Here is a 65378-nt window from a genome sequence, read left to right on the forward strand (position 1 = left end):
CTCCATGGACGGCTTGACCGGCATTCGTACGTTGGGCCGAGAGTTCGCAGTTGTCTGCTGTAGGGGCAGACATCGACAATGATCCTTTCGCAAGTTCAATTATAGAGTCCTTGTTACGCTTTCTCTTTTCTCTATACGATAAGACTTACTGGACTTCTCGCGTTGACGCGGGTTCGTCGGCGCCCGTGCGCGAATCCTCGTTCGCAATATACGACTGGACGACGGGTCCGTGAGCGGTGGACAAGGTCGTCGTTCGCGATTTTTGGCCGCGATGTGCATCGCAGGAAATCCATTTTTGCTGGCTACAAATTCAGTTAAATCCGCGCAGGAGTTTTTTGGGGCGCCCACTCTGTCTCGATGGATGGCCTGACCGGCATTCGTACGTCGGGTCGCGATATCTCTGTTGTGGGCAGACATCGACAATGATCCTTTCTCAGGTTCAACTATAGAATCCTTGTCACGAGTTCTCCTTTCTCTAAACGATAAGACTTACTGGACTTGTCGCGTTGACGCGGGTTCGTCGGCGCCGTGCGAGAATCCTCGTTCGCAATACGGCTGGACGACGGGTCCGTGAACGGCGGAAAAGGTCGTCGTTCGCGATTTTGTGCCGCGACGTGCATCGCAGGAAATCCATTTTTGCTGCCTACAAATTCACGAAAATCCGCGCAGGTGTTTTCTGGGGCACCCACTCCGCCTCGATGGACGGCCTGATCGGCATTCGTACGTCGGGTCGCGAATTCGCTTTTGTCTGCTGCCGGGGCAGACATCGAAAATGATTCTTTCGCAGGTTCAACTATAGAATCCTTGTCACGAGTTCTCTTTTCTCTAATCGATAAGACTTACTGGACTTCTCGCGTTTACACGGGTTCATTGGCGGCCGTGCGCGAATCCTCGTCCGTAATACGGCTGGACGACGGGTCCGTGAACAGCGGACAAGGTCGTCGTTCGCGATTTTTGGCCGCGACGTGCATCGGAGGAAATCCATTTTCGCTGCCTACAAATTCACGAAAATCCGCGCAAGAGTTTTTTGGGGCGCCCACTATGTCTCCATGGATGGCCTGACCGGCATTCGTACGTCGGGTCGCGAATTCGTTGTTGTCTGCTGCCGGGGCAAACATCGACAATGATCCTTTCGCAGGTTCAACTATAGAATCCTCTTCACGAGTTCTCTTTTCTCTAATCGATAAGACTTACTGGACTTCTCGCATTGACGCGGGTTCGTCGGCACCCGTGCGCGAATCCTCGTTCGCAATATACGGCTGGACGACGGGTCCGTGAGCAGCGGACAAGGTCGTCGTTCGCGATTTTTTGCCGCGACGTGCATCGTAGGAAATCCATTTTTGCTGCATAAAAATTCACAAAAATCCGCGCAGGAGTTTTTTGGGGTGCCCACTCTGTCTCGATGGACGGCCTGACCGGCATTCGTACGTCGGGTCGCGAATTCGCTGTTGTCTGCTGCCGGGGCAGATATCGACAATTATCCTTTCGTAGGTTAACCTATAGAATCCTTCTTACAAGTTCTATTTTCTCTAAACGATAAGACTTACTGGACTTTTGGCGTTGACGCTGGTTCGTCGGCGCCCGTGCGGGAATGCTCGTTCGCAATATACGGCTGGACGACGGGTCCGTGAGCAGCGGACAAGGTCGTCGTTCGCGATTTTTTGCCGCGACGTGCAACGCAGGAAATCCATTTTTGCTGCATACAAATTCACAAAAATCCGCGAAGGAGTGTTTTGGGGCGCCCACTCTGTCTCGATGGACGGCTTGATCGGCATTCGTACGTCGGGTCGCGAATTCTCTGTTGTCTGCTGCCGGGGCAGATATCGACAATGATCCTTTCGCAGGTTAACCTATAGAATCTTTCTTACAAGTTCTCTTTTCACTAAACGATAAGACTTACTGGACTTCTCGCGTTGACGCGGGTTCGTCGGCGCCGTGCGCGAATCCTCGTTCGCAATACGGCTAGACAACGAGTCCGTGAGTGGCAGACTAAGTCGTCGTTCGCGATTTTTGGCCGCGACGTGCATGGCAAGAAATCTATTTTTACTGCCTACAAATTCACGAAAATCCGCGCAGGAGTTTTTTGGGGCGCCCACTCTGTCTCGATGGACGGCCTGACCGGCGTTCGTACGTCGGGCTACGAATTCGCTGTTGTCTGCTGCCGGGGCAGACATCGATAATGTTCCTTTCGCAGGTTCCACTATAGAATCCTTGTTACGAGTTCTCTTTTCTCTAAACGATAAAACTTACTGTACTTGTCGCGTTGACCCGGGTTCGTCGGCGCCCGTGCGTGAATCCTCGTTCGCAATATACGGCTGGACGACGGGTCCGGGAATGGCGAACAAGGTCGTCGTTCGCGATTTTTGGCCGCAACGTGCATCGCAGGAAATCCATTTTTCCTGCCTACAAATTCACGAAAATCCGCGCAGGGGTTTTTTGGGGCGCCCACTCTGTCTCCATGGACGGCCTGACCGGCATTCGTACGTCGGGTCGCGAATTCGCTGTTGTCTGCTGCCGGGGCAGACATCGACAATGATCCTTTCGCAGGTTCAACTATAGAATCCTTGTCACGAGTTCTCTTTTCTCTAAACGATAAGACTTACTGTACTTGTCGCGTTGACCCGGGTTCGTCGGCGCCCGTGCGTGAATCCTCGTTCGCAATATACGGCTGGACGACGGGTCCGGGAATGGCGAACAAGGTCGTCGTTCGCGATTTTTGGCCGCAACGTGCATCGCAGGAAATCCATTTTTCCTGCCTACAAATTCACGAAAATCCGCGCAGGGGTTTTTTGGGGCGCCCACTCTGTCTCCATGGACGGCCTGACCGGCATTCGTACGTCGGGTCGCGAATTCGCTGTTGTCTGCTGCCGGGGCAGACATCGACAATGATCCTTTCGCAGGTTCAACTATAGAATCCTTGTCACGAGTTCTCTTTTCTCTAATCGATAAGACTTACTGGACTTCTCGCGTTTACGCGGGTTCATTGGCGGCCGTGCGCGAATCCTCATTCGTAATACGGCTGGACGACTGGTCCGTGAACGGCGGACAAGGTCGTCGTTCGCGATTTTTGGCCGCGACGTGTATCGCAGGAAATCCATTTTTGCTGCCTACAAATTCACAAAAATCCGCGCAGGAGTTTTTTGGGGCGCCCAGTTTGTCTCGATGGACGGCCTGACCGGCATTCGTACGTCGGGTCGCGAATTCGCTATTGTCTGCATCCCGGGCAGACATCGACAATGATCCTTTTGTAGCTTTAACTATAGAATCCTTGTTACGAGTTCTCTTTTCTCTAAACGATAATACTTACTGGACTTCTCGCGTTGACGCAGGTTCGTCGGCCCCCGTGCGCGAATCCTCGTTCGCAATATACGGCTGGACGTCGGGTCCGTGAGCGGCGGACAAGGTCGTCGTTCGCGATTTTTGGCCGCGACGTGCATCGCAGAAAATCCATTTTTGCTGCCTACAAATTCCGGAAAATCCGCACAGGAGTTTTTTTGGTCGCCCACTCTGTCTTGATGGACGGCCTGACCGGCATTCGTATGTCGGGTCGCGAATTCGCTGTTGTCTGCTGCCGGGGCAGACATCGACAATGATCCTTTCGCTGCTTCAACTATAGAATCCTTGTAACGAGTTCTCTTTTCTCTTAACGATAATACTTACTAGACATCTCGCGTTGACGCGGGATCGTCGGCGCCCGTGCGCGAATCCTCGTTCGCAATATACAGCTGGACGACGGGTCCGTGAGCGGCGGACAAGGTCGTCGTTCGCGATTTTTGGCCGCTACGTGCATCACAGGAAATCCATATGTGCTGCCTACAAATTCACGAAAATCCGCGCAGGAGTTTTTTGGGGCGCCCACTCTGTCTCGATGGACGGCCTTACCCTATTCGTACATCGGTTCGCGGATTCGCTGTTGTCTGCTGTTGGGGCAGACATCGACAATGATCCTTCCGCAGGTTCCACTATAGAATCCTTGTTACGAGTTCTCTTTTATCTAAACAATAAGACTTACTGGACTTCTCGCATTGACGTGGGTTCGTCGGCGCCCGTGCGCGAATCCTCGTTCGCAATATACAGCTGGACGACGGGTCCGTGAGCGGCGGACAAGGTCGTCGTTCGCGATTTTTGGCCGCGACGTGCATTGCAGGAAATCTATTTTTGCTGCATACAAATTCACAAAAATCCGCGCACGAGTTTTTTGGGGCGCCCACTCTGTCCCGATGGACGGCCTGACCGGCATTCGTACGTCGGGTCGCGAATCCGCTGTTGTCTGCTGCCGGGGCAGACATCGACAATGATCCTTTCGCAGGTTCAACTGTAGAATTTCTTTTACGAGCTCTCTTTTCTCTAGACGATAAGACTTACTGGACTTCTCGCATTGACGCGGGTTCGTCGGTGCCCGTGCGCGAATCCTCGTTCGCAATATACAGCTGGACGACGGGTCCGTGAGTGGCGGACAAGGTCGTCGTCCGCGATTTTTGGCCGCGACGTGCATCGCCGTAAATCTATTTTTTCTGCATACAAATTCACGAAAATCCTCGCACGAGTTTTTTGGGGCGCCCACTCTGTCTCGATGGACGGCCTGACCGGCCTTCGTACGTCGGGTCGTGAATTCGATGTTGTCTGCTGCTGGGGCAAACATCGACAATGATCCTTTCGCAGGTTCAACAGTAGAATTGTTGTTACGAGTTCTCTTTTCTCTAAACGATAAGACTTACTAGAATTCTCGCGTTGACGCGGGTTCGTCGTCGCCCGTGCGCGAATCCTCGTTCGCAATATACGGCTAGACGACGGGTCCGTGAGCGGCGAACAAGGTCGTCCTTCGCGATTTTTTGCCGCGACGTGCATCGCAGAAAATCCATCGTTGTTGCCTACAAATTCACAAAAATCTGCGCAGGAATTTGTTGGGGCGTCCACGCTCTGGATGGACGGCCTGACCGGCATTCGTACATCGGGTCGCGAATCCGCTGTTGTCTGCTGCCGTGGCAGACATCGACAATGATCCTTTCGCAGGTTCAACTGTAGAATTCTTGTTACGAGTTCTCTATTATCTAAACGATAAGACTTACTGGACTTCTCGCATTGACGCGGGTTCGTCGGTGCCTGTGCGCGAATCCTCGTTCGCAATATACAGCTAGACGACGGGTCCGTGAGCGGCGGACAAGGTCGTCGTCCGCTATTTTTGGCCGCGACGTGCATCGCCGTAAATCTATTTTTTCTGCATACAAATTCACGAAAATCCTCGCATGAGTTTTTTGGGGTACCCACTCTGTCTCGATGGACGGCCTGACCGGCATTCGTACGTCGGGTCGCGAATTCGCTGTTGTCTGCTGCCGGGGCAGACATCGACAATGATCCTTCCGCAGGTTCAACTATAGAATCCTTGTTACGAGTTCTCTTTTCTCTAAACGATAAGACTTACTGGACTTCTCGCGTTGACGCGGGTTCGTCGTCACTCGTGCGCAAATCCTCGTTCGCAATATACGGCTGGACGACGGGTCCGTGAGCGGCGAACAAGGTCATCGTTCGTGATTTTTTGCCGCGACGTGCATCGCAGGAAATCCATTTTTGCTTCATACAAATTCACGAAAATCCGCGCATGTGTTTTTTGGGGCGCCCACTCTGTCTCGATGGACGGCTTGACCGGCATTCGTACGTCGGGTCGCGAATTCTCTGTTGTGGGCAGACATCGACAATGATCCTTTCGCAGGTTCAACTATAAAATCCTTGTTACGAGTTCTCTTCTCTCTAAACGATAAGACCTATATGATCGCAAGGAATCCCATTTTTTCTGCCTACATGTGCACAAAAATCCGTGCAGGAGTTTTTAGGGACTCGTGGTGTCCACTCTATCACAATGGACGGCCTGAGCGGCATTCGTCGTCGGGTCACGATTTCGCTGTTGTCTGCCGGGGAAGACATCGACAATGATCGTTTCGCAGTTCGCCTATAGAATTCTTTCTGTGAATTCTCCTTTCTATAAACGATAACACTTATTTGACTTCTCGCGATGACGCGGGTTCGTCGGCGCCCGTGCGCGAACCCCCGTTCGCAAAATTCGGCTGGACAAAGGCTCCGTTAGCGGCTGACGGGGTCGTCGTTCGCGATTTCTGGCTGCGACGTGGATCGCAAGGAATCCCATTTTTCCTGCCTACATGTGCACAAAAATCCGTGCAGGAGTTTTTCGGGACTCGCGGTGCCCACTCTGTCACGATGGATGGCCTGAGCAGCATTCGTACGTCGGGTCACGACTTCGCTGTTGTCTTAGGGGGCAGATATCGATAATGATCGTTTTGCAGGTTCGCCTATAGAATTCTTTTTACGAATTCTCCATTCTCTAAACGATAACACTTATTCGACTTCTCGCAATGACGCAGGTTCGTCAGCGCCCGTGCACGAACCCCCGTTCGCAAAATTCGGCTCAACAAAGGCTCCGTGAGCAGATGATGGGATCGTGGTTCGCGATTTCTGGCAGCGACGTGGATTGCAAGGAAACCCATTTTTCTTGTCTGCATTTGCACAAAAATCCGTGCAGGAGTTTTTTGAGACTTGTGGTTCCCACTCTGTCACGTTGGACGGCCTGAGCGGCATTCGTACGTCGGGTCGCGACTTCGATGTGGTCTGAGGGGGCAGACATCGACAATGATCCTTTTGCAGGTTCGCATATAGAATTCTTTTTACGAATTCTCCATTCTCTAAACGATAACGCTTATTCGACTTCTCGCGATGACGCGGGTTCGTCAACGCCCGTGCGTGAACCCCCGTTTGAAAAATTCGGTTGGACGAAGGCTCCGTCAGCGGCTGACGGGGTCGTCGTTCGCGATTTCTGGCCGCGACGTGGATCGCAAGGAATCCCATTTTTCCTGCCTACATTTGCACAAAAATCCGAGAAGGAGTTTTTTGGGACTTGTGGTGCCCACTTTGTCACGATGGATATCCTGAGCAGCATTCGTACGTCGGGTCACGACTTCGCTGTTGTCTGAGGGGGTAGATATTGACAAAGATCCTTTTGCAGGTTCGCCTATAGAATTCTTTTTACGAATTCTCCATTCTCTAAACGATAACAGTTATTCGACTTCTCGCGATGACGCAGATTCGTCGGCGTCCGTGGGCTAACCCCCGTTCGCAAAATTCGGCTCGACAAAGGCTCCGTCAGCGGCTTATGGGTTCGTCGTTTGCGATTTCTGGCCGCGACGTGGATCGCAAGGAATCCCATTTTTCCTGCCTATATGTGCACAAAAATCCGTGCAGGAGTTTTTTGGGACTCGTGGTGCCCACTCTGTCACGATGGACGGCCTGAGCGGCATTCGTACGTCGGGTCACAACTTTGCTGTTGTCTGTGGCGGTAGACATCTACAATGACCCTTTTGAGGGTTCGCCTATAGAATTCTTTTTAAGAATTCTCCATTCTCTAAACGATAACGCTTATTCGACATCTCGCGATGACGCGGGTTCGTCAACGCCCGTGCGTGAACCCCCGTTCGAAAAATTCGGTTGGACGAAGGCTCCGTCAGCGGCTGACGGGGTCGTCGTTCGCGATTTCTGGCCGCGACGTGGATCGCAAGGAATCCCATTTTTCCTGCCTACATTTGCACAAAAATCCGAGAAGGTGTTTTTTGGGACTTGTGGTGCCCACTCTGTCACGATGGATATCCTGAGCAGCATTCGTACGTCGGGTCATGACTTCGCTGTTGTCTGAGGGGGCAGATATCGACAATGATCCTTTTTCAGGTTCGCCTATAGAATTCTTTTTACGAATTCTCCATTCTCTAAACGATAACACTTATTCGACTTCTCGCGATGACGTAGGTTCGTTGGCGCCTGTGCGCTAACCCTCGTTCGCAAAATTCGGCTCGAGAAAGGCTCCGTCAGCAGCTTACGGGGTCTTCGTTCGCGATTTCTGGTCGTGATGTGGATCGTAATCAATCCAATTTTTCCTATCTAAGTGCACAAAAATCCATGCAGGAGTTTTTTAGGACTCGTGGTGCCCACTCTGTCACGATTGACGGCCTGAGCGGCATTCGTTCTCGGGTCACGACTTCGGTGTAGTCATCCGAGGTAGACATCGACAATGATCATTTCGCAGGTTCGCCTATAAAATTCTTTCTACGAATTCTCATTTCTCTAAACGATATGGCTTATTCGACTTCTCGTGATGACGCGGGTTCGTCGGCGTCTGTACACAAACCCCGTTCGCAAAATTCAGCTGGACAACGGCTCCGTTAGTGGCTGACGGGGTCGTCGTTCGTGATTTCTGGCCGCGACGTGGATCGCAAGGAATCCCATTTTTCTTGCCCACATGTGTACAAAAATCCGTGCAGGACTTTTCGGGACTCGTGGTGCCCACTCTCTCAGGATGGACGGCCTGAGCGGCATTCGTCGTCGGGTCACGACTTCGCTGTTGTGTGCCGGGGCAGACATCGACAATGATCGTTTCGCAGGTTCGCCTATACAATTCTTTCTACGAATTCTTCTTTCTCTAAACGATATGGCTTATTTGACTTCTCGCGATGACACGGGTTCGTCGGCGCCCGTGCGCGAACTCCCGTTCGCAATATTCGACTGGACGACGGCTCCGTTAGCGGCTGACGGGGTCGTCGTTCGCAATTTCTGGCCGCGACGTGGATCGCAAGGAATTCCCATTTTTCCTGCCTACATTTACACAAAAATCCAAGGAGTTTTTTGGGACTTGTGGTGCCCACTCTGTCACGATAAATGGCCTGAGCAGCATTCGTACGTCAGGTCACGACTTCGCTGTTGTCTAAGGGGGCAGATATCGACAATGATCCTTTTGCAGGTTCGCCTATAGAATTCTTTTTACGAATTCTCCATTCTCTAAACGATAACACTTATTCGACTTCTCGCAATGACGCAGGTTCGTCGGCGCCCGTGCGCTAACCCCCGTTCGCAAAATTCGGCTCGACAAAGGATCCGTGAGCAGCTGATGGGATCGTGGTTCGCGATTTCTGGCAGCGACGTGGATGGCAAGGAATCCCATTTTTCTTGCCTACATTTGCACAAAAATCCGTTCAGGAGTTTTCTGAGACTTGTGGTTCCCACTCTGTCACGATGGACGGCTAGAGCGGCCTTCGTACGTCGGGTCACGACTTTGATGTGATCTGAGGGGGCAGACATCGACAATGATCCTTTCGCAGGTTCGCCTATAGAATTCCTTTTACGAATTCTCCATTCTCTAAACGATAACGCTTATTCGACTTATCGCGATGATGTGGGTTCGTCTGCGCCTGTGTGCGAACCCTTGTTCGCAAAATTCGGCTGGACGACGGCTCCGTGAGCGGCTGACGGGGTCGTCGTTCGCGATTTCTGGCCGCGACGTGGATCGCAAGAAATCCCATTTTTCCTACATACATGTGCACAAAAATCCGTGCAGGATTTTTTTGGGACTCATGGTGCCCACTCTATCACGATGGACGGCCTGAGCGGCATTCATCATCGGGTCACGATTTCGCTGTTGTCTGCCGGGGCAGACATCGACAATGATCGTTTCGTAGGTTCGCCTATAGAATTCTTTCTATGAATTCTCGTTTCTCTAAACGATATGGCTTATTCGACTTCTCGCGATGACGCGTGTTCGTTGGCACCCGTGCGCGAACCCCCGTTCGCAAAATTCGGCTAGACAACGGCTCCGTCAGCAGCTGAGGGGGTCGTCGTTCGTGATTTCTGGCCACGAAAAGGATCGCAAGGAATCCCATTTTTCTTGCCCACATGTGCAAAAAAATCCGTGCAAGACTTTTCGGGACTCGTGGTTCCCACTCTGTCACGATGGACAACCTGAGCGGCATTCGTCGTCAGGTCAGAACTTCGCTATTGTCTGCCGGGACAAACATCGAAAATGATAGTTTCGCAGGTTCGCCTATAGAATTCTTTCTACAGATTCTCCTTTCTCTAAACGATATGGCTTATTCGACTTCTCGCGATGACGAGGGTTTGTCGCCGCCCGTGCGCGAACCCCCGTTCGCAAGATTCGCCTGGACGACGGCTCCGTCAGCGGCTGACGGGGTCGTCGTTCGCAATTTCTGGCCGCGACGTGAATCGCAAGGAATCCCATTTTTCCTACCTACATTTGTACAAAAATCCGTGCAGGAGTTTTTTGGGACTCGTGGTGCCCACTCTGTCACGAGGGACGGCCTGAGCGGCATTCGTACGTCGGGTCACGACTTTGTTGTTGTCTGCGGGAGGGGCAGACATCGACAATCATCCTTTTGCAGGTTCCCCTATAGAATTGTTTCTACGAATTCTCTTTTCTCTAAACGATATGGCTTATTCGACTTCTCGCGATGACGCGGGTTCGTCGGTGCCCGTGCGCGAACCCCCGTTCGCAAAATTTGGCTAGACAACGGCTCCGTGAGTGGCTGACGGGGTCGTCGTTCGCGATTTCTGGCCGCGACGTGGATCGCAAGGAATCCCATTTTTTCTGCCTACATGTGCACAAAAATATGGGTAGGAGTTTTTTGGGACTCGTGGTGCCCACTCTGTCACGATGGACGGCCTGAGCGGCATCCGTACGTCGGATCACGACTTCGTTGTTGTTAGCCGGGGCAGACATCGACAATGATCGTTTCGCAGGTTCGCCTATAGAATTCTTTTTACGAATTCTCGATTCTCTAAATGATAACGCTTATTTGACTTCTCGCGATGACGCGGGTTCATCGGCGCCCGTGCGCGAACCCCCGTTTGCAAAATTCGGTTGGACGACGGCTCCGTGAGTGGCTGACGGGGTCGTCGTTCGCAATTTCTAGCCGCGACGTGGATCGCAAGTAATCCCATTTTTCCTGCCTACATGTGCACAAAAATCCGTGCAAGAGTTTTTTGGGACTCGTGGTGCCTACTCTGTCACGATGGACGGCCTGAGCGTCATTCGTACATCGGGTCACGAATTCGCTGTTGTCTACGGGGGCAGACATCGCAATGATCGTTTCACAGGTTCGCCTAGAGAATTCTTTATACGAATTCTCTATTCTCTAAACGATAACGCTTATTCGACTTCTCGCGATGACGCGGGTTCATCGGCGCCCGTGCGCGAACCCCCATTCGCAGAATTCGGCTGGACGATGGCTCCGTGAGCAGCTGACGGGGTCGTCGTTCGCAATTTCTGGCCGCGACGAGGATCGCAAGGAATCCCATTTTTTTGCCTACATGTGCACAAAAATCCGTGCAGGAGTTTTTTGGGACTCGTGGTGCCCACTCTGTCACGATGGACGGCCTTAGCGGCATTCGTACGTCGGGTCACGAGTTCGATGTTGTCTGCGGGGGCAGACATCGACAATGATCCATTTGCAGGTTCGGCTACAAGAATATTTTTTACGAATTATCCATTCTCTAAACGATAACGCTTATTCAACTTCTCGCGATGACGCGGGTTCGTCAGCACCCGTGCGCGAAGCCCCGTTCGCAAAATTCGGCTGGATGACGGCTCCGTGAGCGGCTGAAGGGGTCGTCGTTCGCGATTTATGGCTGCGACGTGGATCGCAAAGAATCCCATTTTTCTTGCCTACATATGCACAAAAATCCGTGCAGGAGTTTTTTGGGACTCGTGGTGCCCACTGTGTCACGATGGGCGGCCTGAGCGGCATTCGTACGTCGGATCACAACTATTGTTTTGGGACGAACAAAAATGATAAACAAGACTATTGTATTGGGACGAAGGGAGTATTATATTATTAATATGTATTATATTAAAAGATTATTTACTATAAAATAATATTTATATTCAATATATTTATTAAAAAATGAAAATTTAAAACAAATAAATATATTTTCAAAATTTATTTTAATTATATATATATTATATCATAAATAAATCTCACATGAGGAAACTTTCAATCATAAATTCAATTATTAACCAAACACACATAAATAATTATTTGTTGGTATAGGAATAAACTTATTTTCGTGAAGTTATGAGTTCAAACTCCCAATATCTCTAAAAGTCAAGGAAATTTTCATAGTTGCAAATATTATGTTTTTTTTTTATCATTTGGCCACACTTTAAGTCTACACATGGGCAAATCCACATGTTCCCGCCACACAATAATCATTCACTTGGTAATAAATTGGTAAATATATGTTACTTCATTTGCAATTTAATTAAATATAACTAAGGGTTCTGCAATTTCATCCACAAATTAAATTACAATAAAGTAATGTGAATCCTAATTTCAAATAAAAAATTGCAGTTTTCTACAAGAAGAAATAAAAAATCTTTTGGTCCGCTAATAGCTAGCTTGCCAAATATACGAGCAAATGTGAAAAAAAAGTTAAGGAAAAATTCGAGGAAAAAAAATGTTGATTTTGTACGTAGAATATATACTGAGTGATTTAAGTTACATTTTATTAAACATCGTGATTGTAGGGCAAAATAATTGTAAAAATTATAACTGAAAAATGTATCTTTGTTGTTTTGATTAAAACAACGGCTCTATATGTATAATATTGTATTGTGCAAGTTGGATCTCACTATTCAATTTGACAACTTGATGCAATTTTAGTATCTCCAATTCGATTTATATTGCGCATGATGCTACAATATATATTCTTTTATTGTTGTTGAGGATTTGTATTTATTTTTATTTTTTATCTTAAGAACCTAAAAACACTCATTTGATGTAGTATCTAAGTTTCGATGGAACATTCTACCATACTTCCAGTGCAAAGTATATGGGTGTGTCTATGAAAAAAATTGATTTCGCGTTAGTAGGAACATCAAATAAGAATATGACGGGGTTGTTTGCAATGAATGCATGATTTAATGTTATGGATCATGGTAAGTATTACATCAATATGATAAAATGTTTGACTTATTAGAAAGTGATGATGAGCTCCAAAATACAACTTCCAAGTACTTAATTTGTAGATGATTGAATATTTACATAGATCACTTGGGTACTAGTGCAATCGGTGTTGATGAGGTATATAATGGTGATGAAAGTGCTTCATAACGGGTAGTAAAAGTCATGATAGTGATGACAAAATATTTGAACAATTTGTAGGCCTGGATAGTGATAATCTTGAAAATAGTTATGTTCTTGAAGTTGAAAATAACTAGATGATATTTGAATCAGGAGAATACGATAGTTGAGAGAGTATAGAGGTGTAGAAATGATTGAGGATGATAGACTTGATTAGGGTGAGGGAAATAAGGATGGCATATGGTTGAAGAATGATGTTGTTAGTAGAGATTAAATAGTTTGCGAAGAAATCGTGAATTGTGGTGATATTATAAATGTAATGAACAATACGAAACATGCCAAATGAATCGTAATAATAAATGGATAAAAGGTGACAGTTGAAATGGATGTGATACAGAAAAATATAGTAGAAATTTATGGAGAGTTGGATGAATTAGTGAAGCCTAAAGATATAAAAGCCATAAGAAGATAGAGGTGTGATTTTTTTCAAAGTTTATTCAGTAGATGAATATGCTCATATTTGAAATAAGAATGGTTTTCTAATCGAGTAATGAACTAAAAGGGCAACCTAGTCGTACGCAATTGTAGAGAAGAGAAATTTGAGTTTCATAAGAATTAACAAAAGTAGACTATAAGCGAGGTATGAGTAGAAAATAATGCATTGAAGTTGAATGATGAGATTGATTTTCAAGTAAGTATACTACACCCTAGTTATTCTCAATCTTTTATTCATTCTTTTAATGTGACAAATATTAAAATTTCTTGAATAAGCAAAAAAATTGCTGACAAGTTCAAATGTGATATGAAGTGAGAGATGCATGATTTTAGATAAAAATATTACGAGACAGTTAAATGTGAGTGTGTGAAAAGACCGGGCCTAAAGGATAAGGTAACAAGTTTTAGATATATAAGTGATAATCTCGTGTATCAATATAGCCATCTATGATATTACAAAGTGAATTGAGAAAAAGTAATCATAGAGTACTATTTTGTTATGTACTAAAATGATAGTGAAAAATTTATATTTGATTGATTCTATGTCTGTTTTGATGCTTTGAAATAGAAGTTCATGCTAGATGTAGACCGATAATTGAAATGGATGAATGGTACTTGAAGAGTACGTATGTTGGTGTGTTATTGTTGTTGGGATTGATCCTATGGATGGAAAAAATCGAAATTGATCTCATACAAATAAAATATTAAAGTACAAGAGAATTTACGATGAGTTTCGAAACCACAAGGGAGTTATAGGCATTTCGCATAAATAATTTTAATCAATTTTGATACACGTGAAAAAAATAACAAAAATAATGATGTCGATGTAACGGATCTGATATGGTGACCTAATACGACCGTGTTTACATTAATGCGACCATATTAATTCAATATTACAAAAAATAAATCTTACCTGTCACTGTGGTACAAGAGGATGAAGAATGAGGGAGAAAACGGAAGGAAAAAAAAATATATAATGAGAAGAAACAAAAACAAGTAAGCGATTTCAAGCCACAGAGGAAAACAGTTTTATCTTCAATCTCAAAATTAGACAGAAGTAATTCTTAGATACAAAACTTATTGGAATTTTAACGTTTCTCAAATCAGATCAATTTGAAGAAAACAAAAACACCGATGAATATCAACTAAATTTCGCTATGAACATGTAAGAATCAATCAATCAAAATCAAGAGCATCAAATTTAGAGACAAATTTTGCACAATTCATCTACAAAATGCAACATACAATACAAATTATTTCAACTCACAAATTGAAAAAAATAGCTACGCACAAAGAAAAATTATACATAACAAGTGTATTCCCATACCATTCTCACCTAGAGAGGTCGGCCTCATCGAAGTTGTTAGCAGCGACAAGGAGTTCTTTCTCGGCATGAAGAACTAGATTTAGATCAGCAAAGCGAGAGACAAAGAGAGAAGAAGAATCGGTTCATAAGTCATAAACCACCGGAAATTTATCGAAGTCTTTGATCTCTTCGAGCAAATGCGACAAAATAGAGAGAGTTTCCTCCCCAAATCCACACAATACTTCTTGAAAAACTCCGAGAATCCAGCGGCGGAGATCCGAACTACATCTCCAACAACTAATAGAGCCATGACAGTGACTTCTATCGGCTTGGTCATGGTGCAGTCTGCTTCTTAATTTGGTACTTTTGAATTTGATTGATTGATTCTTATATGTTTATAGAAAAATTTAGTTGATATTCATCAGTGTGTTTGTTTTCTTCGGATTAATCTGATATGAGAAACAATAAAATCCCATGTTTTGCATTTAAAAATTACTTTTGTCTAACATTGATGATGAAGATGAAATGTTTTCATTGTGGCTTGAGATCCCAAATTCGTTTTTTTATTATTATTATATTCTTTCTTTTTTCCTTCATTATATTTCTTCTTTTCCATCCTTTTGCATCATGACTGATAAGATTTTATTATTCTTTTTAAATGCTAAACTGACAAGTTCGTATTTATAAAAATATGGTTGTGTTGGGTCATCACATTAGATCCGTTACATCCACATCATCATTTTCTATTAATGTTTTTAAATATATGATCAAACTTGATTAAATTATTTATAATGAGATTAAAATTATTTGATTTTTTTTATATATATATTTGAATAAAAATTGACAACTTTTTACTTTAATTGAACCAATTTTTATTTTATTTTTTCCTCCTAATTTGTATGTAATTGCATTCTCTATAGTAAGTAGCGAGTATGTGAAGTCTTGTATATGATTTTTCACATTGTTGAAGAGATATGTAAAAATTGATGGTGAAAAAATATATATATATATCACTTTCATGTTTGAAAAGCATATGAGTTTTGATGCAAGCTTTTGATCATGAATTTCTACAATATAATCATAAGTATAAAATATTTGAACCAACTTTATTATCACCTTTATTTTTTATTTTTTATTTTTTTTGCTAGAATATTAAATTTCCGGTATTATTAATTTTGGTATAATCAAAATATCAACATTTAATAATTATTCTATGTACATTTAATATTTATTTATAATAAATATCACTTTCGTATTTCACAATATCTGTTTGTTAGGATTATTGTATAAAATATTGATTATTAAAAAACAATATTGTATTTACCGTATTTGTTTGTTAGAATTATTGTACTCTCTCCGTCCCAATACAATAGTCTTATTTACCATTTTTGTCCGTTCCAAAATAATAGTCTTATTTTCATAAATAACCATATCACCATAAAACTACCCCTACTTTTTTCATTTTTATTACACAATTGCCACTACTTTTTACACTAATACACTGGCAAGGGTAAAAGAGTTTTTTATCCATACTTTTTACCAACTATCAATATAATGTCAATATTTCTTAAATTTCATGTCCAACCCAATCAAGACTATAATTATGACACGGATGGAGTATAAGATATTGATTATTAAATGACATTATCGTATTTTACAATATTTGTTTGTTATGATTGTTGAATAAAATATTGATAATTAAATTACATTATCGTATTTTACGTTATTTATTTGTTAGAATTATTACATAAAATATTGATTATTAAACAACGTATTTTACAATATTTGTTTGTTAGAATCATTGTGCTATAAAGTATTGATTATTTAACTTTATACACGTATATGTATATTTCTTTATATATAATATATTTCTCAAATATTAATGTATATATTTATTTATGGTATTCTAAGTTTTTATTTATTTATTTATTTTTAATTCATGGACACATGGACTGTCACAAATTCACCGGACGAACCCCTTGTCTCAGATATATCAAAAGAATGTTCAATTGCTTGAGCTATACACTTCTAGTTGACAGTATGCTATGTTTAGTTACGACTAATGGTTTATTTTTAATTATTACAATTTTTTTTTCTAAAATAAAGGTTTTATCTATAATTTTTTTTTTTAAAAATAAAATACAGCTTTGATCACAAAATATTTGACAAAATTAATAGAAATTAAATTTCATCCAATCATCATCACAATTACTTAAAAAAATAAATTCATATTTTTTAATATATAACAACAAAAATCTCATTATTTGTAATTAGTGTGTTTATTTTGTAAAATTGTTGGAAAGAAAAAATTACTGTATTATTTAGAGAAATTAGAATAATAAATATATGTAGTGTATTAATTTATTAAGAAAACGTGTGTGAAAAAACACACATCTCTCTCCTAACAAGTGGTTTTTTATTTTAATTTGTCCAAAAACTTACAAATTTATATTTTTAATAAAATTATTTATTAAAAATAATTAAAAAATGTATCAATAAAAATAATTTTAATTTAAATTATATTGATGTCTTCTTGGTCTTGCATAGTACATATGAGTTGCTTAATATCACTTAACTTATTTACTAAATTTGTAGGCTATTGTATTCATTTGAAAAATACTCAATGTATACTTAAAATTAACTGTTACAAATTCTCATATAATATATATTTATATAAATCCCGACACGTATACTTTAGAATCTCATTAAAAAATGGACAAAACCTACCATTGAGTATGACATTATGATTGTCTTAATCTTGATTATTTTATAAACAATACCAAACTTAGTAGTTATATTAAATTAATAGTGTTGAGTATTTTATTGAATTATTTACAATTTGAGGTTTGATAAACTAATTTATTATTATTATTTTTTTTAAGATTGGGCACATGACATGGCGCATGTAGTCGGACCTATGAAAAATTGCCATTTATACGAGTCATTGGACTTTATAATTTTAAGTGTGATTATCATATTAATTCAACTTTTATTGTCAATTTTTGCTAAAGGGAATCATACTTATTTATAAATTATTTAATAGTGATTAAAATAAGGATAGTTATGTAATTAATTATGTTATTACAAAAATGCATAATGTCCTAATCTATCTCCAAATTGGGCAAAATGAGTGACCGGAAGTCATCATGCTATAATATTGAAACGGTAATCTATATACTATGCACGTGTTTGTTGGAGGGTTTGAATTTTGAGTTGAAATTTGAATAGTAAAAATTTTGAATTTGAATAGTTATATGATGTGATATAAATATACGTTGTGATGTTTTGAATGTAAAATTAATTTTTAATATAATATAAAAAATTATAAAAATAGGTGTTTGATTTAATTCAGTGGTTGATTTCACATCAAAGTCTAATTCATGTATTTTTAAATTTTTTAGATTTTTTTCAACATTTTCTATTTATACCATTCATTCAAAAGAAAAATATTACACAGCCATTCTACATTACCGGTAACTGACCCAATAACCCAGCCCAAAATAAAATACACCACACTTCCCCCCGCCCATTACAAATAACCCGACCCCGGCCGACCCGACCCGACCCGGTCCATTATTACACGTTTCCTCTTCTTCCTTGAACTCTTACAAGAAAATTTACCGGTCCGTACGTCGTCGCCGGCGACGACAATTTCAACGTCAGCAGGTTCTAAAACTCCAACTGGATCAACTTCAGCCTGTCCTTTCCGCCGTCGCCGGATACCATCGCCATTACAGTGCAGGCAATGTGCTTCGGACTGAGCCCAGCTTCCTCGATCTGGTCGACCTGTGCGCCGTGGTCGATGTATCTGTCCGGCAGCACCATCGGCCGCCACTGAAGATTCAATTTTTTAATTAATCAAATTAATTTAATTTATGTTTCTGTAATTAAAAAATAAAAAATAATTTTTTGATTAAATTGATAATTACCTTGAGCTTGCCGTCGAGAAAACCGTTCAACGATAAGAACTGCGCCACGTGCGAGCTGAACCCCCCGACGGAACCTTCCTCAACGGTCACTAAAACCTCGTGCTCCTTCGCCAGCTGTCTGATCAGACCGCCGTCGAGCGGCTTGCAGAATCTGGCGTCCGCCACCGTCACGTGCACGCCGTGCTGGTCGAGAATCGCCGCCGCCGCCATACAATTCTGCACCACCGCCCCAAACCCCATTATCGCCACCCTGCTCCCCTCCCTCAAAATCCTCCCTTTCCCAATCTGTTCAGAAATCGAACGCATTTATCATTATATTTTAAATTTTCAGTTTTAAATATAACAGATTTATATTCGAGTTTTAGTCCTCCGGCACCGGGGAAAGACATTAAATCTAACTGGTCTTTTTCGCAAAACGGACTTGACATATTCAAATATAAATAAACTAATATTCCAATTTTGATTTTGAATAATAAAATTTTGAATTGAAATTGTTGTTTGATGTGATATAAATATGTATTGATGTAATATTTTGAATGTAAAATTAAATTTTAGTGAAATATAATAAATAAAAAATAAGTATTTGATTTGATTTTTTTTAGGAAAAAAATTATTGGAATATTAAAATCATAATCAAAGTTTCACAAGTAAACACACCTATATTATATTTGTATAGATTTTGTTACAAAAGTCGTTATATTTGTATTATAAGACACTAATAAAAATATTTTTTTCTTTTATTTTTCTTAATTTGTATTATATTTTAGGGTAAACTGTTTTTTTAGTCCCGTAACTGGACCCCTTATCATTTTAGTCTCGTAAATGGAGTCTGTCGCAAACTAGTCTCATAAGTGAAAAATTTTCGCTGTTTTAGTTCTCCAGCGCCGGATACGCCCGCGTGGCTCGCCGAAAGTGACGTGTCCGCCAGGTGTCCCGCCAGGTCAGCGACAACTGACGGACACGTGGATTTTTTTTTCATTTAATTTTAATTTTTTTTTAATTGGATCAAATAAAAAAATAAAAAATTGCAAAGAAAATTAAAAATAATTTTTAAAAAATTAAAAAAATGAAATAAAAAATAAAAAATCCACGTGTTCGCCAGGTGTCGCTGACTTGGCGGGACACCTGGCGGACACATCACCTCCGGCGAGCCACGCGGGCGTCTCCGGCGCCGGAGGACTAAAACAACAAAAAAATTTCACTTATAAGACTAGTTTGCGACATGCTACATTTACGGAACTAAAATGATAAGGTTCAGTTATGAGACTTGAAAAAAACAGTTTACCCTATATTTTAATATAATAATTAATACTGTTTAAAAATAAACACGAAAAAATAAACTTTAAAGTAAACAGAGGGAATATATAGATATGACCAAATATAAATTTAAATTTGAGAATGAATTAACGAATGTTCACCTGTAACGGCGTTCCCTTGTTGTCGGCGGGAAGATCGGCGCCGATGCCGTTCCCACGGGGGTATCGAATGGAGCTCGGCTGATCGTCGATCGCAGCCGCCGTGGCGATCATGTGCATAAGCTCGGCTTCGTCAGACGGCGCCATGACAACCATGTTCGGCAGACAAGCCATGTATGTTGTGTCAAAGGCTCCGCAATGTGTGGGGCCGTCGGCGCCGACGAGCCCGGCCCGGTCCATGATGAACCTCACCGGAAGCTTCTGGAGGTCAACGTCGTGGACCACTTGATCGTAGCCTCTTTGGAGGAACGACGAGTAGATCGCGCAAAACGGCTTGAGGCCTTCGGTCGCTAGACCCGCAGCGAATGTCACGGCGTGTTGCTCTGCTATCCCGACGTCGAAGCATCTGTCAGGGAATTGCTTTTGGAAAATGTTCAAGCCCGTCCCCCCGCCCATCGCGGCGTGGATCGCGACGATCTTGTCGTCTTGCTTCGCCTCGGCGACTAATGACTCCGCAAAATATTGAGTGTATGATTTTGTTTTCGACTTACTCTTTGCCTGTTTTCCTGTCCTAACGTCGAATTTAACGACACCTGTTGAACCATAGATCAATCATTTGTTATTCTTACCACAAATGAATTGATAAATGATTATTTCACCTATACGAAAATGTTTTACTAATTAATAATAGGTAAAATTAGTTATAAGTCTATTGTGATTTCAAATTTTAATATATAATATTCTTATATTTTAAAAATTGCATGACCCTATCTTATAAACGTTGCATGAAACTCTACACCATAAAATTTCTCTTGTGTAATGAGAAGATGATTTCATATTTATATTTTTTTTATGATGATGGGGTTTCATGCAATATTTTTTAAAGTATAAGAAGATGTTATGCAATTTTTAAAGTAAAATAGGGATTTACGAGTTTTGAAATTACAGAGGGGTTTATGCAATATCAAGTATAATTTTGAAGTAAAGTGGGGATTTCCTCCAAGTTTCGAAACTATAAAAAAATTTTATACAATATTTTTTAAAGTATAAAGTGACACAATGCAATTTTTAAAGTAAATAAAGATTTACACTGAGTTTCGAAACACTTATGGACAATTTTGCCTTAATAATATATAAACTTTTAGATGAAAAAATCATTAATAAATATACCGTGCATTTTGTCGGCTGCGGCTTCCGCCGGGGAATAGCCTTTGCCCTTTTCCGTCAAAATGTGGATCAAAACCGGCCCCGGCGCCGGCATTTCCTTAACTTTTTTCAAAATGTGGACAAGGTCCTCGATGGAATGTCCGTCAACAGGGCCGATATAATATAGACCGAGTTCTTCGAACAAGGTGGCTCGCGGCGGCCCTGCCATTCCCCGGACATAAGTGTCGACCTTCGCCGCCGTCTCGTGCACGTGCTCTCCCATCTGCTTGGTCATGCTCTGTTTGCACAGGACATGGATTTCGATTACATAGGAATATCTAAGCATTGTAAGAACGGAAATTGCAGCAGCGGCGGTGGCGGAGATTGTTTACCTTGGCTGCCTCGCGGAGGAGGCGGAACTTCCGGCTGGCCTGCAGCCGAGTCAGGGCTTTGCTGAGGGCTCCGACTGGCGGCGCAGGGCCGTCGACGGTGGCTGTCGGGAGGGATACCTGGTTGTTGTCGTTTAGGACAATGATGAGATTGGAGTCAAGGAATCCGGCGTTGTTCATGGCCTCGTAGGCCTGCCCCGCCGTCATGGCTCCGTCTCCGATCACCGATATCACGTGGTTGCTCTTCCCTAGCAGGTCCCTTCCCACCGCCATTCCTGAATAATAAGAAACACGATGTAAGGGGTTAAGGTTCAGTTTAAAAATATAATTTGATGTAAAAAAAAAAAAAAAGAAATTGCTTGAAATTTCTATATTTTGAATAGTGTGTCAAACTTTTTCATAGTTTCAATAAACTAGAGATCTAGCTCCTCATCTTCTTATCAATGATTGATTTAAATTTTAATTTTTAAATCTTTCAAATTATAAATATATTTATTTATTTTACATTTAATTAAAAAAAATAGTAAATATATTAAAAATAATACTTTTATTATGTTTTAAGAGTGTATTTTTATTATTCTTTCAATAATTTCATAGATTTAGAAATTAATATTAAATATTAATTCGCATTTGAGGCAAGTCAAACACTAATTTTAGGAGTCGTCGGAAAATTTATGAAATTATAAAGAGACAATTTTAGAAATACTATAAATTTGATACAATTGGGCAAATAGATTTTGTGAAATTTAGTTGTGAAAAAAAAAAAAAAAAAACCTAATTTGGGACAACAAAAGGCCAACGACGGAAAAGTGGCCGGAAAAAATTACCGAGTGCGGCGGAGATGCTGGTGGAGCTGTGGCCGGCGCCGAAGGCGTCGTAGGGGCTCTCGTCCCTCTTGGGGAAGCCGGCGAGGCCGAAGCCCTGGCGGATGGTGTGCATCCTGGGCCGCCGGCCGGTGAGGATCTTGTGAGGGTACGCCTGGTGGCCGACGTCCCATATGATCTTGTCCGCCGGCGCGTTGAACACGTGGTGGAGCGCCACCGTCAGCTCCGACACCCCCAAGCTCGAACTCAAATGGCCCCCCGTTTTCGACACGCTGTACACGATCTCCTCCCGAAGCTCGTCTGCTAATCTCTCCAATTCCTGCAACCATGTATATAATTACTCATAAATTCACCTGTACGGACACCTATGGTGGCTGTAATATAATTTGTTGGAGAATTTTCGAAATTAAGTTAATTAATTAATTAATTACGTCGAGGGAGAGGTTTTTCATGTGAATTGGATAATTAATGGTGTCCAAGATAGGGGTGGAGGGCTTTTCGCCGGTGAACTTGAGCGCCGGATTCTTCTGCAATTTCTTTAAAACGATGTCGTTTTGGTCGGCGGCGGCGGCGCCGTCGTGCGCTGCTGCTATCCTGAAAACCTGGTGACAAAATTAATTAATTAATTAATTGGTTCGGACAAATCAATTAATGGACGGATCGGTGACGATGATCTGGATACACATTGCAAATAATAGTAATAATGGTAATTAATTAGTAATCTCTGATTCTGACCGACCTTGTTGTTGTGGGCGGCGCCGCCGCCGACGGGGAGATTGGCGGCGGAGAAAAGCTTGGAGGTGGAGGTGTGGTCATTGTAATGGAGAGACGAGCAGAAAACGCCGTTGTTGATTATTACTCCAATGGCAGACATCTCTCTGTGTATATATATATATAAATATATATGTATGTATATGCTGTGTGAAAGTGTGTCTGGAGAAATGGGAAGTGAAGGAGAAATGGTTATATATATATATATATAGGGGCAAGACTTGTGAATCTTGTGGTTGAGGGTGTGTTTGGTTGATTTCCGCTTATCTTGATTTTTGTTGTTTCTATCATTTCAATAAGCGTGGCGTGAAACTTGTGTCAATAAAATCATGAGTTTAAATGAGTGATTTCACTTTCATCTGCGGTTCCCACATGGCAGAATAAATTAAAAATGAATGATTGGTGTGAGTAAAATTTTACATATTACATCATATTTAGTAAATAAAAATAAATAATTTCAATAATATGACATTAAATATTTATTTGCATAATAATACTAGTTTCTATATTATAATTCAAATTCAAATTCTTATTATTTTAAAATTCTTATTATTTCAAACAAAAAATTCTACTATAAATATACTATTTTTTATTATAAAATATTAAATCAAAATACTATTTAAATTAAAACTACTATCTCAATTTCAAATAAAAAAAAAATCAAGTAAATATGTATATATTTGTTTTTAAATTCAATACATATTTAATATTTAAAAATATGATTTATAATCAAGTAAAATTTATAATTTATGAAGACAAATAAAATAAATAACACAAATGATTACATTTAAAAATTACAATAGTATGTAAAATAACAATTACATTTTATTTTATTTTTATATGTATATTTCACAATATACATGGTTTAAAAAATCACACTGTTTTTCAATTATTTATTTTTTGAATTACGATTTTTTTTAGAAAAATAATAAATAATTATAAAAAAATTACAAAAGTAAAAAAATTTAAAAAATAAATAAATTCAAATACTTATTAAAAAAGTAAAAAATAATAGTATTCTCTCCATCCCACATAATTTATCCTTATTTTCTATTTTCGTCATTTCCGTATAATTTATCATTTTTATTTTTGAAAATATAATTATACGCTTTAATCGTATTAAATTATTAATTTTATAATTTTTTTAATTCTAATTAAACTATTTACTTATTTTAATTTTAATTTATAATTATTTTTACTAAATAATAATTACTTTTATTAATATATTTTTTAATTACCTATTAATTATATTTTACTTAAAATTTTGTATATACAGTAATGAATTCAAAATATTTAAAATAAAAAATAATAAATATTTATATTTAAAATAATATATTTTATATTTTTGACTTAATTATACTTATAATATAAAAAATATCAACAAGTGACTGGTGAAGAGAAACATAATTACGTAGACATAAAAGAAAATCAAAGCGCCAACCGACAGTCAACGTGCAAACCGACAGTCAACGGCTGCCAGGTTTAATTAGTTTAACTCATTTTTCATGAAACTATGATACATGGTTTGAATTTATAACATATAAGACATATACATAAAATTAAAAAAAAAATTAAATTATCAAAATTATTTTATACATTTATATTAATTTAAACATTAATTAATTTTTTAATCTACTATCAAATTCAACAAGATATATATACCGTAACTCTTTTTTAATTTATTATCATATAATTTTGTCATTTTCAATAAGAAAATGTATTTATTTTTATGTAAAATATTGTATGTAAGTATTATTTTATTTAAAAATAATATAATATAAATGATTTGTTTGTCTAACCAACATAATTTTCCATATATAACAATATATTTAATTTATTTATAAAAAAAAATGAACATTCAATGCAAAATATTATATTTATATTAATTGAAATATTGTTCATATATTAAATAATAATAAAAAAAATTGAAATAAAATATGAAGTTAACACACTCGAGATATCCAAAATAAATAAACAAATAAATAAAAATTTGTACAGTATAAATATAATAATGCATAGTTGTCATTCAGAGATATGTTTTTTTCATACAACAAATACCTATAGTATTATTGAGGTTAGATCATTTGAAAAAAAAAAAAAAAAAATCAGAAATAGAACATTAGAAACAATAATAAACTTAATGTTAAAAATTAAAAAACCGAGTTTTTAATAAAATTGTTAAAAAATTTGAGAATAATAATGTTCACATATAAAATATCAAATAAATTAAATATATTTACATTTAAATAAAATTATATTCTCGCACGTGCACACATATATATATATATATTTAAGATTAAAATAAAAGTTTTGTTAATTATTTATTTTTACTATACAAGTTCGTTGAACGTCTTTTAATATATATATATATATATATATAAAATAAAATTTATGACTTGAATTATGTGGTCGTAAATATAGATATAATGAGAGCCATTAAATAAAATGCTCATAGGAATAGGGGGCTATGCTCACTCCGTCCTTTTAAGGGTCCCTTAAAAGTTTTTTAATAAATTAAAAAATAATATTATTTTATTAATGGGTAGAAATGCATAACAGATTTTAATATTTTTATTCTTTAACTTTTGTATAAATAATTGTACGTATAATTGTATATTAGTAATTTAAATAAAAGTTAAAAATATTTTAATATTAGTATATTATTACTTCTTTTAAAATAGAAAATAAATACTTTAAAATGAGACAGATAAAAATTGTAAAAAAAAATACTTTGAATTGAATGGAAAGTTATAATATTGTCAAATTTGGAGGTTTATAGATATGATAGATTATAGGAACTTCATTTATTACATCAAATTTAAACCCAAATGGGCTGCCTAACCTTATTAAACAATTATATCAAACTTTTTGCTATGCTATTTTTGAATTTGTTTTTATTTTTATTTATTATTTTCACTCCGTCCCAAAACAAGGTTGTCGTTTACTTTTTACACGTAGATTTTTTAATATTAGTATTATAATGGATTGTAGTGGAAATGACAAAAATACCCCTATTAGTATTGTGTAATATAAAAGTAACGACATTTTTGTAATATAATGTAAGTTTGAATGATATTTATTATGTTAAACAGGTAGTACAATTACTAAATTAGAAAATGGTAACCTTGTTTTGGAACGGATGAAAATGAAAAATAGCAACCTTCGAATGGGACGGAAGGAGTATAATAATTGTAATTTTCTATAGAAAAAAAATAAATATTTTTATAAAATATGACGTCTATATTATTATGAACAAAAATTACTCTTTGACTTTCTTAAAACCAATATGCTACTTAAATATAATAGGGATTGTATATTTGTGGATGCGTTTGTTTTGTGTTTCGGTTTACATATATTTTTTTTATATAAAATATGGAGAATTATGTAAATAATATTATAAAAATAATAAGTATATATAGTATATTAATTTTTTTAGAAATCCATGTTAAAAATTTTTTTAGAAAAAAAACAAACCCGATATATTTATACTATATTATTTAATATATTGCTTTTTTTAAAAAAAAAATAAATATATCATAGTCTTTTTCGTCTCAATTCAATATATTCATTTTTTCTGGTGTATAATTAAATATAATACTCGACCCGACCCGGGGAATAATAATAATAATATAGAGTTTGTTCTTTTTTAATTTTAAAACTAAATCAATATTATTTATTATGTATAATTTTTAATAAAGTATCATATTAAAATCTTATTTAAATAAAAACTCAAAGTTCAATTTCAAACTATAATGTGTGTTTGATTTGGGAATGGATTGAATTTACACTATTCATCCAATTTTTTTTCCCCAAAAATATTAAATCAAACACCTATTTTGTCATTTTTTATATTATACTAAAAATCAATTTTACATTCAAAACATCACATCAATATCTATTTATATCACATCATACAATTATTCAAATTCAAAATATTTACTATTCAAATCCCAACTTAAAATTCAAACCGTCAAACAAACACACCCATAGGGATGAACATATTAATATCTGTAGATGTGTCATTTAACAATAATAAAAATGAATAAATAATCTCTCATACACGTTTCACGTGGATTTTTTTTTGTTTTGTTTTTTTATGGCCTATTGCCTATGGAGGACGAATTAGTACACTAATGTCTTTAGAATTCCAGATAAGGACACTTGAATCCTGCGTTTAGATATAATAATTACATAAAAATTACAAAAAATAAAATAAAAAAATTCAATATATGATAATTTTTTTATTTATTTAATAAAATAGAAAATTCAATTGAAATATATAGATAAAAAAAATATAGCAATTTGGATGAATTTATCAAAAGAAATTATCAGAATTTAGTACTCCGTCCGCCGCCGTTTGACCGAAATTGAATCATTTGACTAGGGATTCAGTATTTAAAGTAAGCATGTTTAATTAGTTAATAGTAATAATTAGTTATGATATTATTTTTCATATAATTAATAATATTTATAGTTTGAAAGTAAATTTAATATATATGATTAAAAAAATTAAAATATATGTTTAAATATTTAAAAATTATATATCAATTAAAAAATATATATAATATGGATATAATTTTGTAGAGAATAAAATTTTCTATAAAACAAGTAAATAAAAAAAATATTTTTGTTTATTTATAATTAACATAAATAAATTTTATAAAAGATGTGTAAGTTTTAAATATAAATAAAAATATTTATTTTTTTGAGGAGAGACATAGAAATAAAGGGATTTTGAAAATAAAAGGATTTTGAGTGAGTCGTGTGTCATTTACGATGTTATATGTTATGTAGTTAATTAAGTTGATTTATATTTGTTAAATATGTTTAGATTTAATAATTTTTACCAAAAATAGAAATGTGTCAATTGTTAGAAGGAGAGAGTATATTTTTTTAAAAAAAATTGTAAAATTAAATACTTTAAATAATAAATTAAATATGATACTTTGTACATTGAAAGACTGAACTAATATTATATAAAAAAATTATAAAAATTAAATAGTAAAATTTTTTGAAAAATAAATAAACATACTGAATCAATATTCTCTATTTTGAGATAAATGAAAATATGGAAGTAGGATCAATTTCTCTTGTTTGTCTTTTTCTATTCAAACAAACAAATTTCTATTCAAACCCACAGAAAATAAAATAAAAACATTTCTATTTAATAGAATTCATCTACTTTCATTTCTATGTTTTAGGGAATAGGTGTTACACCAAAACTTCTTCGAACATTTAAATAAGGACTCTCAAACGTAACTATGTCACAGTTATAACAGTGTATTGTCAACAAAATAAATACAGTGGTCAAAACAATAAATGACAAGATATTTGGTTACCCAGTTCGCTATAACCAACCCGAATGATTTCAATCCCAGAGTAGTTCACTAATAATGCTGATTAAAAATAAAAACAATCAAAACTTCTTTAACTCATACTACAATACTGGTTACGTAAGGAAACTCCTCCATAATACAAACGCGTACTGACAACTACCAAATAGGAAGGTTGCTCATAATTTGGATGCCTCCCCTGATCGGAACTCCAATTTCTCCTTCCTCCAGCGAACTCTCCGACGAGATAAAACTGATAGACACTCAATTAACACATGGAGAAGAGAAATATTGAAGTTGAGAAGATTGAACGTAACACATTTCTTTCACTACACATAACTCTCAAAACATTTCCAACAACCAACTCTCTCCTAACAGATTACTATACAGCCATAATGTTGTGCATGTAAAGAGAAAACCAATTAAAACCCTTTGTACATAAAAAATATCATGTGTCTCAGCATAAAATTTGTTATCAAGTTGATCAATCCAAAATATCCATCTATTTTGTCTTATAAAGCTACCAATCGAAAGATAAGACAAAACATGTTGTAATTAGCTTGTTGCAGTAATCAGACGAGACAAGTTACCTCAAAAAAAACAAAAAAAAAAAAAATCTGTGAAAGACAACAACAGAAAAGATTGAAGACTCGTACCAAAATAAATTAAGAGATTCTTTACTTCAACACTATGTATCAAACACATTAGTAGGATGTGATTGATTTGTGGTTAAAATACAAATATACTAATTAGTATGTATAGATCTTGATAACATATATATATATATATATAAAAAAAATATTAATTAAAATAATAGTACTTTAAATAAAAGATTTACTTATAAATCAAAATCAAATATACCCTTATTTTGTGTTTTTGTTTTACATTTTAATTTAAATAAGTTCCGTATAAAAAAGAAAAAATTATAAAAAAATATATTTATGTATATTTAATTATTATTTTTATCGTATATTTATTTTGTTGGTAAAATATATTTTATACATTTGTAAAAATAGAAATTTTTATTCTTTGGCCGTGCGTAACTACGTGTGGAACAACCGTCGCATGAATATGACAACCGGCCGAATGACATATATTTGAGCTTTTCATCTTATTTTTATATTATAAATATATTTTATTTTAGTAATAAAATTTTGGTGACTTGATTTTGAAATTTTTTGATTTTTTATAATAGAAAACATGTAATTGAGAAATTATAAAGCAATAAATAATTGGATTGGTGCACATATAATAATACTATTTGTTCACACGTTATAGGCTCATAAATTTCCATATTGCACGCGAACAGAGTGCACAAATATTATCAAATAATTAATTTTTGCCTCACATCAATATCCTCTAATGTGTACATAAATATTTTAGATTTTATGGACAACATCTACACATTTTTTGCATAATATTTTGGATGACATAGATTAAAAAATATACTTATTCTAAGGATAGCATTTACTTTTTGCATTATCGTACTTAATATTAAAAATATTTTTATATTTATATAATTTTTTTACAAATATTATTCTATTAGTATTATAAGATAGTAATTGAAATATTTTTGTATATATATATTTTAATGTATTACGTTTTGATATAATAATTAATATTCAAAATCAACTCATAAAAAGTAAACGAGACCGTTAGAACAGGACAGAAAATAGTATATACTTAGTATTTAATTTGTTCTTTTTGTTTTATACATTGTATATAAAGTAGTAAAAGAGACAAGAAATAACTTGAACAATATAAATTAAAATATTTGAGATCGAAATACCATATAATAACAACAAATACACAACACAAATAATTAATGTATTTCCACTCTAATAGAATCTTATTTATTAATATTATTGTTACCTTCGCCTTGAATCGCTTCGGATCGTTGTAAGCATGACAAAATTTGAGGCGATGAAGGAGAGTCGATGCTCGACCCGATAGTGATGTCCAAATGCGAACGTCCAGTTGCGTGAGTGAAATCGAGTCGCGTTGAAAGAGATCCAACCACATCGAGCAATATAATTGTTATAATCATATGAAGTGTGTTTGTCTGTGGATTTTAGTTTTTAGGTTTGAATTTTTGAATAGTAAAAAATTGAATTTGAATAGTTGTTTGAAATTATATAAATAGAAGTTGACGTGATATTTAAAAATGTAAAATAAATTTGTAATATAATATAAAAAAATACGTAATTATTTGATGTGATATTTTTTTTAAAAAAAAAAAATCTGAATAATAAACAGTAAAATCCACAAAAAAAACACAATTTATAATCTCTTTTAGGCCAACCCATAGCAGCTTTAATAATTGGTATAACATATACTTGTTTTTGTTTGGTGGATTAAATTTTAAATAGTAAAAATTTAAATTTAAATAATTGGACTACTGTTATATAATATATAGCAAAATATGAAATTACTACTAATAATAATATGTAATATATATAAATAAATAGAGAGCTAAATAAATAAATACAAGTGTGTTTATATATATATGTATGGATATGAATATATATAATTTAGAGAGATAAAGATCAAGAGACGAGACAGAAAGAGCAATTAAATTTTTTTTCTCTTTTCATTCATGGTTATGGCTATTTATAAGCAATATAAATATTGCTTAATCATCAACTTCATTACATGACACAAGGTAATTAAGATACATGTATATTTGAGATACATGTGTATTGCACATGAATAACACCTATTAATAAAGTGATGTATCATAACTACTAAATTGTCAATATTTTTCAATTTCTATCTGCCACATATAATTTGCGTTGTGTAACTTGTTAGCTTCTGTCTGCCACTTATAATTTAGCTTGTGACGTATTTTGTCTAACCCATAAATAATGAACGCAAATATTACAATTTTTTTTTCAAAAAAAAAACCCTGTTTCTTGAAATTCAATTTATTAATTTTCTTGTTATATATCCTCCATAAAAATAGACGTACTACTCTTTTTTTTTTTTTTTTTTTTTTATAAATATTATATTTAAATTATTATTAAAAAAAATACAATAAACTGGATTGTAAAAACCGACACTCCTAGCCCCTAGGATTCGAATCACGTGATTGTTCCTAGCCAACCAACATGAAATTCACTCTTAATGAGATGTGTCCTTTCGTTGTCAGTCACACTTCTCGTTTTTCTTATCTTCTACGGTGTATCTATTTGCCTGTATTTTTTTTTTAATTTTATTATTTTCCTCCATCCCACGTACTATATTTACGTTGCCTTCATACTATATCATTATGTAACATACATGTATATAGAACGAAGGTAGTATTTTTTATAACTTGGAATCCCCTGCTGCTGTTCAAAAACACACATACCGTGTAAACACTACAAAAAAAAATAATATATTTGTAACGGAATTCCGTCCCTAAAGTTCACGTAGCTAAAGTAATTCCGTTTTTATTTCCGTCTCTAATGTCATTAGTAACGGAAAAAATAGATTTAAAGACAAAAAAATTTTGTTACAAAAATGATTTTTTCTTGTAGTGAAACCTCAGCCGGACGGAATACCTCTGTGTATTTTATATATATATATATATATATCTGCATGTTAAGTTTATTTTAGTATTTTAAATATTTAAAGCAAAATAATATTTAAAAACCTAAAAAACAATAAAACGAAAAACACGGGCGTGTTGGTTAATTATTTGGTTCTGAATCTATCGCTGTCCGAACAAAAACAAGAATGACCGACCGGAAACAAGCGTCCGTCGACCATACACAACCACCCTCATCTGGCCTGCCGTCGTTGCCGCTGCCACTATAGAAACGAGTGGCGCAAACTTGTACTGGACGGACCTCTAGCATAACACAACCTTAAAACATAACATACCTAACATGTGTCCCAGCCGGCGTTCGGTCATGTCGTCTATATCGCTCGCTGTAATATCATCTCCGCTAGCTCCTGCAATTCCGAGCAATATGAATGTTTAGATAAAAACTTTGAAAGTTTGAAATTTCGAAAAGTTTTAGAAATAATAAAAAATAGTACATATAGTTCTATATATTTTTAAAAATTACTGTCAATTAATAGTATCTTGGAAAACTATTGTGGTTTTGAATAGATTGTTACCTGTTTGGCGGAAGGGACTTTCGGCTCGCCCCATTCCTTGGCTTTCTTGTCGAGCAATTCGAAGTCAACCTTTCCAGCCTGTGGCAGAGCTACATGTTAATTATGGAATATAGACAAGAAGAGAATTGCTATTGTAAGTAGACTGACCTCAATCTGGGAGCCGAGTTCCGAGTCAAAGCTTTGATATCTCTTCCGGATTAGCTCAGTCAAAGCGCCGTCCTGTTTGAACACGAGGATATTAGGACATCGCGATACCTATGAAAGGAAATGAAAGTGTAGAGAAAGGAGGACCTCGATGAGCTTTGCAGCGTTTCGTAGACCACGTGCCAGAGTGTCCATGCCGGCAATATGTGCGATGAAAATGTCCTCAACATCCGTGCTCTCTCGTCGCCTGTCAAGCACACCAACAACATGGGTGTCTGAATGTGAATGTGAGCAAGGCATTTACCTAAACTCAAACTAACTAGACTTCTGTCAATGTAATCTTGATGTGTTACGCGGGCTGTGTTAATTCTGCAGACAAACTGATAAAAGGACAAATAAAAACAATTGAAGAGGACGTACAGCTTTGCGTCAAAATTAAACCCTCCCGGTGCCAATCCTCCCTGCAGAACAGTCGAAAGGTCATATAAGACAGGCTTATGGATTATTTTGTTTGGGTGAGGCATCATCACAGGGTAGAATATTTGGCATACGTTTTTAATAACAGAGAGCATGACCAAAGTTGCTTCTCCTACATCCATCAGGAACTGGTCGGTGTCCCAGCCTGCAGCACAGCATACGTTGCGTGTCAAACAACTTAAATCATAGACTTAGATCGTAAATGCAGGATAATTATTTTATTTTGATCATACCAACTTGAGGGTCTCCAGAGTTTGCATCAATGTTCCCAAGCAGACCGTTGATTCTTGCAGTCTCAACCTCGTGATGACAGCTATAGCCAGACGATATGAGGAAATATTTAAATGCCTGAATAGAGTGAATCGTGATAGATGTAGTTCAGAGTATTACAAACCTGTGACCAGATAGAGTAGCATGGTTGCATTCGATGTTGAGTTTGAATTCATCTGCACAACAGATGAGGTAAGGAAACATTCTGTTAGCCATTGAAGGAAGAAAGAAGAAAGAGCAATAGCACTACAAACATACTATATTTTGCTGTAAGAAAAGAATAGAAGATTGATGCCAGAATTACCTATCAATCCATAGGTGCGAAGGAAGTTAGCAGCTGTCGCTGCATCCCAGTCATACCTGGAATCCATCAATGGCATGTGTCATACACAAAACATTAATCAGAATTGATGCAAACCATTTAACAAAATCGTACTGATGCTTTGTGGGCTCCTGGGGCTTAGGCTCGATCAGTAGTGTACCTGAAAACAAATTTAAGCACGAGCATATTCTATCAATTTGTTGAAGTGTCATCGAACATAGCGAACAAAGTTGGTTATTATGGAATCGAGGACAATAGCTGATGATCATGTATGTTAGCATAACAACAATAAGAGATATTGCCTCGCAACGTAACTAAGTCTAGTTGAAACATACCATTGAAACCGATTTTCTTTTTATAGGCAGCTGCCGCTTCAAGGAACCTTGCCTGCAAAACTCAAAACTTCAGAATATTATGACTGACCAGAACTTAGCTACAATTCCCTAATCATTATAACTACACCTCCTAGCATCTATACATACAGTCACTTTTTCAGCACAAACTTTGGACATTCAAGAAACATGAAACCTACAATCCATAAAGAAGCATAGTAAAGGAAAGTGGTGTAATAATCTGACCATGTGATTGAGTTCTCTTTCCATGTCCGTGTTCAACAGAGAATGATATCCCTCACGGCCACCCCAGAACACATAGTTCTCTCCACCAAGAAAGTGCGTAATCTATATGGTCACAAAGTGGAATGTTAAAAATTAAACAACGAATAAAAATAATGGCAGCCGTAATATAAACACAGTAAGTTGCATGTACATATGACTGGATAAGTCAATCACCCACCTCCATGGTTTTCTTGACCTGTGCTGCAGCATATACGAATACTCCCAATTCAGAGCTATATAGAAACAAAGTAAGAATATAAGCCCAGGTCCAGTAGCACAGCGACTAGAGTACCGTCACATATAATCAAAGAAATTAATTCACTAGGTTACCTAGTTGCAGCTCCATGCATGTATCTCGGATGGTGGAACAACTGAGCTGTGCCCCACAAAGGAACAATCTTTTTCCCCTGAAGTTATAAACAAAATTGAGAAAATTAGCTTCAATGAATAGCTGCTTGACTGAAAGATCATACATTATGTTGTACAAAAAATTGGAAACATAAAACTAGATACACAAGAGCTAGACATTCTTCATTAAATTGGTATAAAATTACCTGAAGCTCTTTGGCTAGAGCTGCTATTTCATCCAAGTTAGCATTTGTTTCCTACAAGAAAATAAAACCAAAATCAAACATGTTAATGTACAAAAAACTAATATATATGTAGAGAGAAAAAGTTTTTCTATTTTATTCCATTGAGGTGGGCATTCAAAACAAACAGACAACCTAGTAATAAACAAACATTGCAAGCATCGTATACTTGCTAACCTCAATTGTTTTACCATCTGGAGCAATATCCCTGTCATGGAAGCACCATTTCTCAACTCCAAGCTTCTCTATGAACTCAAAGTTTGCCCTCACTAATTCATCAATCCAAAAAATGGTAAGGTAAGCAAATTTCAAAACCAAATGTTTAACATTTAGAGCAGAAACTTGTTAAAGCTACTCTACTTCTTCTCTTAGCCATTGCCAAGGAGTTAGTGCCATCTTCCCATGGCCACATCTTTGTTGGTGCACCAAATGGATCTAACCCTGTCCCACGGAATGTGTGCCAAAAAGCAACACTAAACCTCAGCCAATCCTGCAGAAATCAGGGTTTACACTCCTTTCAGATCATTGAAAAAATACAAAAACAGGATTCGATATATAGTTTAACACAATCATACCTTCATTTTTTTCCCAAGGATCACCTCTTCAGGATTATACCATCTAAAAGACAGTGGATTTTTGCTGGAAGGGCCCTGTTATTATTAACAACACATTTGGCCTCACACAATCATTTCGAACCAACCCCATATACAAATCGATTGATGAATATGTGACCTAAAATAGGCACACAATTTTTTACCTCATACTTAATCTTAGGGATGTCAGGGAAGAACTCCCCCTTCCATTCATCAGAATCAGCAGCACAACCACTAGAAAAGTCAGCCGGACATGTTTTTGGCTCAGCAGAAATCTAGGTTAATTTTCATTCAATTCACGAAAACACAAAATTAACACAACATATCAACACAATCAACAAACAAAGGAATCAAACGACTTGAAAATTTTTGCATCTCTACCGCTACTTGGCAGGCTGCGTGCAGAAAAATAAACAGTAACAACGCCTTCAAACTCTCCATCTCCATTCAACTCCGCATGCAAGAAAAATCTCTGCAATTCGGTCAAAAATACACAAAAATCAATCACCAATCACTCACGTTTGCTTAACACAGGCAAATTCACAGAAAAATATGTAATTAACCACTAGCTGATCGTAGATTATCAAAATAAAATCCTCGGAATTCCAATAATCCCCAATCTAAGCATACAAAACAACACCAAAAACCCCTCCAACAAACAAATTCAGCTAAAACCCCAAATATTGCCGAAAAAGAAAACTTTAACAAATACACACTCCTCTGCACTCAAACATCATCATCGCAACAACAATATCCATGAATTTATTCACGGAACGGAGCGAGAAACGCACTTAGGGATAGAGATGGACTGCTGGACTCGAGACGCCGATGAATACAGAAATGGCAACGCAACTGACGTATTTATAGTAGGCCGATTTTTATTTGATAATTTAAGTAATAGTAATTAAATATCAACATTTATCCCAAAAAAAAATAAATTCACTATTTGGTGATATTTATCTGTTATTTAGTGAGAAAAAATGATTTAATTAATAAATTTGATAATTTTTTAATCAATATATAATTGTTTTTAATCGATAGCCCATTTCATAGGGAAAGGTTGCTGTTTAATAATTGGTTGAGGATGACGTGGCACGACTGCCGAGAAGTCTATCTGTTCAATATTCCAATTTTTTTTTTTACTGTATTAAAATTTTGAGTGACTTTGGGTAATTTGACCAAAGTTTTTTTTTTTTTTTTAACCGAAGAATCTTCAACGGTCTGGCTTGGTTTTAAAATATGTATATAATATATATTTAATTAAACAGAATAAGTAATAAAATTAAGATGTAATTCATAATAATGGGAAGGCTATAATGAAGTTTCCATTTATATAAATGCGCACAAGGGGATAAAACTAAATTAACTAATTATAGCAAATTATCATATTAATAGGAAATTAAAATTTTGAATTAAAATTTTACATATTTCTTTTAAGTTTTATGTGTTGCAGTTTTAATGTAAAAACCATTATTAAATGTTGTGGTATATAAAATATGCATTTGTGTGTAATATTCTTTTCCAAATGAAAGAAATCCTCAAAAAATATTAGATTTGATTTTACATTGAAATATTATTACAAATGAAAGAAGTATAATTTCTCATTTTACATTTAAAGATAAAATTCATAAAAATATTTTATAAATATAACATTTAATGAAATTATACCATCTAAAATAACCAATAGAATCGAAACTATCAAAGAGTATTTTGTACAATTATGTCATTTGTACTTATTTATTTATTTTTAAAAAATAAAATTTAACTGTCATAAACAAAATATCCGAAAATATTAGTGGCTTTTTAAGCATAAACAAGTTTTTCTTTTTTTATTTTTTTAAACGTGATAATCAACAATCGCTGCTAGGTAGCAGCAACAACAATACCATTCTTTCTACTACATTGTACAATTAATTACACACATCCTCAACTTCTCACACTACCTTAGCTTCAAATTGCTAACCAAAATTGCCCCAAACCCAACTCAAACTACAAACATTATTCTTACATTACAAAACGAAGTTGTCGATCATATGCTGGACAACATCGGCCCCGTCGGAGTTCAACCAGTAGCTCTTAACCTAAACCCAAAAATCATCATCCATCGAGCGCTCTGAGGAATCGACGCCAAATTCATTTGCTTATATATAAATATATATATATTGAGAGAGATCGTTTACCTGAATGGTCGTGTGGGCGACATATCGCTGTCTACTTTTTTGAAAGCTAACGTCGACGCGCTCCCAAGAAACTTGTGTTAGGCCTCTGATCATTTCCTCTGTAAAAATCGAGACAAATGACATCTGCACTAGTCGAGGGGGCGAAAGAAACATAATCGTCGTAGTTGTATCCGACTGACCTTCTAAGTCGATGACTTGTGTCCCGATGGCAGAGGATGATTGGTTAGCTTCTTCGTCGCTGTTTACGCCCCACTCGGTATGGACAATGTGGGGATACTTCACGTCGTTTGCGAGAAGTAGATTTGGCTTCATATGAATGGAAGACGGGAGTCGATAATTGAAAAGATGTATTTGGTACAGAGAAATTATAGCATATAATAGACTTGTAGAAAAAAAGAATTCAGTAAACGATAAAAACTGATTCTTACGACAAATGAATCAATTTAGAGAGGACTGTGTATTGCGGGTGGAAAATGAGAGAATGAATTAATAACCTAAATGTGATTTTGATGAGATCAGAAATCGGAATAATATACTTTTTTTTAAAAATCATAAAAGTTAAATGGATAAACAATATTATTCTTCATTTTCATTTCTCTCCGTTGCTCTGCCGCTGATAGAGAAAATGAAAATAAGAATAATAAATGATTTATTTGTCAGATCCAAATGAACAAGTTATTTCTCTATTCTCGATTCTCTGTACCAAACACTCCGTAAGTATTTTTGTAATAAGTTCCGAGCGTACAAGTGTAATAACTGAAAACTAACCTTCGGAAGTTCATTCTGACGGCGTATCGATGAAGTTTGCCATCCTACAACATCTTAAGAACAAGTAAAGGTAAACACGAGTACGCGAAAGTAAATGGCGAGTTCAAGAATTGGATTCGAGGATACAATCGTAGTTCGCGTTGGCATACGCCACGCGGCGCTTGAACGCCCGTAAACTGGAGCTGCGATGTGCAACAGATACGATGTTGTTAGAAGAAACGAAAAAAACATCAAACGCAAAACATCGTACTAACATGAATTGAAGATCATCGCAGTCCTGCACCATCCGTACTAGGAGGGGAGGTTTCCCGTCGTCGTCATCCTTAAGAAAAAGATGCTTTCCCGATCTCCCGGCGATCCAATGCGCTGTCTGAGACGCGCCTCTTTCCAAAAACGGAAGGCCACAAAGAAGCGGGAGCTTAAATTACACAATAAAACGAGATAATACACACATGAGTCGAACATAACAAATTCTCGGATAATTCAACGATTCATCAAATTTAGTAACAAAAAATCGTCACCTGTTTATGCCCTCTCGAGCCTAGATGAGGCGTCGCGAAAGTGATGAAGTTCATCGGCTCTAATCCCCCGATACGTCCTCGAAACGATCGATCGCGGGTTGTCATCGAAAGTTCGTAGAGCCTTCCAACGGCGTAGCGCGAAACAAGTCCGCCTAACGAATGGGCCACGAACGAAATCTTCGAAATGCCATTCCATCGCCGTATAACGTCGTTTACCTGAAAATCGAAATCGTAATTCTCCCCAAATCGATTACTTTTTTCATTACCGTATAATGTTTTATGACATTCGAATTTGCCACAAACATAGTACCTCTTCGGCTAACCTTTCTCCCATTGTATCGACCCCGTCGAATGTTAACCTCGACGGATTGCACTCGCTGCCTATTTACAGTCATTGGACCATGAAAACATCGAAATTATGTTCGAATTTGCAAGAATTAGAGATGAACATAGATAAGAATTCAATTACAATGTACAACGACTTTATCGGGAAGATTCTTCACGAACTGTTTAGCAGCATATCTCCAATCTGCAGCACTGAACATGAAATTCGAACACAAACTAGACATTTAAAATGCACAATTCGAAGATTAAGATTGCTCGAAATCACGAACATTATCCATCAATTGCCTAAACAGAACAATCTTAAATCAAATGTCCTAAGGTTAGAGACAACCCTGAAATAAATCAAATCGATAATCCCCAATTTTATACCTTCCAATTATCCCATTGACCATTATGACAAGATGATCAGGTTGAACTCCGCCGTGCGCCGCTGCAAAGACGTCCTCGCCGCCGCTCGCGGAGTGGACCTCCACCTTCCTCCGATCCTGACCCGACCCGCACCCGCCGAAGCAGCTCCGACCCAAATTGCTCACGAATTCCATTCCTCCCAATCCACGAAACCCTCTCTCCCTCCGCCCCAATCGGAGATTCACCGCAGCGCAGGTAAATTGAAGATTCGGATTGGGTTTAGGGCACGGAATCGCGGCGCGGACAAGATTATCGGCTACGGCGATCATGGAAAGTTTTGAGGTTTCTTTAAGAGAAGGAATCTCGAAAAAATGAAAATGATGGGAAGGGAAGGGAATCGATCGAAGGAAAGAGAACAGTGCGGCGGCAGTAAGATTTAGGATTTTATTCGAATTGTATTACCGAGGGATTTGATTTCATCCGTATTTATCAGTTAAAGAACATTTCTTGAGGGGATTAATCGGATTTTAGAGCTGCTGGGTTTTGTTAAGCGCGATATTTATTTTGAATTTTACTCGTCATTATTTTACTAAATTTGCGGTTATTTTTATTTATTTTTTAAGAATTTAATTAAGCACGCAGGAGTTGTGTTAAATATGCATTTTACACCTAATCTGTTCTTTTAAGTACAATCACAGTCTATTCGTTTGCTTACCTGCCAGGGCCATCCCTGACTCTTTGTTAATTTTTTTTTTTTTATATATATAATTAATATTTTTAATAATTTAAAAAATTATTTAATTTTTTTAATTTATTTCATTGTATTGTCAATAAAATATATTTATATTTAAATACAAAAAAAAAAGTTTAATATAAAATTTTATATTATACCTATATAAATTTTATTATGTAGTGTATAAATATATATATATATATATATTTGTAAAAATTGGGCTCCTAAAGGAGCCCAAAAATTTGGGCCTAGGCGTGGGTTCGGGTAGCCCATGCCTAGGATCAACCCTAATACCCGCAATTCGCAATTGTTTGCCTACCATTGAACATTCCATCAATTTTTTTTAAAAAAAAATTTGGAACAAAATCTAGTTCAATATTTTTATTTATTTATTTATTTATTTTTTTTACTGTCTGTTGATTCAGAGAGCAATCTACCATTGACAAATGTTGTTTGAGAAGTTTCAATCCATGTGTATAATCAATCTCACTGTCATAGTATAGTTTTTCAACATTCAATACTTTATCAAGTTTTTTGTTTGTCTTTCATCAATCGATTGATTTTACTCACTAATTTCTCTTCTTCTTTTTTTTTTAACTTGCTAATTTTCTCCGACTGTTCATTCGAAAGTTGAAGCAATTTTTCATTTTTTGCAAAATATTCATCATTCATTTAAGCTAATCTTTCATCTACTCCCATCAACGTCTAAAATTTTTTTGGCCAACCTTATGACAAATGTTTTCAGTTTGTTGGAGAACCACAACTTTGTGTGCACCTACTACCATGTCATATGCCTCAACCGATTCTTTAAATATCATTTAATTATATTCGACATCATCATTTTCTTCATTCTTCTTATCATCGCGAACAGTAAATGCAACTACCTCACCCTCGACACTTTCTTGTTTGTCATAGATAGATTCTTGCTCTTCGGTTTCTTCATTGCTTCGTGTAACTCACATGACTTTCTTATTATTTCTCTTGGCCGTTGCAGACTCAGCTCGAATATAGTCATATTTATTGCACCCATAGTATCTAACATCATTTTATATACTTTGTTTCTTTATCACTTTCAATCGTTTCGAAGCATCATCCTTATGGATAATAAATTTAGCAGTAACACCAATATTTTGTAAATTTTGAACAAAACGTCTGTCATTTAAAATATAAATCAATTCTAGTCAGAATAACATAGTTCTCATTGAAAATATACTATTTTTAACAAAATAGCATGTCAATTTACCGTTTAAACTAAAACTTATATAAAAAATTTTTAATTTTAAATTAAAACATGCAAACACTAGAAATTCTTTCAAATTGTAATATGTAAAAGAGTCGAGTTCTTATAGGTAAATCTTCTGATCCAAAGATCCTCTACCACTGTGCCACTCAAAATTTCCCCGATTCATTGTTTTCTAAGGCTTCATTTAGAGAGTGTTTTGAAATTAAAAAAAAATAATAATAAAATAAAATAAAAATAATAATAATAATAATAAATTAGTATTTAATTATAAGAAATAAATATATTTGAAATAATATTTTTTCAAAAAAGAAATTAGTACAAAACTAGCTAAAATTTAAATTTTTTACTTTTTAAAACAACCAACTAAAATAACAACCAAACAAACAAACGGTAGTTAAAAGGGATAACAACAGGTCACGTGCCGCTAGTTAAGGCACAAATTCTCGTTTTGTCCAATCATTGCTTTCTACTTACCTCCGTAGATTTCGCTTGCCATTTCTTTCAACCCGCTTTTATTATTAATTAAACAGTATTCAGACATGATACATGCTATGTTTGGATTATATTTACCGTTATAATTAAATACTATATGATATTTCCTCGTCTATTTATAATTGTTCCAAAAGTATATTTGCACAATTTTTTAGATAATTATTTTTTGGTATGAGTTATCAAATTTATCCTTTATGATAAGGTAAAGATTAAAAGTAATAAATAAATGAAAGACAAAAATATAAAATTTGTATTTAAAAAAAAAAATAGAACTATAGTTATTCTACATTCCAAATAGAAAAATAAGATATTAGTTTGTAGACGGAATTAGTATATTTTTATGAAGAACCCCTATAACGGTATGAAATAAATACTATTGATTTGAATTTTAAAAGATACTAAAAACATTATTTATATTGAAGTTATGAAGATTATATACTAAAAAATTATCCAAACAAACGGATAAAAATTTAGAATATATTCACCTTATTATTTTATTTTTGTATGTTTTACTATTCTTCAGTGTACTTTTTACTTATCTTACATAAAAAATCACAAAAATATTAGGGTTTGTTTTGTTGTGTTTGAAATTATTTCAAATGATTGTGTATTAATTTTAGTTTTAATTTTAATTTAAATAATATTTTGATATAAAATTTTATAAAATAAAATAATATATTTTTATTAAAAATTATAGTGATTGAATACAAAATAGTATAGATTTGTTTTAAAATCATAAATAAACAAATCTTATAAAGTTATGAAGATAATACTTCGTTTCTAATATGATATTTTTATAATTAATTAATACTCTCTCTGTCCTTTGTTGCAGGGACTTTTTGGAGTATTGTATTAGATGAAAAAATATACAGTAATATTTTATTGGTTAGTGTAAGTAGGTAAAATTTTTTAATATTTTTGTAAATTTGATTTTATGTATAAAATAATTGTATATATAATGATATATTTAATTTAAGTAATTTTTTCCCATGCCAATTTCTTTTTTTTTTTAATGTAATTTTTATAATTACCACCAAGTAATTATTTATTATATTAAATACTAATATTAGTAATTATTAATATTCCATACGTGTATATGTAACTATAAGGTACTAATTTACTTATATATATATATGGAATTTAATTAATATTGTATTCACATTTACAAAAGAAAAATATATATATTTTGTATCTAAATTAAAAAAAAAATAAAAAATAAAATTGATACCTTTCATATAAACATACTCGTATGTCTTATAACTGCTTTTCATTTATATATATTATGTATATGAATGAATATATAGTTTTTAAATGAGTATTTCTAAAAAGGTTTAATTCTAATTCAATATTTTCCTTAATTCTAATATGTATACCAAAAGGTTTTAGTACACCTATCACATAATTATATATATATATATATATAAATATATGTATGAAAGACTAAAAGCAACAAAAAATATTATCTTCCTTTATTCAATAAATGTACAAACATTTCTATTTTTTTTTTTTTTAAAAAAAAGGAATAATTTGACTTAATCCCAAATATAATTAATCAAATGAACCTACTCTCTCCAATCTTGCTTAATAATATATATATATATATATATATAATCATTCATCTAATTTGTAAACTCTAGATACACAATATCTTTGTCAAATATATACACGTATATGTATATATATAAGTATAGTGTCCTTCATCACATATATATATATATATATATTCTATTTGGCAAATAAGTTGTAGTAATGTACTGGTAATTAATAAATAAGATTAAATTAAAATTATTCTCAAGTAGTTACAAGATGTGACAATCATTATCGAACATGGGTGCCACCCCATCTTTGACACTTTAAACCCTTCAATTTCAACTACTTTATTTTATTTTATTATATTCTATACACATGTTTACTTTTATAATGTAAATTAGAAAATATTATTTATTCATATATATACATTTTTTAACAAGTATTTTTAAACTTACATTTAGTTATATCGATATGAATGATTCTAACAAATTAAAAGACAGACAAATATATAGTTGTATATCTCTTTGGAGACATGTTTGGAATTTTGTAAATATATTACTATAAAAAAGTTAGTATTTTATACGATATTTTTTTCAAAAATTGAATAATGCTAAAAAAAAAAAAAAAAAAAAAAATATTGTGTAAAATAGAGGCTAGTATTTTAGTTGTGACACATAGTGTGTAAAGACATGCTACTATTTAATCTGTAATTGATAATGTGTAAAAATATATTGAGTAAAATGTCTGAAAGTATAACGAATATATTATCAAATAATAATTAAAATATATAAATATATAAAATTAAAAAAAAAAAAAATTTATTATTGATTACGAAGGGATAGATTATAATCAATTTATTTGAAAACATAGGGCAATGAATTTTCTCTCTCTTACTCTCTCTCTCCCTCTACATATATATATATATATATACACATATACACAATAATTTCAATGAGAAAACTACTTAGGCAAAAATAATTATCGATCATGACAAGGTTCTGGCACGGCTTGGCTGCCGTGGCGGCTCTTCTCTTCGTCGCCGCCGCCGCGCCGGCCGGCGCGGCGTCGGACATGCAGCAGTTTCTGGCGGTGCAGAACGCGGCGCGGGCGGCGCTGCGGCTGCCGCCGTTGATATGGGACGCGAAGATCGCCCGGTACGCGGCGTGGTACGCCAACCAGCGGCGGCGCGACTGCGAGCTGGAGCACTCCAACGGGCCGTACGGAGAGAACATTTTCTGGGGGAGCGGCGACGGCTGGACGGCGGCGCAGGCGTCGGCGACGTGGGTGTCGGAGCGGCGGGACTACAACTACTACGCCAACTCGTGCTCCTACGGCCAGGAGTGCGGCCACTACACGCAGATCGTGTGGCGGGGGACGCGGAGGATCGGCTGCGCCAGGGCGGTCTGCGGCGGCGGCCGCGGCGTTTTTATGGTCTGCGACTATTATCCGCCGGGGAATTACGTCGGCGAGAAGCCGTACTGAGAGTGAGTCCCGGGACCTCGGGACCTGATGTATGAATTGGTGGGTGCTCGGGTCCCTGGAGTTCTCAAGAATTTCCCGGTGTTTGTGTTTTAAGGATTTTTGAGTGATGAGATTACTGACTACTCGTTTTTAATTATTTTTGGATAAATAAATTAATGGGAAAATAAAAGTTGTGCAAAAGTTTTGTTTGATTAATGTTTCGGAATGGAATTTTCTTTTGATTGGTGTGGGTAATATAAAAAGATGGTTTTTAAAGGTAGCTAATTAAGATAAGTTGGGAAAATTGAGTGGTTGTAACTTTATCCAACACCCAAAATTTGTCTATGTTTTATGGGTTGAATACTCAAGAAAATATTGGAATAATGGGACAAGTCATATGTAGAGCCCTTAAACAAATCGAGGAGCTAACTAATAAGGTCGACTTGACTCTCTATGGAATAGACAACTCTCAGCTTTGGGATAATTCAATTGAATTCGTTAATAATAGTGTATTTGTATCATATTATATGTATCAAATTTTAACCGTTTGATGTGGTGTGAAAAGGATGATTAGTTGGGTGAGAATGAATTTGGTCTAGTGTGTTCGTAGTAGTGGCGTAATCGAAATTTGGTTAAAGATAGGCTATTTTTTAAAACTTACAAAATTCATAATTTATTTAATGTCAAGATAATTTTATTATTTTGACTTGTTATATTTTGAAAATGTTACAATATAACAAACTACAACAACAATAAGTAATGTTTATTTTTCCATTATTTGAAATTGATAAGATAAGAGTATAATTTTTTATTAAAAAAAAATACCTTTAAGAAATAGTTTTCCCCAATATAGGTCCGCCGGTGGTTGGTGGTGATGGTGGTAGCAACAACAGCGCGAGTAGGCCGGAGGTGGTGGCGGCCCTGCGGTGGCAAAGTAAAATTTTGAAATTAAATTTTGATTTGCATTTGACATTAAAATAATTTATAATTTGATATTTAGTAAAAAAAAATGATATATTTTTTTGAAAAACATAAAATCCGAATAATAGTATTTCGAAGTTTGGGAGCAAAAGAAACACACTAACATCTTTAATAGGTTTAAACTTGCTACAGTTAGTAGAATTTAAATATGAATTTAATAAGTTGAGGATGTTGGGAGAGAATAAGTGCTGCACCAATAAATTCTCGTACACTTATTCAAAAGGGCCAACTCCCGAAGCATAGTTATATCACAGTTATAACGGCGACTTGTCAATGAAATAAATGAAGAGACCAAAACAATAAATGACAAGTCATTTGTTTACCCGGTTCGGATATAAACCATCCTACATCCAGGGGATATCAATCTAGGAGAGATTCATTAATTAGTGTTTATTAAGAACAAAACACCCAAACCTCTGTCAACCCAAACTACAAGCTGATTACCTAGAAAATTCTCTCCACAGACATACATTGTCACAATCGCATACTGACAACTAACACATAGCTGGACAGCTCAGATTCTGAATGTTCTCCGATCTCCCTTCGACTGAGGAACTTCTCCGGCAAGATAATAGTGTATATCACTCACTCAAAGCATGAAGATGGGAAAGGAAGAAGTTGAGAGGATTGATACAATATTTCTCTCACTACACACTATCTCAAAACCACTACTATTCACACTTTCCCCCTCGAGCTATGTAAGGCAACCACAACAGGCATGTTGCAGACATGCAATTAATTTCCTTGATACAAACAAGGAATGATGTGTATCTATTCACCTCTAACCATAAGAGAACAAACTAAAATGTCCATTTTGTCTTGAGCACCCACAATTCCTAGGAAAGACAATAAAAGACAATTAGAAAATACTACACAATTGAGTCTCATCAGCTGGGTCAAATGTTGTTTTTTTTTGTAACTAACGACCACAACAACAAAAAGAAAATTTGTCAATATGCCAAAATAGGTGATAGAAATTTTTTATCAACTTAACAGAGGAATTGAATTAGATATATATAATTTATATATTATATACATTATATCAAATTCAATTTGAAGTCTTACTCAACCTTGAGTTTGAACTGTACAAGTTGTGCTTGACCTTGAAGTCGAGTTAAGTTTGTACCGATAATACGTATGAGTCGAGCTTGAATAACATATACTCAAGCTTATTTTGGTTCATTTAATAGCTTTAGTCACGTAATTTGAATTTAATATTGCTTTTGATGTACTAAAAAAAAAATTCAATATTTTTATCCCTACAGATCAGGTGCTGAAATATAATTTTCAGCACCTGCTGAATAGTTATAAAAAAAAAGATATATAATTATATTAATTATATTATTTGATTATATTAATTAAGTGTAATTATCTTTTAACCATTCAGCAAGGTGCTGAATTAAAAATGATCGGCACCTGGCACCTGATCCGTACTGTATTTTTATTCAAAACATAACGTTAAACACTTATTTATATTACATAAAATGTAATTAACAAGTCAATTATGACTTTAAACACTTATTTTATCAATTTTGTTACTCAAAATACATTGTTAAACACTTATTTATCAACCTTTAATATACTTTTTTTTGGATCATTTAACAACTTCGTCCAAAAGCAATATATTCTTTTTATCTTATATTGTTGACCACCACAAATGTATTCATTTTTATTTATTTATCATTTCTCATAAGTAAAATATAATTTTAATTGTAACATACTTGCAACAATATTTTTCAATTATATTGGATTTGTGACTGTGAGATCATGTGTTCAAACCCCCGATGTCTCAGGTCACCTATCACACATAGTTCGCCTAATGTGACTTTTCTGTCAGGCCTGGTTTGAAAGGTATTAGGTTCGGCCGGGAATTTACCGACTGCGCACTTTCGGGTAGCGGCTGCAGGTTCCCACGTTATCAAAAAAAAAAAAAAAAAGACTTTACGTAAAACAATATATTACTCTCACATAGAAGTACCATTTCAATTCAAATTTTATTATTGACAAAATTGTCCATAACTCCCTTGTGGTTTCGAAACTCAGCGTAAATTCCCCCTCTACTTTAAAAGTTGCATGACGTCCCCTTATACTTTAAAAAATATTGCATGAAATCACTTTGTGATTTCGAAACTCAGCATAAATCCCCATTTTACTTTAAAAAATTTCATGACGCTCACTTATACTTTCAAAAATATTGCATAAAACCCCAATGCCATGCAAAACATATAGATATAAAATTATCTTCTTATCACACGAAGAAAGTTTCATGGTGGTGGGGTTTCATGCAACGTTTTTTAAAGTATAAGGGGGTACCATACAATTTTTAAAGTAAGAGAGATTTTACGCTGAATTTCAAAACTACATGAGAGTTATAAACAATTTTACGTTTATTATTTTCAAACTTCTAACCAAAATTTAAACCTTTAAATAAGCAAACTTAGGAAATTGTGAAAATCTTGATTTTGGATCCTACATTATACCGAAATCCAAATCTAACTTGAAAATCTTTTATTTAGATAAAAGTTTTGATGTTTTGGAAATTGAGTATTTGATGTGATATATGTGAGATGAAATAAATATTTGATATAATATATATATATATAATTTTTTTTTTAAAAAATGCAATTGAAAAAAAATAATAATAATAAAAGAAAATTTACAAAAGTATATATGTAAAGAGTTATGTCCAATTGTACCAAATTCGTAATAATTTGTTTACCAACAATAATTTTTTTAAAAAAATATTAATATTTTTTCTCTCATAAATAATAAAATATAATATAAAACACCTCATTTTCTATTTTATTATTTTTTTAAATTCAAAACTCCGTCGGCCAATTAGTTGGATTTAGACTGCTATATTTATATATCCCTAAAAGTGAAAAACATTCTGTAAACCATAATGGACTAGGCCCATAAAAATAGGCCTTCTTGCACCCATCAACCCATATAAGATCCATTGGGCCGTAAGGAATTAGGCCCATTATTTGTTATTTCTTAAATTGCAATAGTCTAAATTTCGGCCTAGCCTATTTTCTCTATGATACCCAATCGGAATTCTATGTCATGAATAAGGATCAATTGTTTGGCTTCATTCTATTTATGTATTTTTTCAATTATATACCCTCACATTCTACTGTAAAAATATATCAATTTTTTTTAAATATTTTTTTAATTAAATATATCAAATTATGAAATGAATTATTTTATTTTATTTTATTTGAGTGTTGGCATTTCCATAGAAAAAATCTTTACCGTTGCTTTTGCTTGGTCCGACATCGACAACAAGCATGTGACCGTATTGATTCAACCAACCAACTTATCAATAATTTCTTTTATTTTAAAAAATAAAAACAAAATGAAAGTGTATCTTGTTTTATTGTTATGGTTGTCACGTGTATTTCTATCTCTTTCTTTTATTATTATTATTATTATTACTTTTTTTTTTGTCTCAGCTACGGTGTTCATTTTACCGTGCATACACGAAATATAATTAGTAAATAATTAAGAATGTATTAATAAAAATAATTATAAATTAAGACTAAAATAGCTAACTAATTTAATTAAAATTTAAAAATTTATAATAAGATTAAAATATATATTTTTTTTTTTAAATGAAAATTGACGACAAAATAAATTGCCCTAATTATATTTTAAATATTTTACTGAAGAGAAAGAGAATTAATAAGGAAATCAAGATTAATTAGAGATGGCCATGTGAAGTTTGCCAACCAATACACACAAACACAGCCATGATCTCATCAAAGGCAAGAAATTAAAAATATTAAAATTGAAGAATAAAAAATAATAATCAGATTTGCAACCAACCACGATGCTTAATTAATTAAATAATTACAAGAAATTAATTATATCAAAGTAATTAATTGATTAATTAATTAATTAATCATAAAGTAATATACAGAGAGTTATGTGCAATCTATGCATATGGCCTATGGGGGATTCAAGATTCTATTCTGTGATTCTTGGAATATCTCCGCTGGCTTCTTACATTTGCCCGTTGTACTTTTACAATGTCTTTTTATTTATTTATTTTTAAATTTGAGTTTTGAGCTTGATAAAATAATAAAAATTTGAATTGAAAGAATATTTAATGTAATATAAATAAGTGTTTGATACGATAAAAAATTATTTTTTTTTTCAAAAAAAAAGCATTAGATTTTTTAAAAAAAATTTTGATAAATAATGCAAAATTTAATTCCGACCATAAATAAATAGAGCTGAAATTTTGCATGCGATTAAAAATATTACTTTTATTACAATGAACCTAAGGATGGCTGCAAATTAGAATCTGGAATCTCCCACGGAATCTTTGCCTCCAGGAATATATTCCACCAATGGAAAGATTACTAATTGAAATGTATTTTTTCTCTCATGACAGCAATTAGAGTCAAATCAACAGTGTATTAATTTGATCAAATTAATAAATTAATTTAAAATAATTAGGAAATCACTATCAGAAAAATAATATTATATATATACTTTTGTATAATTCTATTTACGACATTTTTATTTATTTTTTTAGAAAAATAATATTATAATCTCTATTTATTATTTAAAATATTACAACTAATATTAATTTAAAATTTTTAAATATTTTTTACATAAAATAATTATTAGAAGTAATGTTTTAATAAATAGAAATATATATTGTACATATTATTTTTAGAAAGAAATTGAAATTGAAATTGAATGTTTATATATATATATATATCTATATGAACCATGTTTTGTATACTTTCTTTTGGAAAATAAATTTTGTCATTGTAACTTCTTCTTCTTCTCTCTCTATAATATTGATTAGTAAAGATTCATACTCTCTTCATCCTAGGAAATATGAGTCTATTAATGTAGATATAGAAATTTAGGTAAAATATAATTAATAAATAATTAAGAAATGTATCAGTAAAAATAATTATTGTATAATAAAAATAATTATAAATTAAGATTAAGATGAGTAAATAATTTAATTAAAATTAAAAATATTATAAAATATAAAATTTAAAATGTGATTAAAGTGTATAATAATATTTTCAAAAAAAAAAGACAAATTATGTGGAACGGACGAAAATAAAAAATAGGGACAAATTATGTTGGACGGATATATCATGCCCATATGAGTTTTGGAATATTCAATATGGCTCAAAACTGAAATGATTAAAATATTATAAGAGTCATGACAAAAATGGGTGTCCTGATTGATTTGATCGATTGATTTTTCATGTGTCCATTTAATTAGTCCAAATTATTTGATAAAAAAATAAATAAAAAATAATGAAATAATAACAACAATATGTGGGTTTTATTAGGGATATCACAATATGCTCTATTAGTATTTGGAAAGAATTGAGAATGAATAAAGTTTATTTGTAATTTTAATAAATTAACAAGTTGCATTAATTCGACAAAATAAATGGGTTATTCAATAAGACAATTAAACACAGCTTTACTATAATAATAATATTGCCAACTTGACAATAATTTTAAAAAATAAAATTATATACATGCATAATCAAATATATTAAACATAGTAAGTGCATGCTTTCATATATATATATATATAAATATATATATATACATGCTAATCTATTGGAAATCATTTCAATAAATAATGCATCCATATATACCATTACTACACAAATTTTTTTTATTTTATGTTTATTTAAAAAAAAAAAAAATAGAAATAAAATCTTGTATGATATATTGAGCAGTGATATTGTACGTCATTAGATACCTTATATACCTTAATTTAAACCAATCTATTAAAATAATAAAGGATTCTTATATAATATTTACTTCAAGTGTACTTATGCAGTCGTCTCTATTCACCACAACTTGAATTAAATTAGAACCTTCATGTAATTTGCTGAATTAATAAAAATAAATAAAATAGATTAATTAGGTGATATGATAGTAAAATAATGGAGTACACTTTATATATATATATATATATATATTAGAAAAATCATCAAATATTTTATACTTGCTCATAAAATTCATTAATTGATCACAAGATAGATGCATAGTTAAAATTGAACAAATTAGTTACGATATTTTTGTTTCGTATTTTTTTTTAAAAAAAATAAATTAGTATATATATGTTCCAAATCTCAATGCCGTCCTAGTGGAAAGTCGGGTTGTTCCTACAAAACTTACTTCTTGGATGGAAGAGAGTGAGATTTCAACATCGAGAATTATAATATGATCAGAAAACACATAAAATTATACATAACCAAAAGTTACACATCGTATAGGGTAATAACAATTTTTTTTTTTGCTAGTTTCAAATTTAAAAATAACATTATAACTCTAAACCCTTCTCTATTTATTTATTTTTAAATGGACTAATATTGTGGTAGTCCAAAGATCATTCTTCCACTTGCAAAAGCCTAAATGACCTCTTCACTAATACCAAAAATGGCCAATGTACAAACAATCTTGCAAGTCACAAAAGTAATAGTAACAATCAATAATGAAATTATGAGCTACACATTTTCACGAAAATAGTAATCAAGAAATTATATCACCGTAATTAATAAAAATGAAAATTTTCAAATTAGAGTATGATTGCTACAACAATTTGAAAACAATTCAAATGATTCATGATAAGAGAAAATGACCGTTCAGCTTATGAGGAATCAACAAAGCTACAACTATATTTTTTTTCGAAATAATCAGCTTATGAGAAATCAACAAAGCTACAGCTCCTTTTTATTTTATTTTTTCGAAATAATAACATACATTCATATAATTCAAGTATATATTTTTTAAAAGAGAAGAAAAAGCTTGAATCAATCATGCATATTAAAATAATCCCTATTTCACCATAATTTATTTTAAATTTGTAACAACTGGAAGTTAGTGGCCACTTTTGAGTGTATATATATATCAGATGCTACTTTGTAAAATATGCCCACTACATTTCAGTCTTACTCTATTTCTGCTTTAGTGAGAGTGAAGCAGTAGAGAGAGAGAGTATCTGTTTGTGTGGGTAGGAAAAAAAAATAATAATTTCTTTTTTATTTTAAAAAAAAGAAATAAAAAAAAATATATAAAAATGAGTTCCCAGAACGAAAAGGGCGAACTTGGAGCACCATTGCTTCCAAATTCAGAGAAATTCGAGTCCAGATCGATCGATGAGAAGTTCACAAGAGATGAAATCCTGGCAGAAACAAAGCTACAAATGTTCCTGGCAGGTCCCATGATGTTCGTAAATCTGTTGCTGTCATTAATCCAGACGATTTCCGTCATGTTCGTCGGCCACGTCGGCGAATTGGCCCTGTCAGGAGCCTCCATGGCCACCTCCTTCGCCTCCGTCACCGGCTTCAGCTTACTGGTAAAAAAATAAAAAACCCTAATTTTATTACAAACCTAGGAATGAATTCTAAAAAAAAAGGGCGGCGGAATTTTAAAATACACATCGCATAGCACTGTATGCTGTCATATAATATAAATATAGTACATGAATTAACAGCACATGCTATAGTCTTATACAACACAAAGAATAGTTGATTTTAGCAACACTATATACTGTTATACAATATATTTATAATTATAAACCTAACAGCACGTGTCTTTACTATACATCATGTGTTGTATATAATAAAACAGTGTGCTTTTTATATATATATTATGAGTGCTTATTTGAACTGAAATTTTTAAATCAGCACCGCAATCGTTGCCCTAAAACAAACCCCTAATTTCATTACAACCTAGGAATGAATCATAAAAAACAAACAAAAAAAAAACCCTAATTTCATTACAACCAAGGAATAAATCCTTAAAAAAAAAAATAAAAAAAAATAAAAAAAAAATAAAAAACAACCCCTAATTTTATTACTTATGATCCTGATTTGCGATTCCAGGTGGGAATGGCGTGCGCATTGGACACGTACTGCGGCCAATCGTACGGCGCGAAGCAATACCATATGTTGGGGATTCATATGCAGAGAGCCATGGTGGTTTTGATTCTGGTGAGCATTCCTCTCGCCTGTATCTGGGCGACGGCGGGTGACATTCTGCAGCTGTTAGGACAGGATCCGGCGATTGCGGCGGAGGCCGGAGTTTACGCCCGGTATATGATTCCGTCGATCTTCCCGTTCGCGCTGCTGCAGTGTCAGTTCAGATTCTTGCAGACGCAGAACAACGTTGTTCCGATGATGCTGACGTCAGGGATCACGACGTTGCTCCACATTCCGATCTGCTGGCTCTTGATTTCCAAGCTAGGGCTCGGGAGTCGAGGGGCCGCCCTCGCCAACGGGATCTCGTACTGGACCAATGATCTGTTCTTGGTCCTGTACATTACGCTGTCCCCTTCTTGCAGTGCCACGTGGAAAGGGTTTTCCAGGGAGGCTCTCAATAATATCTCCAAGTTCATCTGGCTCGCAGTTCCCTCGGCTATTATGGTCTGGTAAGAAATTTAATTAATTAAATTTGATATATATCTATCTATATATATATATTGTTGATTATTTTATTTATTTATTTATTTTTATTGCAGCCTGGAGATTTGGTCGTATGAGATTATGGTTATTGTCTCGGGTCTTCTACCAAATCCTACATTGGAAACTTCGGTTCTTTCAATTAGGTGATTATTAGCTGTTAAAGAATTTAGTTTAATTAATTTAAGTTGTTTGAATTTAATTTGCTGATGTGGTTTGTTTCTTTTGTGTTGTCTAGTCTTAACACCAATGGCATGATTTACATGATTCCTCTTGGCCTCGGAAGTGCTATCAGGTAATAAAAATAATAATCTAACAAAAATATGTGCTTATTTTATCACTTTAATTTGTCCCCCCCCCCCCCCCCCAAAAAAAAAAAAACAAATAATAGTTATAATATATTTAGACTCCAAATATATATTATTCAAATTTTTAAAAAAAAAAATTATATCAAATATATCTTTTTCTCAAAAGAATATCTCATCAAATACTAATTTCTTATTAATATCAGATTCCCAAAATTTTCAAAAGTCTCATATCTACATGGAGCCAATTATTAAAAAATTAAAATTAAAAATAGTATTCTTTAAATCTCTACTTGCCATTTCTCAGATACTATATTTCTACTATTGACTATTGTCACTTATGGAGCATAAATATTTTTTTACATTTAATTTAATTTAATCCAAAATTTATATATCTAGATGTTCCTATACAAAATTCAATTCAATCGGTACAAAAAATACAAAAGTTAAAATTTGTTAATCTTGATATAGTGTTCGGGTGGCGAACGAGTTGGGGGGAGGGAGGCCGAGGGCGGCGAGGCTGGCGGTGATGATGGCGACGGTGATGGTGGCGCTGGAGAGCGTAGTGGCGGTGGTGGTCATCATTTTGGGGCGTAACATTTGGGGCTACTGTTTCAGCAGCGAGGAGAATGTCGTCTCCTATGTTTCCCAAATGATGATTCTGGTCGCCATCACAAACCTCGCCGACGGAGTCCTCTCTGTCCTCAACGGTACACACTCACATATACATTCATATACATACACACAGACACAGACACAGACACCACCTTAATTTTAATTAATTAATTAATTAATTAAATTTATTACAGGCATTGCGAGAGGGTGTGGATGGCAGAAGATAGGAGCAATCGTGAACTTGGGATCCTTTTACATAATCGGAATTCCCCTCGGAATACTGCTCGCTTTCGAACTCCATCTTGGAGGGAAGGTCAGTCCAGTCAATTCAATTATATAAGTATATATATATATATATATATATAATATGTCGATAATCAGACAACATCATACAAACAAATTAATTTTATTTCCTATGTTGGATCGATCATCGTTTTGGTGTGTCCATCATCTGCAGGGACTTTGGACAGGGATCATAGCTGCAGTTTTCGCTCAGACACTCTTCCTGTCGATCATAACCGTCCGTACGAACTGGGAGTCTGAGGTAATTATAATTAATTAATTAATTTAATTAAAGGCTTTTTTTAAAATTTGTATTTTGTGTTTTTGTAATTAAAAAAATTAATAATTTATTACACACAGGCAAGGAGGGCTTCTGCTAGGGTTTTTGACTCGACGATTCCAGTGGTTGTCGCATAAGGGATTGAGGATTGGGGCTGTTATCTTCTTTCTTTCTGCCATTATCACCATCCTATCGAACACTGTAATTTCTCAGTGGATGAAATGGAATTAGCTAGCCCTGGTGCAGGCGGATCGATCAGACAGTTACAGTTACAGTTATTTTATTAATTAAGGATGGTGGTGGGACAGGGAAGAAGAAGACATAAATATTTATATATATATATATATGTGTGTGTGTGTGGGAAGGGTTAAGTGAAGGGTCTCGATCATCATCATCTTCATCGTTATCAAGATCATCATCATCATCATCGTATCTGTCATGTCAAAGTTGGATTCGTGTTTGTTCCTGTACACAGTTTGAAAGTTGAGAATTTTAATTTAATGGAAAGTTATTGTTTTAATTTTGTTGGCTTGTCTTAAATCTACACGTTGCTCACCTAATTAATTGGCTTTATAATTTCTTTTGTAAAGGGAGGAAAAATATCTACAACATGTGTGTTGTTCAATAAAATTGCATATGAAATTAATAAAATATATATTAGTCCAATTGTCCCCTTAAATTGTGTTAATTTTCCTTTTATTTTGTCTCCTAGAAATGTATATACTTCTTTATTTAATAAAAAATTATATCGTTTTTTATTTTTTTTGCACTATAAAAAATACTCAAAAGTATATATTTACATTAAACTTTGAGCACGTTTTTAAAAGATGGAAGGTGTATTTAAACAAAAAATTTAAGTTCCATTTAAATAAAAATTTTGAAGTTTTGAAAAAAATAATAATAAAATAATAAAATTGAATATATGATATAATATTTTATAAGAACAAAAAATAATAATGTTATTTATAGTACTAAAAGTTTAAAAAATATCAACCTAGTCATAGCCTACTTTACAACACAATTGTATGATAAACCAACTAACAAGAGTATTTTATGCACTAATAATGCACTTATATGGGTTTTGTTTATACAACATTTTTAGAGGAATTAATTTTTATTATGTAATATAGAAAATTGTGTCACAATAATTAATAAAATAGTTAATGTATATATTTGATTGGTACGAAGAAAATATTATCTTAATAGTAGTTTGATCATGAAAAAGTTTGTTTTGACATTTGCAACTATTCACAAGTAAAAGGCCATTGACAAGAATATTTAATACAATGGACAAAAGTTAAATATGTTTAGATGAAATTAAAAAGTAAGATAGAAAAATTAGATAAAAAGAAAATTACAAGTAACAAAATAAAATAAAAAATATCTCAAATTAAAACACTAATTAAACACCCTTGATACATTCATATTAGCTTTACTCGATGTAATCTTAGTTTAAGGCTATTATTTTCTTGACACTCCTAAGTTTTGTTACATATATCAAAAAATTACTTTTGACATATAATACAAATACAGTCGTATACATAAACTTATGACACATGATACAGACATGTACAACATACACTACAAAAAAATAATATATTTGTAACGGAATTCCGTCCCTAAAGTTCACGTAGCTAATGTAATTCCGTTCCTAATTCCGTCTCTAATGTCATTAGTAACGAAAAAATTAGATTTAGAGACAAAAAAGTTTTGTTACAAAAATTATTTTTTCTTTTAGTGATATCATGTAAAAGCAGTCATTACAACAATTATATTAACATAATAGAAATACAACACATGACACGATATCACACAATCTTTGATATAAAGACAAACAACACACAATATAAAAGCAAAGAACACATTAATTATATTAATATAATGCAAATAACATATGAACAAATATCACATAAGACAGTATCACACAACATATGTTATAATTAATTTAGCATTGCTAGAATATGAAATTGAAATTCTCTATTATAATCATAAGAATACGTACATATTTATAGTGATATATAAATCGTCTAAATAAGGTAAGAATCCTATGAATATCTTAAATAAGATAACTATCATAAATATAATATATTACTTTTAAATATATTTAACAGACAAAATAAACGGACAAAATAAATACACCTTTATGCATGTATGTTTTGTTAAATAAAAACATGTACTCTCTCCGTCCCATTGAAAGGTTACAATTTTCTATTTTCGTCTGTCCCAAAACAAGGTTATCATTTCCTAATTTAGTAACTGTACTACCTACTTAACATAATAAATACCCTTTCAACTTAGAATATATTACACAAATATCATTATTTTTATATTACGCCATACTAATAGAGGTATTTTTGTCCTTTTCACTACAATTCATTATAATACCAATATTAAAAAATCTACGTGCAAAAAACAAATGCGACCCTTTCAAATGCGATATTTCCAATGGGACGGAGGGAGTATATATATATCATTTGAGTCTTGTATGTGTGTTGAATGGAATATCAGCATGGTGCTGTTTAATTTGTTTAATTTTGATTAACAGTTCATCCGTAACACACATTATTTAAAGACTACTTAAAATTTTAAATATAATTAATGAAATGAACGGTCAGGAGGACATCTTTGGCCTACTTGCTTCATTAAAATTAACGAAGTAACTTTTGTCTTAACGAAATAATGGCGACAAACCACTTAGATTTGTTTAAGAGCTTTTGTTTTCTACTTTGTATTTAAAAATATATCATAATCATATATATATATATATATATATAGATATTTGAAATAAAAGAAGATATGTATATATTTTATAAAATGTATTCCCTCAATTCCATAAGTAAGTACACGTTTGCTTTTTTGCATAAAGTTTAAGGTATATTAATATTATATTGATATGTAATATGAATAAAGTAGAAATGATTGAAATAACCTTATTAATGTTGTGTGATATAATGTAATAATATTTGTATAATGTATTGTAAATTGTAAGGATATTTGTAATGTTAAGTACGTAGTACAGTTACTATATAAAAATGGATATTTTATTGTGAAACGGACCATAATAGAAAAATGATGGTTTGTTAAGAGATGGAGGGAGTATACGCTTCTAAGTAAAATTATAAGAGATGGTTTAATTACTTTTGTTTTCAAATTAATATATATTTACAATATTTTCTTCTCTCTAAAAGACTTGGCTATTTGAAATATCAAATTATATATTTTTTATTCATATTTTTAGCTATCCCAAAAATACAAAATGCATGAAAATACTTCTAACATACAACTTTGTTTCTGAGTTTTAGTTTTGAATTTGGATTTTTTAATAGTAAAAAGTTGAACTTGAATAATTGTTTGATATATAAATAAAAGTTGATGTGATGTTTTGAATGTAATAAATTTGTATTATAATATAAAAAAAATAATTGTTTGATTTGATATTTTTGAAACAAAAATAATTTAAATAATAAAAGTATATATATAAATTATAAAAGAATACAACCTAAAAGTTTTTTTTAGATATTTTTTGTCATTTCCCATGAAAATATACAGATTATATATATATATATATATACAAAAAAAAAAATATTATATATCTAACTACGATTTTAGTAAACATAAAAAATAAGAAATCTAAACCTACAAAATACCCATCGAAATATTTTCAACTTGTCAGTAAAATTTAGGATCAATAAAAAATGATGAATGGTACGGTGTGTTGTTTGGTAGTGATTTAGAGTATCTTTTATGTAAATATTGTTTTTTATAGAAAGAAATTTTTCAATATAATATTTTATATTAAGAAAACATTGAATGTGATGTAGTAATAATAATAATAATAATAATAATAATAATAATAATAAATAATAATTTATATATTTATTGTTATCAGCTTTAAATTGGATTTATTTTTACATAACGTATAAGTATAAAATAAAAATTAAATATTTGATTGAATAATTTCTAGATATATAAAATGTCCTTGTATTTCCTCAAACAATAAACCCCAAAACATATATATGCAATCAAACACGTCCTTGTATTACATATAAAATGTAGATATAATATTAATTTGTACGATATTTTTGTATCTAAATCTGCAACATATTATCATAATTTGTGACAAGATGGCACATTCGACGGTGCCCATTAATCCCAACTTTATAAAATAATAATAATAATAATAATAATAATAATAATCTCGAACACCTGGAAAGTAAGAAATATAATAAAAAATTGAGGAAGAGCAGGAGAGGATCTGTCGTGACCTTAATTATTGTTGAAAGTGTCCCATTACAAGTATGGGATGTAATCACAATAATTAAAGTGTCTGAATACTCCCAATTGTGGTGGGCAGTCACTAAATTAAATAAAATCAATTATTATAATAATGATAATGATAATGATAATAATAATAATTATTATTATGTGATTAGAATTGGACGGCCTAAACGTCTTTGGAAATTATTAACTTTCTGAAAATTGAATTTTTATTGACCCAGCACCAGACATTATAATAAAAATACTAATATCATATTATTATTTTTAATCTACTAGCAAATATCTTTTGATACAATTATTATTAATTATTATTATTAATTTACATTTTTGGGGGCAGTTTATGAAGTAGGGACGAGGCCATTAATAGAAATTTTGGGTGTGAATTAATTAATATGTAATGGAAATTATTAAAATAATTGGACGGCCTGAAGTACTCTGCTCAGGCGAATAATTATTTGGGGGAAAGATTTTTATTGATATTGAATCCACTTTTGTATATATGTGTGTACATTTAAAAAAAATATATATATATATATTAAAATTAATATTCATTTTGTATATATATATACTTAGTATTTTTCTAACATTTTTATTATATAATATTAAGTATAAAAAATAATACAAAGTATAAAATTTAAATTTTAAAAATAATACTCCCTCCGTCCCCAATTTATCTATCCATTTGCTTTTTGCGCAGAGTTTTAAAAATATTAATATTATATTGGGATAAAGTAGAAATAAAGGTAAAAAAACTAAATTAACCCTATTAGTATTGTATGATATAAAGGTAATGACATTTGTGTTATATATTGTAAATTAGAAGGGTATTTATAATGTTAGGCAGATAGTAAAATTACTAAAAAAAAAAAGGAAACGGATACTTTGTTATAGAACAGACCAAAATGGATAGATTGTTAAGGGACGGAGAAAGTAAAAATAAATGATAAAAAAAAATAAAATGCAACACGATAATATTGCTAGGTTTTTTTAATTAATATATAAAAAATATATATATATACACAAAATTTTATTCCGTTCATTTCAAAGGAATATGTTTGGTTTACCACGTCGGTTCTTTTTTAAAACAATAGTCTTCTTATTATATAAATATTATTATTTTTTATATCGAAATTAGAATATATTCTCAAGATAAAAAAAAAAAAATTAACTAAGATTTTATAACTGTTATCAATATGATATTAATATTTTTTACATGATGTATTTAAAATTAGGGGACAGATATGGTAATAAATAGTATATTTTATCCTTTTATCATACAATTTTTTTTACTTAAAACCGAACTTAAAATACAAAACAAACACACCAACAAAATAAACAAATCACGTAGCACACCCATAATATTCTTTTTTGTTGTTTATCATTATTGATTTTTTTGAATCTTCAGATCTGGGGATATGCGTTCTTTAAATTTTTTTATTTTTTATTTTATTTTATTTATTTTTTTCTGTATTGATTTTTTGACAATGATTTTGTATTTTTTATTTATTTCAAAATTTTAATTTTAAAAAGTGTATAATAGATATTGTATATTACACAATATGACAATTATTAAAAAAATGTAATTAATTCTTAGAATTAATAATATATGAAAATTGGATATGTATACAATTTTATATATCGAAAAGATTTGTATTGGAAGTTTATATGTAAGTATGTGTTTTAGAATTCTCTTGTTTCTTTAATAATTTTTTTTAAAATTTTACTATTAAAATTATATATTTTAAAAAATATATATATATATATATTAACATCAAATACTGTTCTGACATAAAACCCAAATCTTCCCAATATGTTAGAATAGGGGAAAATTTCAAAAAAATCAATTGCTAACAATATAAGAAAATAGAAATGTTTTTATTAAAAAATATGAGTAAAGTCTTTTATTGAAAATATATAATTTATAGAAAGAACAAATTCAATATAGTTTATGAATTTTATTTAGATATTTGTTTCTCCTTCAATTGTTCTTTTTTAAAGACACATGTTGAAAGTGCATCGGCTGTTTTCATTATATTCTTGATATTTAAGAAAATAAAATAATACATTTTCAATAAATATTCCCTAAAATAAATGAATATAATATGATATCATTATTGATACTTACCTTTTTATATTCTTGTTGTGTTTGTTATGTGTTTGGTTTTATTATTTTTTCAATTTGTGTAAGTAATTTGACTTTGTATAAGAGGAATTTCATATAATATTTTATTAAAATTTAATACAACCTCCGTCGAAGAGAAAAGTATTATTGATTTTTTTTTTATAAATATTTGAATATTAATTATTATATTAATAATTGTATAGAGAAAAATAAAACAATACTTTTATTAATATAAAAATATAATTATATTTATGAAATAAATTATACAAATATAAATAATATTTTTAATATTAAATATAAATAACCAAAAAATTAGATGATACTTTTCTTACTTTTTATTGGACAAAAATAATATTTTTTATTGAAAATTATATATAAATTTTTTAATTGGAAACAGTTAAAACAAACCACATTGGTTTGATAATATTTGCATAAATAAAAATGTTAATTAATTTTAATTGTGGGTGTGTTTGTTTTGTGTTTTAATTTGAGTTATTTTTTTATGTAAAGTATAAAAACTTATGTTAATAATATAAAAAATACTATTTTGTGTTAAATATTTATTTAGAAGTGAATAAAATATATGACATTAATATATATATATTTTTAGCGCACTGGGTAAAACATGTGATAAGTCCAACTCCTACGCCACAATCTGGTGACATTAATATTGTAGTTAGGATGCCTTGTTTTATTAGAGTCTAACAGTACATATTACAGATGGGCCCGTTTTTACCGGCCCAACCCAGTCCATATTATCTGCCATGTCAGCAAGCTCAGCAGTACACAAGCCCAGGCGAGCCTTTGTTGCCTGAATCAGTACCAGACCCGGCCCAGAGAGCATTATTTACTTTATTTATTTGACTTGACCCGATCCGATCAGCATCCCAGCCCAACCTACCAAATAAGCAGGCCCAACTAAAAGCCCAACCCACGTGCTCCTTCTAGTACAATTTCGGGCCCACCCTACAAGTTGAGCAAGGCCACGTGGCCTAGCCCAACCTTATGACCAGGCCAGCCACCCCAAACTAACTTCAAACTCAACCGAGCATATTATGGCCCAGCCCAATCCAGCCCGGTCCAGTAAAATTAAATATCATTGTGGTGTTGCGTTATAGCAGTTTGAAAGAGCTTAATGATGTAAAGTGACACAATGAACTTTTCTAAGTTATCCAACTTTTTCTCCTAAATTTTTATGGGTAATTTAATTTCAATTGTGTGTGTGTGTTTATTATATATGTTTTTTCTTTGCAAATTTTCATTTATTTCTTCTTTTTTGTCGCGTAAGGGACGATCTGGTGATGTGGGGTTGGACGTGTGACCGTGAGGTCATGGGTTCAAACCTCCGACGCCTCCGGTCACCTGCCGCACATGGTTTGTCTAGTGTGACTTGTCTGTCGGGCTTAGTTTGCAGGGTATTAGGTTAGTTTGCAGGCTATTAGGTTCGGCCGGAGGTTTACCCGGTGCGTACTTTCGGATAGCGGCTACGAGTTCCCACATCATAAAATAAAAATATTTTTTTAAAAAAAAAAGTGAGTGAATTTGTGAGCGTGAGGTACACATGGTTCTCCTAGTGCGACTTACTCTATGGAGCTTAGTTTGCAGGATATTAGGTTTGGTCGAAATAGCATTTTCGGACAGTGACTTAGGGTTCCCACTTTATAAAAGAAAAAGATAAAAAAAAAAAAATGTATATATATAAAAGAAATCATAGAGCGAATACAAAACTGAGTCAATACTAAGATTATTATTCGAGCCAAACTTGGTTCATTAAGCATACTTACGACCTAAGTTTAAACATATTAAAAAAAAAAAGTCTAACCAGCCGAAAGTTGACTTATAATAATAATAGAAAGAAAATAATATTTTAGCAAAATAATAACACGGTTAAAAAATTAAGCATTAATTCATTTCATGTTTAAATTTTATACAATTTTAATTCTTAATATATATTATTATAATGCAATATATACAACAACTTAATTATAAATTTTTCATAATTTTAATAAGAATTATTGTGTAAAAATATAATCACACATATGTGTGTATACATATATATATATATATAATTGACAGCCAAAAAGTGAAACCACAATTTTGCTACGACCCTAATTCATCTTAAATAAGCATTGAAGTTAAAAATTTCATCTTTAATTAGGCAAATAACGTATCTAGATTAACTTTATAAACTTAAAAACTCGATTGAATCGAGACCAAATACATTACTTTATTACGAATGCAAACTATACATAAGTATAGAACTTATATATCCACAGCCAATACAGCTAAAAATCGATCCAAATTAATTAAACTATTTAAGAAAAATAAAATTTTGAGTACATATTGGGCACATGAAAAATGTTTTAAAGGCATGACATTATTCACATAATTTTAGTTACAACAAAAGTAAAATCAGAGACTCTCCCCTTATGAAGTAACAACAAATGATATTCATCTCCTATAAAACCTCGTACCGACTGCAATGATCGCGCCCTCCAACTTACATCAACTCATGTAATTGTATCCTTGGACATAATCAAACCCGGGGTACAATTCTTCGGGTTGATGATGAAGTGCATTCGCCGAGTCCCACGAGCTTAAAGATCCCGGATTGGCATGATCATGATCGAATTCATTAGTCCACCAAGACAAATTGTTACCCGAAGAGTTCGAGACATCAAGATCTTTCATGAAACAATCCTGACCGTTGATCTGGTGATCCTTGGGAAGAAAATTCGAGGTTTTGGTGCTAAGCAAATCGTCGAGTTCAGACTGAGAAAA

At 33.5% G+C, this 65378-nt stretch overlaps 6 protein-coding genes across 7 annotated transcripts in view; 2 read left to right on the forward strand and 4 right to left on the reverse strand.

Moving 5' to 3' along the window:
* Nucleotides 1-18113: 18113 nt before the first annotated feature.
* Nucleotides 18114-23388, reverse strand: LOC127264816 (probable 1-deoxy-D-xylulose-5-phosphate synthase 2, chloroplastic). The gene is made up of 8 exons (XM_051294364.1): nt 23173-23388; nt 22865-23035; nt 22437-22752; nt 21613-21884; nt 21245-21518; nt 20078-20667; nt 18660-18944; nt 18114-18564 (listed from the first exon to the last, which is right to left on the reverse strand). Exons 1-8 carry the CDS (start codon nt 23305-23307, stop codon nt 18400-18402), a joined length of 2208 nt encoding a protein of 735 aa, XP_051150321.1. The 5' UTR covers nt 23308-23388; the 3' UTR covers nt 18114-18399.
* An 8794-nt stretch (nt 23389-32182) lies between these two features.
* LOC127264699 (xylose isomerase) lies at nt 32183-36581 on the reverse strand. 2 transcript variants are annotated; one of them, XM_051294203.1, is made up of 21 exons: nt 36446-36581; nt 36036-36126; nt 35819-35929; nt 35637-35711; nt 35422-35551; nt 35239-35330; nt 35026-35076; nt 34802-34878; nt 34650-34704; nt 34433-34534; nt 34190-34241; nt 33969-34014; nt 33837-33892; nt 33657-33708; nt 33496-33575; nt 33337-33407; nt 33206-33246; nt 32933-33032; nt 32789-32860; nt 32642-32719; nt 32183-32473 (listed from the first exon to the last, which is right to left on the reverse strand). In XM_051294203.1, the coding sequence occupies exons 2-21, from the start codon at nt 36099-36101 to the stop codon at nt 32438-32440; spliced, it is 1443 nt and encodes a 480-aa protein (XP_051150160.1). In that variant the 5' UTR covers nt 36102-36126; nt 36446-36581; the 3' UTR covers nt 32183-32437. The 2 variants fall into 2 exon arrangements, with proteins under 2 accessions (XP_051150160.1, XP_051150165.1); XM_051294208.1 differs by lacking the exon at nt 36446-36581 and adding an exon at nt 36218-36357.
* Nucleotides 36582-37454: 873 nt separating this feature from the next.
* LOC127265805 (putative lipase ROG1) lies at nt 37455-40275 on the reverse strand. The gene is made up of 10 exons (XM_051295812.1): nt 39838-40275; nt 39593-39660; nt 39434-39504; nt 39124-39339; nt 38857-39020; nt 38729-38784; nt 38603-38655; nt 38014-38140; nt 37835-37932; nt 37455-37735 (listed from the first exon to the last, which is right to left on the reverse strand). Exons 1-10 carry the CDS (start codon nt 40143-40145, stop codon nt 37664-37666), a joined length of 1233 nt encoding a protein of 410 aa, XP_051151769.1. The 5' UTR covers nt 40146-40275; the 3' UTR covers nt 37455-37663.
* A 4500-nt stretch (nt 40276-44775) lies between these two features.
* On the forward strand, nt 44776-45730 carry LOC127265520 (pathogenesis-related protein PR-1-like). The gene has a single exon (XM_051295344.1). It carries the CDS (start codon nt 44802-44804, stop codon nt 45294-45296), a length of 495 nt encoding a protein of 164 aa, XP_051151301.1. The 5' UTR covers nt 44776-44801; the 3' UTR covers nt 45297-45730.
* Nucleotides 45731-53196: 7466 nt separating this feature from the next.
* LOC127263872 (protein DETOXIFICATION 16-like) lies at nt 53197-56720 on the forward strand. The gene is made up of 8 exons (XM_051293148.1): nt 53197-53610; nt 54140-54684; nt 54775-54861; nt 54954-55010; nt 55492-55730; nt 55830-55948; nt 56093-56179; nt 56278-56720. The coding sequence occupies exons 1-8, from the start codon at nt 53332-53334 to the stop codon at nt 56332-56334; spliced, it is 1470 nt and encodes a 489-aa protein (XP_051149105.1). The 5' UTR covers nt 53197-53331; the 3' UTR covers nt 56335-56720.
* Nucleotides 56721-64889: 8169 nt separating this feature from the next.
* The window catches only part of LOC127265336 (transcription factor MYB36), a 2095-nt gene continuing 1606 nt past the window's right edge, over nt 64890-65378 (reverse strand). The window contains exon 3 of the mRNA XM_051295094.1: nt 64890-65378. This exon is cut by the window's right edge and continues 559 nt beyond it. Coding sequence (XP_051151051.1) covers nt 65103-65378 — 276 coding nt within the window. The 3' untranslated portion in view covers nt 64890-65102.

This window comes from Andrographis paniculata, unplaced genomic scaffold (genome assembly GCF_009805555.1).
Source record: "Andrographis paniculata isolate CXL003 unplaced genomic scaffold, ASM980555v1 Contig17END, whole genome shotgun sequence".
In the NCBI taxonomy this organism is placed as follows: domain Eukaryota; kingdom Viridiplantae; phylum Streptophyta; class Magnoliopsida; order Lamiales; family Acanthaceae; genus Andrographis; species Andrographis paniculata.

Excerpts from the sequence above, each read along its gene's own strand:
- LOC127264816 (XM_051294364.1), bottom strand. The coding sequence starts at position 23,307 with ATGTCTGCCATTGGAGTAATAATCAACAACGGCGTTTTCTGCTCGTCT. Across the intron at positions 23,036-23,172 it reads GCGCCGCCCACAACAACAAG|GTTTTCAGGATAGCAGCAGC; the intron begins GTCGGTCAGAAT and ends TTTTGTCACCAG. Across the intron at positions 21,885-22,436 it reads CAGCATCTCCGCCGCACTCG|GAATGGCGGTGGGAAGGGAC; the intron begins GTAATTTTTTCC and ends CTTATTATTCAG.
- LOC127264699 (XM_051294203.1), bottom strand. The coding sequence starts at position 36,101 with ATGGAGATGGAGAGTTTGAAGGCGTTGTTACTGTTTATTTTTCTGCAC. Across the intron at positions 35,077-35,238 it reads CAGATGGTAAAACAATTGAG|GAAACAAATGCTAACTTGGA; the intron begins GTTAGCAAGTAT and ends ATTTTCTTGTAG. Across the intron at positions 33,033-33,205 it reads TTTAATTTTGACGCAAAGCT|GCGACGAGAGAGCACGGATG; the intron begins GTACGTCCTCTT and ends TGTGCTTGACAG.
- LOC127265805 (XM_051295812.1), bottom strand. The coding sequence starts at position 40,145 with ATGATCGCCGTAGCCGATAATCTTGTCCGCGCCGCGATTCCGTGCCCT. Across the intron at positions 39,340-39,433 it reads GAGAAAGGTTAGCCGAAGAG|GTAAACGACGTTATACGGCG; the intron begins GTACTATGTTTG and ends TTCGATTTTCAG. Across the intron at positions 38,141-38,602 it reads GTCAGAATGAACTTCCGAAG|CCAAATCTACTTCTCGCAAA; the intron begins GTTAGTTTTCAG and ends ATTCATATGAAG.
- LOC127265520 (XM_051295344.1), top strand. The coding sequence starts at position 44,802 with ATGACAAGGTTCTGGCACGGCTTGGCTGCCGTGGCGGCTCTTCTCTTC.
- LOC127263872 (XM_051293148.1), top strand. The coding sequence starts at position 53,332 with ATGAGTTCCCAGAACGAAAAGGGCGAACTTGGAGCACCATTGCTTCCA. Across the intron at positions 54,685-54,774 it reads CCCTCGGCTATTATGGTCTG|CCTGGAGATTTGGTCGTATG; the intron begins GTAAGAAATTTA and ends TTTTTATTGCAG. Across the intron at positions 54,862-54,953 it reads ACTTCGGTTCTTTCAATTAG|TCTTAACACCAATGGCATGA; the intron begins GTGATTATTAGC and ends TGTGTTGTCTAG.